Source organism: Amblyomma americanum, chromosome 1 (genome assembly GCF_052857255.1).
Source record: "Amblyomma americanum isolate KBUSLIRL-KWMA chromosome 1, ASM5285725v1, whole genome shotgun sequence".
In the NCBI taxonomy this organism is placed as follows: domain Eukaryota; kingdom Metazoa; phylum Arthropoda; class Arachnida; order Ixodida; family Ixodidae; genus Amblyomma; species Amblyomma americanum.
The window spans coordinates 67,694,548-67,766,636 of record NC_135497.1 but is presented as its reverse complement, the minus strand read 5'-3'; the positions used below and the strand labels follow the sequence as shown (position 1 = coordinate 67,766,636).

Genomic DNA, 72,089 nt, shown 5'->3' with positions numbered 1-72,089 from the left:
GTCACGCCCATGCTCTCGAAGCCTATCATTCAGGCATCTGCCGGTTTGCCCTACATACTGCTTGCCACAGGAAAGAGGAATTTGATAAATGACATTTTCAATACAATGGACAAACTTTTTCCTATGTTTTTTCGTACAACCAACACCGTTTTTAGATTTTTTGAAATGTTTCGTACACAGATGACTCAACTTCTTAGGCGCCGAAAAAACCACTCTGGCTCCCGAACGTTGCGCTATTTTTTTGAGATTATGAGAAAACTTATGAAAATAAGGAATGACGGCAACTTTTTCTTTCTTACTCATGGCTTCCTGGTTATCCTGGCCCTTTTTATTGCAGACTTTCTTCAAAACACCTTCCGCCACAGACACTAGGACATGGGAAGGGTAACCAGCATTCTCAAGCCTCTTACATTGCTGAGAAAAACTTTCATGCATGAGGTGCGGGCAAGACTTCTTCAAACAATTAAAAAATGAAAGGCTAGCAATAGATCTTTTTACGAGCTTAGAATGGGCTGAATGAAAAGGTAACAATGGTTTTTCGCCGCGGGGTTTGAACATCCAGCACGTCCGATCATGATGCATTGTGATGCTGATGTCAAGGAATTGGATAACCCTGTTTTCAGGTAGTTCAAACGTTAGTTCAAGAGGACTAAAATGGTTACAAAAAAGGTTGAGAACATTAAGAACATCATCCTTAAAGGAACTGTCATTACTGTTAAGAACAATCAGAAAGTCGTCAACGTACCTAAAAATATTGATTACATTGGTATCTTTTACAATATCAGCAAACGACCTATCTAAACGGGCTAAAAACAAATCGCTGAGGATGGGTGCAATGCAGGAACCTATACAGATGCCATCTTTCTGAAGATAAGGTTTTTCATCCCATACAATGAACGTTGACTTGAGATATAATTTCAAAAGTTCTATAAATCCATTCACCGAGATGCCAGAAGCATTTTGAAAAGCAATCGGCCCTTGCTGGTCTATACATTCTTCAATACAAGATAACAAAGCATCATGCGGAATGGAATAATAGAGATCTTATATGTCCACAGAGAAAGCGCATAGGCCTTGTCCTTCATGTGACCTGAAAAAATCTAGAACCTGCTCAGAATTACGGACAAGAAAGGGATCCTGAATAGAAAGCAGCTTTAGTTTTTCTTGTAGGCACATGGCAACCGATTTTTGCCAAGTACCATTCTCGGATACAATAACTCGGAAAGGAACATCAGTTTTATGGGTTTTTGCATTGAAGAAAACGTGAAGGAAGTCCTTTTTACAATCCGTAATTCTTTTCAAAACAGAACCAAGGTCTAACTTTTTGCACAGTTTCTTCGCTTCAGCTTTTTTCTTTAAAATGTTTACAGTTGGGTGGCAGTTGAAAGCGGAGGACAGAGCTTCACACGCTTTTTCATTAAACATACCAGACGGAAACACGGCAAACCCTCCTTCTTTATCCGCAGAAAGGAGGCACAATGAATGCTTCTCGAGATACGACTTAACACGATTTACAGGAAGTCTGGAAGGCTGCCACTTACATCTCACCAAGGTATCGACGCCTGCCGAAACACACCGGTCAGCCTCTTGTTCAGGGACGATTCGGGAAATCTGGTGAACGAACGTGAGCCGCTCCGCTGAAGACGTACTTGGTTCCAGAGCAAACTTAGGACCCAACGATAGAACAGATTTCACATGGTCAGGAAGATCCAGACCTTGCGGGGTATGGATGACATACCGGGGTGAAGATGGCTTGTTGCCAAGCTGACTTCTGAGAGAGCTCAGTTGTCGCTGCCAAACGAAGTCCGTAGTCTGACTGACAAGCCGCTGGCACTCTCGAAGCTTGTTCCTTGCTGTGGATTGGCTCGACCTTTGGTGAACAAGAAGATGCAGCAATTCCTTGTAGAGACGAGCTTGTCGAAACGACTCAGCCTTCAGAATCTTGCACACTCTGACGCCATGTCCTCGTGAAGGAATAAACCCACCGAAGAGACGCCTCACCTCATCTGGTAGAAGATTATTCCGGCAGCAAAACGAGAATGTCCTAGCGCGACTGGTTGCGACAGCAATGATGGCTATGACAGTCGAAGTATCCACAGAACACATAAAAGGGCCCGTTGTACTAGAAATATATTTCAGAAGGGTATATGCTTGGGCTTGTTGGTTCATAACTTCAAGGTGAAAAACGTAGCGCAAAGAAACGAGGACACAGAAAGACGGACAACACACGGCGCTTGCTTCCAACAATGGTTTATTTCAGAAAGAAAAAGTGGTTTTATAACGAAATCACGACCAACACGCCGTCAAACCATGTGCTAGCAAAGCGTATCAGCCAGATATGCGAGCTCTTTCGCCATCAATGATACAGAGGGGGTACTCACACAATCATCTTTCAAAAGTGATATCCATTCCGCTTCTATGATTTCTCGTGTCAAGCGGTTATTGTGCACTTTTAAAACCATGCATTGTTCAAGAAGCGGTATGCAGTGACATGACCGGCAGTGGACTGACAACCTTTTTCCACGCATATCATCTACGTCACGCCCATGCTCTCGAAGCCTATCATTCAGGCATCTGCCGGTTTGCCCTACATACTGCTTGCCACAGGAAAGAGGAATTTGATAAATGACATTTTCAATACAATGGACAAACTTTTTCCTATGTTTTTTCGTACAACCAACACCGTTTTTAGATTTTTTGAAATGTTTCGTACACAGATGACTCAACTTCTTAGGCGCCGAAGAAACCACTCTGGCTCCCGAACGTTGCGCTATTTTTTTGAGATTATGAGAAAACTTATGAAAATAAGGAATGACGGCAACTTTTTCTTTCTTACTCATGGCTTCCTGGTTATCTTGGCCCTTTTTATTGCAGACTTTCTTCAAAACACCTTCCGCCACAGACACTAGGACATGGGAAGGGTAACCAGCATTCTCAAGCCTCTTACATTGCTGAGAAAAACTTTCATGCATGAGGTGCGGGCAAGACTTCTTCAAAAAATTAAAAAAATGAAAGGCTAGCAATAGATCTTTTTACGAGCTTAGAATGGGCTGAATGAAAAGGTAACAATGGTTTTTCGCCGCGGGGTTTGAACATCCAGCACGTCCGATCATGATGCATTGTGATGCTGATGTCAAGGAATTGGATAACCCTGTTTTCAGGTAGTTCAAACGTTAGTTCAAGAGGACTAAAATGGTTACGAAAAAGGTTGAGAACATTAAGAACATCATCCCTAAAGGAACTGTCATTACTGTTAAGAACAATCAGAAAGTCGTAAACGTACCTAAAAATATTGATTACATTGGTATCTTTTACAATATCAGCAAACGACCTATCTAAACGGGCTAAAAACAAATCGCTGAGGATGGGTGCAATGCAGGAACCTATACAGATGCCATCTTTCTGAAGATAAGGTTTTTCATCCCATACAATGAACGTTGACTTGAGATATAATTTCAAAAGTTCTATAAATTCATTCACCGAGATGCCAGAAGCATTTTGAAAAGCAATCGGCCCTTGCTGGTCTATACATTCTTCAATACAAGATAACAAAGCATCATGCGGAATGGAATAATACAGATCTTTTATGTCCACAGAGAAAGCGCATAGGCCTTGTCCTTCATGTGACCTGAAAAAATCTAGAACCTGCTCAGAATTACGGACAAGAAAGGGATCCTGAATAGAAAGCAGCTTTAGTTTTTCTTGTAGGCACATGGCAACCGATTTTTGCCAAGTACCATTCTCGCATACAATAACTCGGAAAGGAACATCAGTTTTATGGGTTTTTGCATTGAAGAAAACGTGAAGGAAGTCCTTTTTACAATCCGTAATTCTTTTCAAAACAGAACCAAGGTCTAACTTTTTGCACAGTTTCTTCGCTTCAGTTTTTTCTTTAAAATGTTTACCGTTGGGTGGCAGTTGAAAGCGGAGGACAGAGCTTCACACGCTTTTTCATTAAACATACCAGACGGAAACACGGCAAACCCTCCTTCTTTATCCGCAGAAAGGAGGCACAATGAATGCTTCTCGAGATACGACTTAACACGATTTACAGGAAGTCTGGAAGGCTGCCACTTACATCTCACCAAGGTATCGACGCCTGCCGAAACACACCGGTCAGCCTCTTGTTCAGGGACGATTCGGGAAATCTGGTGAACGAACGTGAGCCGCTCCGCTGAAGACGTACTTGGTTCCAGAGCAAACTTAGGACCCAACGATAGAACAGATTTCACATGGTCAGGAAGATCCAGACCTTGCGGGGTATGGATGACATACCGGGGTGAAGATGGCTTGTTGCCAAGCTGACTTCTGAGAGAGCTCAGTTGTCGCTGCCAAACAAAGTCCGTAGTCTGACTGACAAGCCGCTGGCACTCTCGAAGCTTGTTCCTTGCTGTGGATTGGCTCGACCTTTGGTGAACAAGAAGATGCAGCAATTCCTTGTAGAGACGAGCTTGTCGAAACGACTCAGCCTTCAGAATCTTGCACACTCTGACGCCATGTCCTCGTGAAGGAATAAACCCACCGAAGAGACGCCTCACCTCATCTGGTAGAAGATTATTCCGGCAGCAAAACGAGAATGTCCTAGCGTGACTGGTTGCGACAGCAATGATGGCTATGACAGTCGAAGTATCCACAGAACACATAAAAGGGCCCGTTGTACTAGAAATATATTTCAGAAGGGTATATGCTTGGGCTTGTTGGTTCATAACTTCAAGGTGAAAAACGTAGCGCAAAGAAACGAGGACACAGAAAGACGGACAACACACGGCGCTTACTTCCAACAATGGTTTATTTCAGAAAGAAAAAGTGGTTTTATAACGAAATAACGACCAACACGCCGTCAAACCATGTGCTAGCAAAGCGTATCAGCCAGATATGCGAGCTCTTTCGCCATCAATGATACAGAGGGGGTACTGACACAATCATCTTTCAAAAGTGATATCCATTCCGCTTCTATGATTTCTCGTGTCAAGCGGTTATTGTGCACTTTTAAAACCATGCATTGTTCAAGAAGCGGTATGCAGTGACATGACCGGCAGTGGACTGACAACCCTTTTCCACGCATATCATCTACGTCACGCCCATGCTCTCGAAGCCTATCATTCAGGCATCTGCCGGTTTGCCCTACATACTGCTTGCCACAGGAAAGAGGAATTTGATAAATGACATTTTCAATACAATGGACAAACTTTTTCCTATGTTTTTTCGTACAACCAACTCCGTTTTTAGATTTTTTGAAATGTTTCGTACACAGATGACTCAACTTCTTAGGCGCCGAAAAAACCACTCTGGCTCCCGAACGTTGCGCTATTTTTTTGAGATTATGAGAAAACTTATGAAAATAAGGAATGACGGCAACTTTTTCTTTCTTACTCCTGGCTTCCTGGTTATCCTGGCCCTTTTTATTGCAGACTTTCTTCAAAACACCTTCCGCCACAGACACTAGGACATGGGAAGGGTAACCAGCATTCTCAAGCCTCTTACATTGCTGAGAAAAACTTTCATGCATGAGGTGCGGGCAAGACTTCTTCAAACAATTAAAAAATGAAAGGCTAGCAATAGATCTTTTTACGAGCTTAGAATGGGCTGAATGAAAAGGTAACAATGGTTTTTCGCCGCGGGGTTTGAACATCCAGCACGTCCTATCATGATGCATTGTGATGCTGATGTCAAGGAATTGGATAACCCTGTTTTCAGGTAGTTCAAACGTTAGTTCAAGAGGACTAAAATGGTTACGAAAAAGGTTGAGAACATTAAGAACATTAAGAGCGCTGTGTGTTGTCCGTCTTTCTGTGTCCTCGTTTCTTTGCGCTACGTTTTTCACCTTCTAGTAGAATGCCCTGCGCCCTATAGGCCGCAAGCATATCGCGACGAGCATCGGCGAACGCGGCACAGTGAAGGAGCAGGTGTTCTAGTGTTTCCACTGCACCGCACCCGTCACACACATCTCTCGTCGCGAACAACGCAGCGCACATCCAAAGTGCACTCACCACGAAGCTTGCGGCTTGCTGCCCGTTCGTTCGGCCCGGAAGCTAAGCTGGCGTTCGTGGCATCGAGTTTGTCGAGAGGGATGTGCCGACGAACTAGGACAGCAACTTGAGTCCCGCACGTTACGGCAAGGTGTCTGGCAGTGCTTCTACGGGGTTTGCCGCTCCGCGCATTCGTTTCACTGTACGTAGCAGAGCGATTTGTTTAACGGGCGATGGCGTTCTGTGACTCCCTGGCCGTGCTGCAACACGCTGTCGCGTTCCACTCTTAAAGGCGAAGCTTAAGCGTCCTCCAATTTTTATTGCTGCTGCAGCCCCCATGACATCCAAGCATGGCATCCGTGATCAGGAGTGACAATAGACGGCGGCGTTTGCTAAGAAGTAGAACCCGCCGCAGCTGGTTCGATCCAGGAGTGTTGCGTACGCTGTGCTTGGTATACGTGGTAGAGGAAGTGCCGACGGAGCACGTAGCCTTGCGCTGCTCTGGGCTCTCAATACCGATCACAGAGGGCGCCACACTCCCACAGAAGCTGGGTTTCTCGGCAAGAGACGATGACGCTGAGGCCAACGTTGCGCCGACAATAAGGAGTATTTCCGAGTGGTGGCGCGCAGTGCACCGGCTACTTAAAGCTTCCCCGGCTACCAGGGTCGGCAGTATCTGCGCGTGCACGTGTGGATCCCGGCTTACGACATCACTCTAGTATTACGGCACCGACGGATTATTTCCGGGCGAGTTGAAAAGGCAATACTAACATGGCCGGTGCAGGTAACCACTACCCTTGGCGTTGCAGACTCGAACGCTTGCTACATGGACTTCCCAGCGAACGCTCTTGCTCCGCGGGCGAGCTCGAAGAATGTTGGCTTATTGGAGATAGAGCCTCATGGAACAAGGCGTTGCGGGCGACGAGGCTTATGTTGACCGAGTTTGTACCGGGCAAACTTTGCCTGCGCTCTTACGTCGACCAAGATGACCAGCGGGCGAGTCACCATTGTTCCGGCAATGAAAACGACGGTGCCTTCCTCGTCGCCTGGCTTCCAAGACAGCACTCCTGTATCTACGAGGTTCGTGTGCACGACCGAACACACATTGAGCGGCTTTCCTTCATCTCGTCTGTCATCGTTGGACCGGCGAACAACCTGCAGAGCGTCGTGCTTCATGCCAGCTATAGACTTTTGCCTGAGAGTAGATTTCTCCAAGCCTTTGGCCCTCCGCAGTGCTTGCGTGAGCTTGACCTTACCAACGTTCACATCAGCGATGCCCTGGCGCCCAAGGTGGCCGATGTGCTGAGAGGCAACGGGCAAACTCTGCAAAGCGTCAAGCTGATCGGCAACAATCTGTCTCGGGAATCTGCAAGCACCCTGCTTCTAGCCCTAGTCGCATGTGAACGGCTTGAGGACTTGGCCCTCCAGGACAGCAGAGAGTCTTCCGCCTGCGACGTCATGGCAGAGGCGTTCAAGAGCAGCAGGCTTCTGCAGAAGCTCTCTTTGGTTGGTCTATGCGAAACAGGTATGAGCTGCAAGCACTTAAGCGGAGAGCGAGGTTGTCTTCACTGTTTGGCAGATCTGTTTGGCGCGTTAGAAGGCATTCTATCATTTCAGCACCTGGCTCTGAAAAAGACATCAATTAGCGACACATTGGGAGAGGCATTGGCAAAGTTCTTGACCGGTCATCACTCACCTCAAACGCTGTCACTGCTAAATTGCAGCTTTGATAGCAGAGGGGCTGCATGTATTGCCGAGGCATTATCTGCGAACTGCCCTTTGGAGCACCTCAGTTTGCAAGACTCTTGCCTAGATGCAGCAACTGTCAGCAAGTTGTGCGCGGCACTTCCTGCCAACACTGCACTGAAAAGCGTCGTTCTGCCGCAGATCAGCAGCACATCGCGAATCCTGCAGGAGAAAAATTCCACTCTTGAGCAGCTCAGACTGGAGTGTCCTGGCCGCGTGCAATTTAGCCTGTTCGTAGACCGGTCCTCGTCCGTTTCCGCACCGCTAGCGCAGGCCCTCGGATGCGCTACAAACGTGAAGATCTGGCACTGGGGGCTCGTCGGCAAGGTCGCGTACTTTGTGTATTCCTCGTTGGCCTTGAATCACTCACTGCGCTCACTACACATTGACTACGGGTGCTTTGTCCCTGGCTATCATGGCGCAAGACAAGGAGCTCTCACCAGTGCGCTCTGTGCGGCACTCAAGGCATGTGGTAGCCTCCAGAGCTTTCACTTGGACGCGCACAGGGCTTTCATTGAGAGCGATGAGACGACCCAACTAATGACCGAGATCTTTGATGCCCTGCAATGCAACCCACGCCTAAGAAAACTTACGTTGGATATCTCTCAACTGACCGTGAAGGCTGCTCGGTTGCTTTCGGTCCTGGTTGGCCAGTTCAAGAGAAGCTTCGTTGAGCTACGCATCGAGAGCACCGGCAACATGTCCAGCGCGGCCCTTGGCGTGCTTCAAGAGATGATCACCAAGAATGTCTTCCTATCCAGGGTTAGTGTAAAATGCCCTGCCTGGAAAGATGCGGTGGGGGCTTGTGCAGCGATTGAAGATGCTAAAGAGCAGAACCAGGGTCTGCTGAACAAGGCAGCGAAATTCGTGATGAGCATTGACGGACGCCCAACAGCTTCTGCCAAACATCCCTGCGCATCTGCCTTCGACGAATTGTGCGGTACCGCATCGCTTCAGGAACACCTGGTGTCACTGTCTGGAAAATCCGAGCCCCAGGTGTCCACGGACGTGAAGAAGGCAAGGTGCTATCTGGATGACAACTACATGATCTATGCTGGAGTTGTGCGTGCGAAGGTTCTCTGCGAGGCTGGCAATGGCAGCACACAGTTTGATGAACTTACTGTTCAATGCTGGCGCTGCATAGTGCAGTACCTGAAACTGAGTGATGTGGTTTAATAACCGACTGCAAGGACATTGGAGGTCCTCGGTGGTCTTGTTTGCTGTGTGTGCGTGTTTTTGTGTGTTCATTTGCATTCTTGACAATAAACACATTTATGGTCTTGTTTCGTTGGCTTGTTTTAACCCGACAGCTTTAAGGAGCTCGTGTCGCAGAAAAGCCGGTGTCGTCGGCGCCTTTGGCCGTGAGCGAAAAATGGCGCATCTCGGTGGACACCTGAACCGCGCCGTAAGGGAAGCTATTTTCCTTCTCTTACGGCGCGGTACGGGTGTCTAGTGAGAATCGTGAGACAGGCGTCATTCCCTTTCCATAAAACCAATTTTCATTTCAATTTCCTTCCCTTACGGCCCTGTTCGGTTGTCCACCGAGATATGTGAGATGGCGTCCTTTCCTTTCTTTAAAAAAAATTATTTTCATTTTTTTTGCCTTACGGCGCGGTTGGGGTGTCCACCAAGATATGTTTCCTTTCCTGAAATTGTCCGGGCAACGGGTCACACCGAAGGACGATGGCGTCCCGTGAATTCCTTGGCAATGCTGGAACACGCTGTCGCGTCCTGCTCTTAAAGGCGGAGCTTAAGCGTCCTCCAAATTTTTTCGTGCCGTCGCCCAGGACGGCGACCAGTGGTCAACGTCAACTTCAAACGAAACCTCGTTCTCCGGCTAAGCTTGCTCCGGGCTGAGTGTCCAAGGGAATCATAATGGCTTGACTGGACTACATGTCGGTGACAGCACTGGATAAGATGTTTGTCGCTTCTCTGCACTCGCCAAATGCTTGCGGAGATAATCTTGCTGTCGCTTCGAAGGTGATCCGCCGTTCGTGGAGCCGTGAGAAATTGTTGTTGTTGTTAATTGCCTCAAATACGATGGCACATACCCACGGTGGGGGATTGGCCAAGGTTTGGTGCAGATCCAAACAGGAAAATAAACGAGAATAAAATTAGTTATTTATAACTCACTCATTCTTTCGCACATTAGCTATTGCCATCTGATCTGGGGGACTACCACTGCCTCAAACATGAACAAGCGGTTGTTACTGTAGAAAAAGGCAGTCGCATCATTTCCGACTCCTCATATAACGCTCATACAGAACCCATCTTTGATAATCTGAAAATCCGTCCAGTCCGCTTTCTGTATAATGACACATTACTAAAGTGATACTTTAGAACAAGAAACCAAGGAAATAATATCATTGGAACATTATCGAACCTGATGAGAAATGATAATATTTATGAAACACGTCACCATGAAATATGGCACATTCCACGAGTGCGCACCAACTACGGCACTCAATCATTACACGTGAGATTACCGCTCCTACTAAATATTCGTAATCTATGAAAAAAAACCTGTGAGCTAAAAGAAAACGTAGAAGAAAGACTACGTCTTTTCCTACAGTTTTTACAACTTTCATCAACGTGTCACTTTATTTTGTTTTTATAACGTTCAGAATATTGGCTTTGTTATCCTGTATCCACCTGTGCCTCCTTGCTGTCGTCCTTTGTTTTAATCAGCCATTATTCTTGTATCTACCTTGTATCATTACCCAGAATGTTTTTTACTAGTATATTGTGAATTGTTTGTCCACAGATATTAATAAGAGACTTGTTCGTATAGTTTTCAGTCGTGACTCTTTATGTTCTGAATTATAAATTTGCAACTGACGTTGTCAACTATCATTTACACATGTCTGTACGAACATGAATTGTTAAGGGGCACTGACCCCGTCGCGCTGACTTCTTCAGCTTTTTGTCAGTGCTGCAGACCTGTGTAATGATGTCGAATAAAGAAGAATGAATTAACTATATAATGAAAAAACTCATCCATGTTTATCTCAAGCGACTCATAAATGTAGAGGAATCTGAGATTAAAAGAAAATAACGAATTTTGGGAGATCTTGAAGACATCGGAATGAAAATCGAGGAAACAAAGCAGTGTGGGCAGAATTACTGAAGTTTAAAGAATTAATCACAAATAATATAATTTTGAGAGGAAAGTAAAGGCATGTAGAAGTTAACACAAAAATCTCCCGGTTGCAATTATATACTTGTGAAGAAGCTGACACACCTGCCTAATGGCATGCCCTCTGACGGTTGCACCGAAGGAGAGGAGGACGGGCAGAGTAAACGGCAGCCCTAAGAGCGACAGGATTTTACAAAAACTGAATTCTCTGCCGTGCAAACCGCCGGCAGTAGAGGATGAAGTGATCTATCGTTTAAACGTGCCCGCATGACGCACATAGATTCGACGGCGTGAACCCAGAACGACATAAATAAAGATTAAGGCGAGGAATCCTGCAGCGCAACAACGTCATGGAAACCTCACATTGTCTTGATGCGCAAGAACGTATGTTCCATGAGAATTTCAAATGTTCGAAATCAGCTGTACCAAGGATGGGCTAATGGCTCAGGTAATGGTGTATTTGGTAACGTTCATAACGGGACGTGGTAAGCAGGGTGAGGCTCGGAACAACATGGGCAATACGCCAATTTATGGCTGATTTCGCTAAGAAATCGGCCATCGAGTTTGAAGTAATGCCACAGTGCCCCAGGATCCACTGAAAGCGCACCTCTTGGACATTACGTGGCCCAAAGTACATTAGGGATCGGTACAAGAGACTAGTTGCCGAAGTTTCTAATGCTGCCAAGTCTGGGAGGCAGTCCGAGAGAATGAAAGCTTGAGAAATATTACGCGCAACTTTTTGAAGGGCCGAATCAATAGCGAAAAATTCAGCAGCGAAAATTGGTGTATAATCAGGGACACGGATAGAGTAACTCCTATCTAGTGTGTGTGAATAAACACCTACTGCTGCCTTTTCGCCTTCTTGAGAGGAATCTGTGAAAATTGCAGCATGGCTCGAATACTGTAGCAGATATTCCTCCAGGAGGCCGTTTAGCACATTGGATGAGAAGTGCTTGGCATACAGCGGCAGCGTATGGTCGAAGCAAAAAGCTGATGCAGCCTGCAAATTGCTGACGCATTGCACGGACCTAAGCGAGACTGTAATTCTAGACAAAGGGTGCCCAGTAAACACAAATTAGGGCAGTTTGTAAAGCGGCCAATGTTTGTCTAGAAACAAAGCTCGGTTAGTGAAAAAAAAATTGGAGGAGCCGCTCCAGGCATTGCCTCGAGTGCCCGTAAGAATGTGGGCACTGTGAGAAGCTGGAAGCGAGAATTTAAGTCCCGTATGCGAGCTTCTAAGAAGAGTACACAGTTTGCCACTGATTTTGGTAAACCCAGGCAAAGCCGTAGAGCGCGCCTCTCCAAAAGAACTAGAGGTTGAATTTTGTACCTAGGACAACCGGGGAACAGAACACAACCGAAGTCCAACATTGTTCTTACATAAGTCTTATAGAGAAATAAGAGAGTGTCTCTGCGCATACCGAACTTCTTATTGCTGACTCGTGTCAGGCGACCAGGAGCTCGCTCACCTTTGAGGACTATACTTCTGATATCGGGTCGCCGGTCTAGATGAGGGTCGTATATTACACCTAGGTACTTTAAGGACTCAACTTGCGGGATTTGGGCACCACAATACAGTAGACACATATAAAGAGGGGACGCTGGAGGAACAACAGCAACGAAAGATTTGTTCACGTTGAGAATTAAATGTAACATGCCCAGCCATACTTCCAGGGCATTGAGGCAGGACTGCAATAGCTTGTAAAGTGAATGAATGTCTCTAGCAGAATCAAAAAAGGCGATGTCGTCCGCATACACATACACTTTTATGTCACCCTGTATTGGTAAGTACCGCATAAGTATGTTAAAGAGTAACGGAGACTGTACCGAACCCTGAGGCACACCCCTAGTCTCTGAAAAAGTTTAGGAAGTAAAGGAACCGTCAGAAGGTAAGAAACGTCTATTTTTTTGGAATTCCTGCACCCATGCAAGAATGGAAAAAGGCGGCCGAATTTCATCAAGCTTGTTCAATAGTATTGAATGCTCTACGCTGTCATATGCTTTAGCGATATCCAAAGCGACTAAAGCCGCGACCTCTTTCTTCTCCATTGCAACCCTAATTCTACTTTCCAAATCTAAATGTGGAGAACAAATCTAGCACCACCGACGAAACTCTATTGAAATTACCCCACTGACCTATTTTATTCTTCTTCTCCTTCTTCTTCTTAAAACATGGCACATGCCAACATGCGGAAATTGGCCAAGGTGTAGTGGCATAAACTAGGAACATTCCGCGTGCGATTGCGACAAAATTTTAGCGCGAAGCCTAATTTTTGAAAAATGTATCAATAAAAAACGACAGAAGAATATTTAAAATGAAATAACAGACAGAATTTTGGTGGAAAAAGAAGAGCTCGAAGAATTTTAAAAGAGTTAGCAAATCAACCTACCAGTTGCAATTATCTAATCATAGAGAATCCCACAAATTGAACCCAACTCAAGTGCTTTGGCGCTCGCCCCGAACGATACTAACACTGGTAGTCTCTTCTGAGCCCTTCGTCTTCCTCTCCTTCCATCGAGGGGGCCAACTTCTTTCTATCGCGGCTCATGTCACGTGAATCCTGATTTTTTTATCTCTGTTTTCTTTGTAATGCGCGCTCCTCTTCTGCCATGGGGGAAAAATTCGATTTGGCACGTGCCCGACCTCCGCTCTCCACTAATTGGATGGGCCAAGGGCGCTTTCGGCTGCTCGGCTTTGTGGAATTGCAACGCGGGTGCTGGCGATGGATGCGGCTGGGACCTATCCTTTGAGGCAGCTCACCCCATGAGAGGCTGCACCGACTGTCATGCAACTGCGAGGGAAGTTGCGGTCATGAAGCCCGATGCATGGCGGAGGCAGGCCTGGGTTCATACTCAGGTTAGATCTATGAAATCCGGCTCTGAAGGCGGTGTACGAAAATTCAAAAGGTTTTCAGATACAGTGCGATCTCCCTCCTGCAAGTGGGGGAGTGCCGTCCGGCTAGTGACGCGGCGGTTTCTGTTTACAGGGAAGCCAGGACCTCGCGGTGGCGAAGCAGAAAGTTGGGTGAGTTGCACAACGTTCATGATGAAAAAATAGCGCAAAAGCAACACGAGTGAAGGGAAGGGAACGCCGCAGACGAGCGCAGATAGCGCATGTCTGCGTCGTTCCCTTTCCGTCCCTGACGAACCTCGCGGCGGGATCCCCGAAGCCAGCCTCTGTAACTCAAAAGATCTCCTCGAGAAGATAGGTGAGCCGCACGGTTTTAACGGCCGTCGCAGGGCGCCTAGGCCGGGGTGGTTAGTAGGTCCGAGCGCGAAAGCCTCGATGTTGTGGAGGACCGGCAACTAAGCCCGAGTCATTTCATCATCGTGTGTTCCATGTGTCTTGCTTCCTTGTGTCCTCGTCCCTTAGTGGGCAGTACGCTTATGTCAGGACTACGCAATCCGTAGAAAAAGAAACGGCACGATTGACGAGCTAACGTATCCTCGATTCTGTGACATGTTGCACTGCAGTTTGTCAATCGCGAACATCAAAGCGCAGGGAGCACTGCCACGAAGATGGGGATGCGAACGAGCCGGAAGATTGTTATATTTGTTAAACGATCGCGACTTTAGTGCATGAGCCAGTCCTTTTATATTTGTGTTCTGAGCAAGAGAATAGTTCTAGACAGCTAACGGCAAAGATGTCGAGGCTCTCACAAATGGAGGCCGTCAATATCAAAGGTAGGCCTAGTTTTTAACCTTTCTTAATAGGCAGTATGGTTCGCAATCACCATCATCGTCAGCCTGCCTATACCCAGTGCAGGGCAAAGGCCGCTCCCATATCTTTCCCTGTCCTTCGCCAGCTGCATCCACCATTTGCCTGCAAACTTCTTAATCACATCCGCTCGCCCAACTTTTTGCCGCCTCCTGCTACGCCTGCCTTGTCTTCGAATCCACTGCTTTACCCATAAAAACCAGCTGTTATCTTGCCTCCACATTACATGCCCTGCCCAAGCCCATTTCTTCCTCTTGATTTCGACTAGGATGTCATTAATCTGTGTTTGATCCCTGACCCACACTGACCTCTTCCTGTCACTTACCATTACACCTATCATTTTTTTATGTTTGGTAATACATCGCTGAAGCTTGGTCCGAGGCTTACGCGAGTCTCTAAGCGTGAAGGAGGTTTCAACTTGCAGAAAATCCTTGACCTGAAACCGCGCGTGTGCAGTTTATACGCCCATCTCGTCTTTTCTTTTGGCCACCGAAGTTACTCTTTACATGCATTTGAATTTGCGTGTGCATATATGCTTTTGCAGCCCTTAGAATGCTTGCTTCAGGTGCATCAACTTTCAGCCCGCATTATGTTTTTTCTTGCTTCACCTTTTTCAGAGTCCTCAGAGCAAGAGAAAAAAGTGGCCATTATTGCATGCTGATACCGTAATGCTACGTACATTGTGTATTCCCTGGTGCATACATATGCGCCTGCTGTTTGTATTCAATCAAATATAAAGGGAACAGCTAGTAAACATGACATCTGTCATCATCATCATAATCATCATCATCATCATCATCATCATCATCATCATCATCATCATCATCATCAGCCTTACTACACCCACTGCAGGGCAAAGGCCTCTCCCATGTCTCTCCAGTTAACCATCTCCTTTGCCAGCTGCATCCACCTTTTGCATGCAAATGTCTTAATCTCATCCGCCCACCTAACTTTCTGCCGCCCCTGCTACGCTTACTTTCTCTTGGAATCCACTCCGTTACCCTTAAGGACCAGCGGTTATCTTGCCTTCGCATTACATGCCCTGCCCAAGCCCATTTCTTTCTCTTGATTTCGACTAGGATGTCATTAACCCGTGTTTGTTCCCTCACCCACGCTGCCCGCTTCCGGTCTCTTAACGTTACACCTATCATTTTTCTTTCCATGACTCGCTGCGTGGTCCTTAACTTAAGCTGAACTCTTTTCATTAGCCTCCACGTTTCTGCCCCGTAGGTGAGTACCGGTAAGATAAAGCTGTTGTACACTTTTCTCTTGGGGGAAATTGGTAAACTGCCACTCATTATCTGCGAGAATTTGCCATATGCGCTCCACCCCATTCTTATCCTTCTAGTTATCTCCCTCTCATAATCCGGATCAGCTGTCACTACCTGCCCTAAGTACACGTATTCCGTCACAACGTCTAGGCTCTCGCTGCCAATTGTGAACTGTTGTTCCCTTGCTAAGTTGTTGAACATTACCTTGGTTTTCTGCATGTTAATTTTTAGACCCATCGATCTACTCTGCCTGTCTAACTCATCGATCATGATTTGCAGTTCACCTCCTGGGTGACTCAGCAAGGCAATGTCATCAGCGAATCGCAGATTATTTAGGTATTCTCCATTTATTCTTATTCCATACTGTTCCCAATTCAGGCCTCGAAATACCTCCTGTAAAAATGCGGTGAACAGCATTGGCGAGATCGTGTTTCCTTGCCTGACGCCCTTCCTTATTGGAATTTTATTGCTGACTTTATGGAGGACTATAGAAGCTGCGCAGTTACTATATATATCTTCCAGTATTTTTACATAAGGCTCTTCTACCCATTGATTACGCAATGCCTGTATGACTGCTGAGGTTTCCACGGAGTCGAATGCTTTCTCGTAATCAATGAAAGCTATATATAGAGGTTGGTTTTATTCTGCGCATTTCTCTATCACCTCATTGATAGTGTGAATATGATCTATTGTGGAATATCCTTTACGAAAGCATGCCTGATCGTTTGGTTGATTAAAGTCTAACGTTGCCCTGACTCTATCAGCGATTACCTTAGTAAATGCTTTGTAGGGAACGGATAGTAAGCTGATCGGCCTGTAATTTTTCAAGTCCTTGGCGTCTCCCTTTTTATGAGTTAAGATAATGTTTGCATTCTTTCAAGCTTCTGGTACAGTCGAGGTCATAAGGCACTGCGTATACAGGGTGGCTAGTTTTTCTAGCACGATGTCCGCTCCATCCTTCATCAGATCTGCTGTTACCTGATCCTCCCCAGCTGCTTTCCCCCTTTTCATTGCTTCTAAGGCTTTCTTTACTTCATCATTCGTTACTGGCGGGATGACGCATTGCTGTGCACTGCTGTCTTTCTCCTTAACGCTCTTATTACATTGGCTACTGTACAGGTCTGTGTAGAGCTCTTCGGCTACGTTAACTATCTTATCCGTAGTGCTAATAACATTGCCCTGCTTGTCTCTTAATGCATACATCTGGTTTTTCCCTATGCCTAGTTTCCTCTTCACTGCTTTTAGGCAACCTCCGTTCTTTAGAGCATGCTCTCCATATTAAACTTCCTTATGTCGGCTACCTTGCGCTTATTTATTAACTTTGATAGCTCTGTTAGTTCTATTCTGTCGGTAGGGTTAGACGCCCTCATGATTTGGCGCTTCTTAATCAGATCTTTCGTCACCTGAGATAGCTTTCCGGTATCCAGTCGAACTGTCCTACCGCCTACTTCTACTGCGCACTCGGTAATTATTGATGTCAGATTATCGTGCATTGTATGAACATCAAGATCATCTTCCTCAGTTAAAGCTGAATATCTGTTTTGCAGCGCTATCTTAAACTGCTGTGCTTTCCCTCTTACGGCTAACTCGTTAATGGTCTTCTTCTTCACTAGCTTCTTCTGTTCTCTCTTCAAGTCTAAGCTAATTCTAGACCTTCCCATTCTGTGGTCGCTACAGCGCACCTTTCCGAGGACGGACGCACCCTGAATTATGCCAGGTTTAGCGCATAGTATGAAGTCGATTTCATTTTTAGTTTCACCATTGGGGCTCTTCCAGGTCCACTTCCTGTTTTCTCGTTTGCGGAAGAAGGTATTCATGATCCGTAAATTATTTTTATCCGCGAATTCAACTAATAACTCTCCCCTGCTATTTCTAGAGCCTATCCCATAGTCACCTACCGCGTGGTCGTCAGCCTGCTTCTTGCCCACCTTCGCATTGAAGTCGCCCATCAGTACAGTGTACTGCGATTTTACTTTATTCATTGATGATTCTACGTCCTCGTAGAAACTTTATACGGTCTGGTCATCATGGCTGGTCATCATGACTTTTGTATGGCGCTGTTAATTGCTGCTATATGCGCAGGATCGGGCGACATTTAGAAGTCATATTTTCTTTTTTTCTAAAATACTAGGATATTTCACGTAAACAGGAAAGCGAAGGACGGCCGAGCCAGCTCAGATTCACACACGTGGACAAGTGCATTACACGACCTGTAACGTAAGTATGTGCCCGAAATTTGACACATACGGGCTCTTAGATGCCTGAAGGCTGTATGAAAAAGAAGGGGTGATTTTACTGAACCAGAGCCGAGAAATCGAGCACTAACTTTTTGGGGCTTTCCATAGGACGCACAACTTTTCGGACACTGGTAGTTGTGGGAACGTTTTTCGGATGTGTTCGGGAAAAATGAGCACCTCCTCTGGAGATTCCGATGTCCCGATGGGTTATTTTTGGGAGATGTTGAGGTGGTGTTGTGTTTGTTGGGAAATGACTCAAAACGTCCCGTCACAAACTTCTCTACAGGCACGTAGTTACAAAAATAATGTACTTTCTAAGAAACTCCATGAAAAAATAGTGTGACTTGTTCCACACACTACCCAGCAGCATGCATTAGGTCGCGTCGTCTAGGATATGGTCTTAGAGTGCCTCGATCGGCATTTTTATTAACCCTGGCTACAGTTAGCTCGGACATCTTGTAGAAGCACGTGTGAGCAGATATGATATTTGTGTAGCATGCGCGAACAGTGTGGAAAACGTCAAGCATTTTCTGGGAGACTAAATCTATACACTACCAGATGTCTGAAAGGGCAGTAGTTTTAGACCTTCCAGTAGCTTTAGATCTTAAGACTAGTGAAAGCAAAATTAACACATAAACTGTAGAGACGAGCAAGGTGAGATTGGAATATTGGTGGCGCAAAGCAGAATTTAGAAATTGCATCAAACGTTGCAGAAATTGAATATAGATTACAACATGAACAAAAGCCTTGAATGGCGGGCTCGGTAAGAAAAGTGAACCAGAACAGGATTCAACGTTCAAAAAAGGAGGCGGGCTCTTACAAAAGAAATAAAATAATTAGGCAATTTATTTACTTGGACAGCGTGGCATTTGCCACGGGCCCAATACAAAGGAGATGCATATATTTATCTTGAAAGACAGGCCTCCGGCTCCCGAGCCGTCAGCGGCTGGCGCTGAAGGAGAAGACGACGACAACAGCTGAACGTTCCGATGCTCGTGCCCCTGGTCAATGCCCCACCGCGGGTATGTGCCATCGTTTTTGAGGCAACAACAACAGCTCGTGCGTGCTCTGGACTGGAAAGCCATCAACAGAGCCTTAGTTCGTCAAACCAAAAATACCGCGCCTGATAAGATATTATTCAATAACCGTGAACTTTCTGGCCAAGAACTGGCTGATCACTTCAATAAAGCATTTGTCGATAGCATCACGTCAGAGGACAGTCTGCTATTTACAGCACCTTCAATCAACAGCCCAGTTAACACTTTTGTTTGTCACCCAGTAACCGAGGAAGAAGTATCTAGAACATTTATGCAACTTAACAATAGCAGAGCTCTTGACATTATTAATTTGCAAATCAAACGCATAAATCATAGTTAAAAGTTTATTGTTCTTGTTCTCACATATATTTTCAGTTTGATCATTGAGTATGGTGAGTTTCCTATGGAAATGGAAAAAATCAAGGGTAAGATTCATGCACAACGGTGGCGATCGAAATGATGTTAAGAATTACAGGCCAATATCAGTAATAGCGATGTTTTCGAAAGGGCTACAAAATATATTGTTATCTAAATTAACACACTTTTTTTATAAGTTGAAGTTTTTTTCTGACGCGCCGTATAGATTTAAAAAGGGGAGATCTGCTGAAAATGCTTTGCTAACACTGAAAGAAAACATCATGCAAAATATAGAAGATAAGCTTTTCACCCTAAGCCTAATCATCGACTATTCTAAGGCGTTTCACTCCCTCAGCCATGACATTCTTTTACACAAATTACATCTACATGGAATACGAGGAACACCCCTAAATCTCACCCGATCTTATTTTTGCGACAGAAGCCAGTGCGTGCATATTATTAATCAGCAGTCCTCTTTTCTACCCATCAAAGCCGGAGTGCCTCAAGGCAGTATTTTAGGAAACTTTCTCTTTAATGTGTACATTAATGACATTATAACCATTGATTCAAAGGCTTAATTTATTATCTATGCCGATGACAGCAACATTCTGTTATCTGGGCCTGATTAAAATAAACTTGTAATATGGTGTAATGACTTTCTCGAAAAATTGGCTTTGTGGTCACAGTGTAACAGACTCAGGATTAGTCCAATAAAAACAAAAGTAATTATTTTTCGGCCGCGACACAATTTAGTGAACCTACAAGATGTTGTTCAGTGCGAAGGGGAAGTAATTGCTGTTGCTAAGGAACATAGAATTCTGGGAGTGACCTTTTCCGAAACATTAATCTCGGATTCACACATTGGCAACGTATGCACAAAACTTTGCAGGACAACCGGTTTCGTATCGCGATATGTCGTTCTTTTCTCCCAGTTCATATTAAACTTCAAATCTACCACGTCCTGTTATCGTCATATATTAATTATTGCAATTTAGTGTGGCTAGCAACTACTAAAGGGAACATTAAAAAGTCCACATGTTACAAAAAAAAATTGTTCTCTACGTAGCTAACATTGGCTACTTTTCTTCTACTGAACAATGTTTCCGTCAGTACAATATCGTCCCCATACAAAGTATGTATGAATTTCGCATGTTGCGCTCATATTATGTTTCATCAGGCCATTTCATACAATTTTTTCTACAATCGCATTCCTTCAACATAGCAGAAATAATGCATTTACACGCAGCACTGATTTATGGCAAATTCCCCGTTTCCGCACCAGTTACAAACTACAGTCCCTTAAGCACAACCTCCAGTTAATTTTAAATAAATATTCGAAATTGACCAATCCCAGACTTAACCAGTTGCGACAGTACTTCGCATTCCTGTAGATGTTCTGGTGAATAACTGTTTTCCATTGTTTCAAATATTTTTTCTTAATACTTTTTTTATCGCACAACCATTGTAATCACATTCTATAAACTTTTTTTCTTTTGCACTGTTTTTCTACCTCGTGTTGGACTCATGTTATTTATTTTGATTTTGAATGTGTTTAAAATCATGCATATGCGTGTTTAATTTTCTGTTTTACATTACTACAAAATTGTATACACGTTCTACTTGTAACCACCTTTCACACGTCTATCTGTGGTGTGTGTTTCAGTATCTATATTTTATGTTCCTTTATTTTTTCTGTTTTAAATATTTGTGTGACATGTCCTGCCTTGTAATATGCTGGGCCCTGGGCCTCGTCAAGCTGACAAATGCAGCTTTTAGTCCAGGCGTCCCACCAGAATTTTTTTCCGGAAATAAATTGAAATTGAATTGAATTGAATTGATCTCTGCTGCTGAACTGGACCTGAACTGTAGTGGCAGTCGTTCGCGACGCAGCGCTTTGGAAGACGTCCTGCATTACACGTAGTGGAGGTGCCAGCGATCCCCTTATCCTGGAGCTTCTCAGCCGCGCCATTTCAGCGATGCCTGAGACCGCCACCCAACCTGCATCACCGCTTCTCTCAGCTGTCTTCTGTTCCGGCGCAGCGCGGAGGCGAGACCCAGCCATCTTCAGCGGCACGGATGACACGGATGTGGAGGAGTGGTTGGCCTCCTATGAATGCGCGAGTGCGTATAGCAATTGGGACCACAGCATCAAGCTCACCATTGAGCGACATTTATTTGAGCGACGTTGCCAATCTGTGGTCCCGCAACCACGAGGCTGACATCTCCAGCTGGACGGATCTAAAATCTAGCCTGACAGAGGTTTTTTTCCCTCCCACTGTGTGTAAGCTTCGTGCCGAGCAATGCTTGCGCAGTCTGGCCCTACAAAATGGCGAAAACGTTTGTATACTACATAGGAGATGTCGTCGACCTTTGCAAGCGCATCAACGCTTCCATAAGCAAGGCGGACAAGATCAGCAATTTGTTGAAAGGCATTGGGGATGATCCAGATGCTCGTTGCCAAGAATCCCGAGTGCATGTCCGATGTCATCATCTACTGCCAAAGCTTCGATGAGATGCGCAAACAGCGCCTTTCCCCGCGCCGTGCCGGCTTTCAGGAGGCAATTTCCAGCTTTGCTCTTCCTGGGGACGCTGCTCTGGACCACCGGTCGCTCCGCCAGCACATTCAGCAGTTTGTCTGTGAGGAAGTCGCCCGCCAGCTGTGCTTGCCTACCTGCCCACCTTCCCTGCGCCGCCGCTCACTCCCTAACTCCAGCGTGTCACGCAGGAACAGGTGTCCGAGATACTGCCTCCTCCCCCTCCTTCTCAACAGCCACTGAGAACTGCTCCTCTAACGTACACTGGTATTATGGCGCGACAGCGGCCCTCACCTGCTGCACCTGTCTACAGGGCTCCTCACCACCTGTTAGAACCCCAGCAACCTGGAACTCCAACTTATCATTCTGTTGCCCACCTAGGATCTCAGCCGCAGCCTCTCAACACCTGGTGCACGCAAGACAACCCTCCTATTTGCTACGCCTGCGGAGTCGCTGGCCACGTGTCTCGTTCGTGCAGCAGTCGCGACCATCCTCCGCGACGCACGACATTCCGCCGTCCTCCTCGCCGGCGTCACACGAGCCGCCTCCGGATGCCTCTTCTCCTAGTTACCATTTCCGCTCCCACCGTTCGCCGTCTCCTGGCCGACGTTCCCGTTCTCCGACGCTCCGCCGCCAACCTGCCGTGCAGGGACTCCGGAACTTTTTTTGAATGGGGGTCAAAACATCGTGCTTATTTTGTTATTTATTCATCTAATGCTCATTTACATATTAAATTTTATATTTTATCGTTTTTTTTCAACCTTCAAAGGTTGATGCAAACTGTCACGTTGTGGTGAACACAGTCCAGCTGAAGTAAAGATCGGTAAGTAATTAGGAAACATCAACGAAAATTAGCCGTGCGTTCGGTGAGTGTCCGAACTTTAAGCTTTGCTGCGCGTGCTCGAAAAATGTGTGGCCTCAGGAGTGCAAGATTTGTTAGAAAATTGATATTGCGTGAGCAGGAATTCAGCATTGTCCTGTTTTTCCAGCTCTTCTATTTCAGCGTACTTCAAGCGCCCAGCGAAACCACAAACACGCGTACGTGAAAACAATATGGCTTTAGGTCTGTACGTGTATCGCTCGTAAAATTCATGCTAAGTCGACGCAGAACCCAAGAATTGTAGGAATGTATTGGTTATTTGAGTTGACGCAAAAATTTGCAGGACGCGTAAGCTCAAGGGCGTTTAAGGGCGCTTAAGGGCTTGGTATGCCGGCACGGCTATGGCTGCAACGCTTACACAAACGCTCTTCTTTCTTCAGGGTAGTCAGAATCCACTGTGTGTCACACATTCCATTCTTATTCTGCCGGTATCACCCCCTGTGCTTTTTTTAGTGTAAGAGCTCATGCTTGCCACGCTCGACTTGTGTTTCGTAGGCGCTCTCGGTTGAAGTTGTTACTTCGTTTCGCGTTCTGTTTTTTGTTATTACTTGTATGTGGTGACGTCGAGGTGCATCCGGGTCTTGACGAAACTGTTCTTAAAACAATTTTAAATGGGAAAAAAGAAAATGAAGAAAAGGCTGTGTGCTATTGAAAACCACCAAGCGGAAAGCAAGGCTTCCATGTGGGATCTGAATGAACGTATGACTAATCTAGAAATATCGCTTGCTAAACTTCAAGATTTGCACAGCGAGGTGAAAGAATGCAAGGAGAATTGCGAAGAGCAGAAGGCCCAGCTTCTGTCACTTAATGGTAAAGTTTATGACGTTGAAACCCGAAGAAGGAGGTGCAATTTAATTTTTAGGGGGCGAAAGATGAAGACGAGCATGAACGTACGGAAAAGCTGAGGAACATACCACAGACATTTGTCAGAAAAAGCTACAATGAGAAAAGGTCCCAATTGGGAGAGCTCATCGTCTTGGAAGGTACAGTCCGAAGAAAAGGAGGCCAATTATAGTCAAGTTCCTCTCTTTCAAGGACAAGCAGGCAGTGCTATCAATTGCAAAGAAATTAAAAGGTACAGATATAATTATCTCAGAGGGCTTTTAGGAAAATGTGCAGAAAAAGCGGAAACGACTATGGAATTACGCTAAAGCGAATAAAGTCGAGACTGACAAAGTAAACCTGAAGTTTACTACGCTCTATATTAATAATGTGACGTTCACTTATGACGAATCCCTGGATACAGTTGTACAAGCAGATTGACAGGGTTTGAAAGCGGATGAGTCGGCTCTTTCTTTTCTTATTGTGAATTGCAGAAGTGTTCGAAATAAAAGTGATGAGTTTGCTAGTCTCGTTGATATGTCTATGCCAGCGGTTGTTCTTGGATCTAAATGCTGGCTCGATGCCGTCGTTGCGGATGATGAAGTGTTTCGGAAGGGTTTTGCTTGCACCATAAGGGCAGAAATCGTTTCGGGGTGGCGTTTTTATTTTAGTTGATATGGCATTGTGCTGTGGAGAAATTTTAATAGAAGGCAGTGAAGCTGAGATGCTGTGGGTAGAGATTACATTGAAGAACGGCAAATCATTATCGGTATGTTCGTCCTATCGCCCCCAGGAAGTAAAGTTTATACCCTAGGATACCTTTCCAATACCATATAATTGGTGAACACCGATTATCTGTTTATAGGCGGAGACTTAAACCTTCCGGAAATCGATTGGTCATTGGCTGAGCCCAGTTCTAGTGCTTTCAGCCAGTCTAGCAAAGAAATGATGAAGATCTGTCGCCATTTTGACCTAACGCAGCTAGTCGTGGAGCCTACAATAGGAGCTAATATTTTAGATTTGCTTTTCACTAATACGCCAGAGTTGGCACGGTCGACAGTAGTGTTACCGGGCATCGGTGACCATCAAGCTGTGGTGCGCGATATGAACCTCCAGTATGTAAAACCTACCAATGGTGGTACGCGGCGTATCTATAGCTGTCAAAAAGCACGAGTGAATGATATTTGATTTATTTATTTTGTTTTATTTATTTTGTTTCTTTCTGATGCAGAAGAAGGAGCAAGAGCAAAAAGCGAAACTCCTGACGATGGCTCTTGCCCCGTATACAGTTTGGCACAAACGTTAAACATAGCTGTAAAAAAGTTTCACACCAATATCTTCTGAAGAAAAAAGAAGGAGAAAAAATGTAAATAAATCATGTAATGAAAAAATAACTGTATACAACAAACAATAATTCGTACATGCCGACACAAAATTTTTGGTACAAAGATTTCAAATATAACAAAATTTTGAACATGGTTGTTGCAAGCTTAGAAACAACAAAACAGCAACATCATAATAACAAAACTACTGCAAGATACAAAACAATATTGCACTCCTAAAAAACAAATATTAGGGACAGAAACGCGGCAGATCATGTGAGTTCTAAGTTATTTTCCAGCAGCAGAGCTCTAAGCGTGTTTTTGGAGACATTAGCACTCAGATCTGTTAATTCTTCTATTTTATTTAGAAGGTTAGTCGTTTGATATTCAATAGGTTGTCGTTCATAATTCGTTCTTATTTTTGGCGTCCGTAAAGTCTCCTTACAGAGTGTGTATGTTGGAGCTGCATTGGATTTTTGTACACTGTAAAGCTACGCTTTTTTTATGTACAGAAGCAATTTGAAATAATAAATTTGATTGGCCTTTAACATTTTGTGTTTCAGGAAAAGCGGCATTGTCCACAGTAGTTCCGGTGAGTCGTGATATGTCTCAAATATTCTTTACACTTTTTTTTGCAGGTTAATTAATTTTTTTGTAACTGTGACTTGTAGTGGTACCCCAGATCAAAGCACAGTAGGAAAGCTTGGAATAAAAGAGTGAGTAATAAAGTACAGTTCGTACCCATTGAGGGATGAGCGGACAGATCTTAAAGAGGGAGCCAATTGTTTTACTTAGGTCAGCTATGAGGCTGTTAGCATGAGATGTACACGATAACGTTCTTCAAACTACACGCCTAAAAATTTTTGGGCCTTGACTTGAGCTATTTCTTTGCCATCAAATAAAATTTCTAGGGGAGATTTCCTTGGCTTGTTTAGCAGTGCAAACAATATGTGTTTCGTTTTCTCAATGTTCAAGCATTATTTATTTGTGTTTAACCAAGTAGACAGGTGGAACAAAGAGTTACTGACAGCTTGTTCAATATCCGGGAGTGAATGGCTAGAGAAAACTACCTTTGGGTCATCTGCATACATGATTAGTTTTGGGGTATTAGGAATAGAGCATTAATCATTTACGTATGTTATGAACAGCAAAGGCCTGAGAATAGATCCCTGTGGAACGCTTTTTTTTAACTGGCAGAACTGGAGATGAATATTTATTAAAACTGACAGATTGACAGCGGTTTGACAGATAGTTTTTTATTAATTCTAGTTGTATTCGTCATGTACGTCGTCAGCTCTCGATTCCCAATTAAATGTATTCGAGACACAGACTGAATTTATGAATATGAAAGAGCTGTGGGAAATATCCAAAACCAGGTGATCGAGATCCGTGAACGTTATGTGCAATCATGGGTTATGACCGCGCGGCGAAGCAAAAGTAAGCCATGGTGCTCGCGAGGCGTGAAACGCACGGCCAGACAGATAGCGCACGTTAACGCTGCTTATAAGAAAAACTCCTCTTAGAAGCTTAACGAAAAGCTCAAGCAAATAATTGAAGATATGAAAGCAGCATTAAAAACACCAAAAGATAAAGTATTACACACGTTCCATCTGCGTTTACAAAAATAACCAAAAGAGCTGTGGCAATTCTTCAAAATGAACAGTATCGACGTGTTATCAATACCGGCCCTCGATAACGACGCCTCTACCATACATGGTGACGTCGAAAAATCAGAGTGCTTCACCTCATTTTTTAGTTCTGTGTACATTCCTCGTATTAAAAGAAACAACACCCTGTTAATCCGCTGCAGTAGTCGGTGAGCCCATGAACGATATTATAATCGACCCCCGAGGAATAGAGGCCGCTCTTAAAGCGCTCAACTAAACTAAGGCAGCTGGGCCTGATGGTTTAATTGTCACCGGCTTTGACTTCTTTATACCCACGTGAAGTATCCAGTTATCTGTACGTCAGCTTCACAAGATCTTTACAAGAAACCTCCTTACCAGATGACTGGAGACTTGCCAATGTTGTCCCTGAGCATAAAGCAGGACCGCGAAGTAGTGTTTCAAATTACCGGCCTATTCCACTTACCAGCGTTGCATGCAAGATCCTTGAGCATGTGCTCTTCACTAATATTATGAGTCACATGAATGCGCACTCTCTTCGTAATCCCCAACAGCATGGATTTCATAGTGTTTTTCCTGTACAACACAGTTACTTGAATTGACCCATGATTAGGCAGGAGCTATGGATAGGGGTTTCTCTGTTGACTGTTTCTAGATTTTAATAACACGTTCGATGTTTCCTCTCACTCTTTATTCCTAGAGAAATTAGGAATGTATAATGTTAACAGTATGGTTGCGAACTGGATCAAGGAGTATCAAAATTTAAGAACACAAAAAATGCTGCTTAACGGAAAAACATCCCGCGAAGTTGATGTGTCAACTGGCATGCCTCAAGGGTCACTCATAGGTTCATAGGGCTTTTATTCCTCATCTACATAACTGACATCTGTTCTGGAATTTCATCTCAAATCAGATTATCTGCTGACGATTGTGTTTTAAAGAGTTATTCATAAGATCAACGACTGCAGTGTTCTACAGAGCGACCTCAACATATTAAGTCAATGGTGCACCAAGTGGCACATGTTTATCAACTTGAAAAAAAAACGTTCATATGTGCTTTTCGAGCAAAAGAACACCTCATGACATCAGTTACACTATCAACTCAACCAAACTATTATCTGTTCCCGAGCACAAGCATCTTGGTGTATATTTCACCCCTGTTCTTTCCTGAAGCCGACACATTGATCACATCACAAGTAAAACATGCCGAGTTCTAGGTTTCTTTCGCAGAAATGCAAGGAAGTTACCACTTCAGGGAAGATATCATTGAACAAATCAAATGTGCTGTCTATTCTTGATTACGCCTGCGCTGTGTGGGATCCGTGAGTGGCATGCGATGTAAACCGCTTAGAAAGAATCCAAAATATAACTATTCGTTTTGTTTTTGTTTTTTTAGATTATACTAGGAATTTCAGTGATTCAACAGGAAAAAAATGCCTTGGCTGGGCATCACTACAGAAACATAGGGAATATCTTTGACTGAAACTTTTTCACAACATATTTTACTCTCGCACAGGTATAGATCCACACAGGTATTTAAAGAAGGTTGATTAAGTGTCATTGAGACTAGACCATGCAAATAAGATTAATAAATACACTGTAAAACTGAAATTTTCAAAATGTCACATAGGGGACAGGAAACAATTATTTGGCAATGGAATTGTCGGGGCTTTAAAAAGAAAAAAGCAAGCCTTCAATTTTTCATCGACACGTCGGAGGCGCCACCTACTGTAATAGTACTTCAAGAAGCAAATACGGTCATCAGCATGAAGGGGTACAAAACTTTCCAAGACGAGCATAGCCTAGGAATACTTGTTCACAAGGAGTTTACAGCAACGCTGCAAGAACCGCTAACCGAAAATATCGAACATGCTTACATTGAAATTCTTCCCAAACACAGGGGAAAACGCAGCTTGCACATACTGAACGTGTACAGTCGCCCCAGGGACTCAAGTCGTCAGACAGCCACGCTATCTAATAATTTTATCAAGAGGGCAGGTAAGGACCCCCTCGTCATAGCCGGTGATTTCAATGCGCCCCACCAAGCATGGGGATATCACTTTAACAGCCCGAAAGGCAGGAGGATCCTTGAGATCGCTAACAGAGAAGGGCTGACAATCTTAACGGATCCCCTGCATCCCACCAGAGCGGGTAATAGCGTCAGCAGAGACACCTGTCCCGATCTCACGCTTGTGAAAAACTGCCTGCAGTCCACCTGGTCTAACACTGGCGAGTCCCTGGGCAGTGATCACTTCATCATATCCTGCACTGTTCAGGGAGTTAAATGTCGGAAACCATTTGGCAAGGCTAAGGTTGTGAACTGGGACAAGTGGAGAGAGGAACTCGCACGTCTCCCGGACGAAGATATCACAGATATTGAGGCATGGACAGCGCTGCAGATGAAAACCGTCGCCAGGCATTCTGCGACAGTGAACACCACGGAGGAAACTCCGGCAGTTGACCCGCACCTGTTACACCTGTGGGAAGCCAGGAGATCTCTGACAAGGAGGTGGAAAAGGCAAAAGTTAAATCGCAAGCTGAAGACCAAGATTGCAGAACTCACCAAAGAAGCGGATGACTACGCACATAACCTCGCTAACCAAAACTGGCTCAAGCTGTGTGATGAGCTCAACGGTAAAATGGGCACGGCTAAAGCATGGGGACTCCTCAGATCCCTTATCGAGCCGAACTCAAACCGGAAAGAACAAACAGACACGCTCTGTAAAGCCTTGCACAGCTATAAAGGGGACAACGAAGCCCTCATTGCAGAACTTGCACGGAAATTCCTCGATCTGGGATCCTCGTACCCTCTCCCTGCGTACACCGGTGCACCCAATGAAGAGATGGACCAAGACGTAACGGTTGAGGAACTGAGGGCGGAGCTTGACGTCATGCGCAAGAACACCGCTCCTGGACCGGACCAGATAAACACCAAGATGCTCTTTAATATGGATGACATCTCTTTAAGAAAATTAGTGAAATACTTCAACACGCAGTGCTGGCACAAGGGCCAGATCCCCGACTCCTGGAAATTGGCTTTAGTGCGATTTATTCCCAAGCCCAATAAGCCATGCGATATTGATCATTTACGACCGATCTCCCTGACGTCGTGTCTGGGTAAACTGTTCGAGAGGGTCGTGAACGCCCGACTGAAGCGACTCCTGAGGAAGACTGATATCCTCCCTGACACGCTGTAGGGGTTTAGAGAAAAGCTGTCTACACAGGATATTCTCCTCCGTATCAGAGAGGATATTCTGGACAACCCCGGTAGATGTCAGGTCAAGGCCATCCTTGCGCTCGATTTAAAAGGGGCATTTGACAATGTCAACCACCAGGGAATATTGGATGAGCTTAACAGCGTCAACTGTGGTGACCGCACATATAATTACGTGAGGGACTTTCTCTCCAATAGAAAAGCGTCAATAAGTATTGGTGATCGGACCTCCTCTCCGTTCAATCTAGGTTCCAAGGGCACTCCGCAGGGAGCGGTCTTGTCTCCGCTTCTCTTCAACCTGGCCATGCGTGGGCTACCAGAGAAGCTAGACCGCATCCAAGGCATTGAGCACGCTATATACGCCGACGACATTACGATCTGGTGTTGCAGCGGTAATGAAGGGGAAATTCAAGGCCGGCTTCAGGAAGCAGCGAATGTCGTGTGCCAGCATGCGGCGAGGTATGGGTTAACGTGCTCTCCCGAGAAATCAGAGTTACTCCTGATCGACCGTGGCAAGAGGCAGAATACGGGGCTTTTGCCGTCCACTCCCTCTGGCGCCATTACGGTCCAGGGTATGAGCATTCCGATCAAGAAAGAGATCAAGATCCTGGGAGCCATCATACCCAGCGGCAACACTAACACCACTACAATCAGACAGCTCCAAGCCTATTCCGAAAAAGTCTCTAGAATGCTACGCCGGGTAATCAAGAAAAGAAATGGGCTAAGAGAGAAGGAGGCCCTAAGATTAGTTCAGGCTTTCATTCTCTCTAAACTAACATACGCCACCCCGTACTTACGGCTTAGCAAAAAGGAAAAAGACCAACTAGATGTTATTATTCGAAAGGCAGTTAAGACGGCGCTGGGACTCCCTTTATGCACATCCACTAAGCGCTTACTACAGCTGGGAATCCATAACACCATCGACGAACTAATAGAGGCCCACCGTGTAAATCAAATTGTCAGGCTCTCAACATCTAAGCCTGGCAGGAAAATATTACAGAAGCTGAGAATCAGTCCACCCCGGCAAGTCGCTGACAAGAGCGACATGCCCATGCAGATGAGATCACACATTACGACTCACCCCATACCAAAACGCATGGATGAGGAATATAACAGAGGACGGAGACTAGCCAGAGCTAGACACCTCTCTAAGCGCTGGGATGGAAACAAGGACACGATCTACGTCGATGCGGCTAGACCCGCTAACGGAGTCGCGGCAATTGCAGCAGTTTCACCCCGGGGAGATATCATTGCAAGCAGCCTTATCCAAGCGGTGGATACCACATCGGCTGAAGAAGCAGCTATCGCACTAGCGATATCAAAGAACAGCGAGGCAACGGTTATGTCCGACTCCCAAGCAGCGGTACGCAATTACCTCAGAGGCCGCGTTGGCGCTCCGTGTTGGGAAATTTTGGAAAGGTCTAATCCTTCCAACATCCAGATCTTCTGGACGCCAGGGCACCTCTCAACGACGGGCAATGAGGCGGCCAACACAGCTGCTCGAGCTCTCCTCCTCCGAGCATCTGGCACGCAGCCTCTCTCTGACATAGTTGACAACCCCTCACCCTTAATAAGCTACGCAGAAATTACGGAGTACTATAAGATCACAAGAAGGGAATATCCACTTCCTCACAAAACCCTAAGTAAATATGAAGAGCACATAATCAGGCGACTACAAACTAATACTCTGCCCAATCCTTACCTAATGAGTAAATGGTACCCAGAAACCTACAATTCGTCCTGCCCCTTCTGTGGAGCAGTTGGCACACTCTTTCACGCGGTTTGGGAATGTCAAGAAAACCCAGACTTGGACAGCAATCCCGATCCGAATCATGAGCGCTGGGAGGCAACCCTTCATAGCCACAGCCCACTCGACCAGAAATTGCTGGTTGAGAGGGGCCGGATTATGATGGCGACCAATGGGTTCTCGTACTGAACCCACCCAGTTTTTTGTGCTCTGAATAAATGTTTTTCCTCCTCCTCTCAAGCGAGGTATTTTCAAAATCTGTATCCCTTTTGAAATAGAATACTAATATTTGTGTGTGTTGTACGCGCGTGTGCGTCTGTTTTAAACCGTTCCTGTGAAATATATTCACGATGTATTGATGGAGTTGCCGATGTGCACGAGATGTTGCGTTATACCTGTGTTATTTTTCTTGCCTCTTTGTTCCCTCCTCCCCCCCGCTGTAATGCTAAAGGAAGCGGCGGGTACTGTGATAAATAAATAAATAAAGCTCCGCCTTTATTAGCAGGATGTGACAGCAGTAGCATCGCCAAGGAATCCACGGAACGGAACGCCATCGTCCTTCGGTGCGACCTCTTGCCCGGACAATTGAAGGAAAGGAAACATATCTTGGAGGACACCCGAACCGCGCCGTAATGCAAGAATAATGAAATTTTTTTTTATGGAATGGAAAGGACGCCGGTCTCATATATTTCGGTGGACACCCGAACCGGGCCGTAAGGGAAGGAAATTGAAATGAAAATTGGTTTTAAGGAAAGGAAATGGCCCCTGTCTAACAATTCTCACTGGACACCAATACCGCGCCGTAAGGGAAGGAAAAATTGGAGGAGGCACTTAAACTCCGCCTTAAGGATATGACGCGATAGCGTTAATGGGTTAACGCTCGTACATGCGGAATTGGTCATTCGCTGGGACGATCACTGGGAAGTCGTTATACCACTCGTGGCACAGTGATGCAGTGGTTGAGAGATGCACCACTGCCCTGCGATGGCACGTGCTGCCACCAGTGGGGCTTGTGCGACACAGGTTGCTCTTCCCGAGCAACCTCTCACGACAAATTATTAATTTAACTGCCACCTGACACGTTGAGCACGTTGCTTACAATCCGGTTTTTAGAGGTTTTGAAGTTGCCACAAGGTCGCGTGACCTAAGTGCGCCACCTGCCACTAGGTTGCTTTAGTAGGGACTTTTCGTAGATTTCTTCTGTGAGAAGCTGCGCGACATTAAATAGTCGCCAATGACACCGACGCTGGACAATTCTTTTCAACATGGGGGTACAATGATGCTCTCGTGTTAAAAGCTAAAATTTCACAACAGCTGATGGCTTTTAGGTAATGCGTTCATGCCTCCCTGGCTTGTATATCTATGCAGCTCTATTTTTGCAGAAGAGTTGCCTCTAGAACATTAGCATCTGCGTCAAAACGTCATTTCATTTGTAGAACATTGCATCAGTTGAGCCCTCTGCAAACGTTTTATGTTGACTTTGCATTACGCTTTGATATTCAACAAAGGTTTAAATGCAGCATGAGTGCATATATATTCATATTTGGAAACCATAGTAGGCAAGAAATGATGCTCAGGAACAAACGATGCAAAATTTTACAGAAATAAATGTATTTCAAAACTAATAAATATATTGCAGTGAGAGGTTAATCTCTGATTGTCAACTACCACCTTACACCATTTAAATAAAACTGCAAACCTGGAAAGCGACTTAACTACAACCAGGCCTTAAGATGCCACAGCCATGGTGATTGGTTCTGCGTGCAGTTTAAAGTTTGTTTCTTTGTATCCAACAAATAAAAAAGGCCTCTTAATTTGCACCTTTTTCATATAACACGAAAATTCAACAAAACACTTGAAGAAAATGGGAGGAATAAAGCGGAATAAAGCAAACGCTTTGTAATCCTGCACCACAGACATTATGCATGTCATATATCATATGAAAAATGAGGAATTTTGGTACATGAGGAAATCAACATTCTAAACAACTCAATTTTTTGTTTAAATCTTTGCAACTCTTTCATAGTTGCACCAAAATATAAAATGCTTAGCACACATCCAAAGGACTCAATAATTATACCATTCTGAAAATTGCACTGTAATTGGACAGGCAGCTCAACGTTTCATTTTAAATCTCCCTTGGTCCCACATGTTATTCCTAAACAGTAATCTCTCAACCTTATAAAGAAGCACAGGCATACAGCTACAAAGGAAATCTATATAGCTTTAACAGAAACTTCATACTTAAAGAACAATTCAGCCTAGTCTGGCACGTCCGTGAAGTCTTAGGTCTGGAAAGTCTTGACCTCGGACCTGGGCGAAATGTTCTTTAACTACGAAGTTTCTGTGAACGCTGTATAGCTTTCCTTTGTAACCATATGGCAGCGCATGAATGGATACTAATGGGTAATTACTCCTTTATTACAAATCTACTCCACCTTGGGGGATTCGCTAAAACATTGGACTCTTCAACTGATGCTTCGAACCAAACTTATGAAACATAATTTGAGCTGTTGTAAACAACAGCTAAATTGAGAATTATACTGTCAGAAGAGGGCTAAAATGATTAAATATCAAGAATTTTTACAACATAAGAGTGCATTTTTGTAACAGAAAATGCCAACATAATAATCAATTCATTAAAAAAATGGGAAAAATGGTAAAATGGTGACTGCCAACTGAAGTGTGTTTTCAATGCAATAAGCATGGTTTTAAACATGAATTTTGCACAGAGAGAACAAAACATCACCACCAACATGCCAAAAAAGCTTTTCCTAACGAACAAAATTTTAGTCCAGAAGAGAACATTTATGACACCAGGCTGCTACAGAAGACCATGTACTCCCGACGCATCCACTTTCACTGGGAATTCAGCTAGCAGGTGCTCAGACAAGAAGGGATCCCACCAAGACAAACGCTCCCCGTGCATGTCTCCACGCACCTGCCCCATCATGCACATCCCTCCAGAGGCTAGTGGCTTCGCAAATCACTCACCGAGGTAAGGAAGCTGTACAGGGGCAAGCAACGACGAGTGCACTTGACTCTGATGGGAGTGAGGTCGTAGCGGAACCAGATGGCAGGCATGATGCGACCCGTGTGCGAGATGGACACGAAGCTCTGAACACAGAGAGAGAAGAGAGTGTGAGTTACTGGCAAGAAGAGATAAAGGCAGACCTCGAGTGCATACCTTATAGGCATATGTGTACTGGTAGGATTCTATCCGTCCGGCTCGAGACTTTTCATACACTGTGGGAACAATCTTCATGACATAGTCATGGGACTCAATTTCTGTAGCAGGGAGAGAAGTATGCGCAACGCTGAAGGGAAAGAAAACTGTTCAACGGAAGACTTGTAATCACGCAGCTCAAGGTGCGACCAGTTGACAAGCCGCTGCATCCTTCGTCGGAAGTTGCTCACCATTGGCTCCAGACTTGTTCATTTCATCCAGGGAGATGAAGCTGCTCTTCAGCTCATCAGTCTAATAAATGCAACAAGAACCTATGAAAGCAGACGGCACCACATGGAGATGCAGAAAGGCAAAAGATAAGGCTAAATACTCACCATTTTGACACCAAATGTAAGGTCATGAATTATCTGAGTCCTATCAATCTTTTCTGGCTGCTTAGCATCTGCATGAGTGGACACATTAAATTTTCGTGGTACCTGAGAATTGTCACATTGTAACTTTTCAGGATAGAAAATATCTAAGAGCACAAGCATGCAGATAAGCCTTTGGTACTAACCAGCTATGGCTCTTAATATTTCATAATCTGGGAATATTCTCAATTTTCATTTTTGCTCACTAAACATTAAGAAAGGCACATTTTGAGAATGAGCAATGAATAAATATCACCACAATATAAAATCTGCCTTTTTAATTTTCTACCGGAGCTTCTAAGAGTTAGAAAAAGAGTTAAGAGAGTGAGAGCTAGCAAAAACATATGTTTTCCCGCACCTTGTGTATGAAGAACTTTCCCTCAAACCGACAGCCGGAGCCCACATGTGTCTTCAACAAAGCCAGCTTCGTCACGTCTCATGTCATCCTGAATGTCGAGGCCCACAACTGCAAGCATGTTTTAATCGAAGTTATTTTCGTGCTCATCAAATGCGCAGGCGACGCACGTACCGCTGAAGACGAGCCTGAGGAGCGTGATATATATGGACACGGGGATCTTTTCTGTACTGCTTGGATTGTCTACATACAGCTCACTGACCCTGAAAGTGTACACCTGTATGATTGGCATGCACCAATATCTGGCCGAAGCGCAATCGGCGGCAGAACTTACAGCTCAGGCGACATTTACGAGATGAACTCGGACAGGAAGAGGATGTAGATGAAGAAGCAACTTAGGGTGGATATCACAGCGCCAGTTACTGTGGGCTGGGTGAGGTCTTTCGGAATCTTGCGGTAGATATCAAACCTTCACCCAGCATGTCAATACCATAAAGTAAATGTGAGAAGCAAGTAACGCCTACAGGGATACCGGTTGCAATCGCTAAATGTCGGCGCCGGACTGCGCCACTATGCTTGAAAGGCGCCGGCATATTATGCGCCCCGCCGCCAGCCTTTTTGACAGCGCACTTGGCGGCAGGTGTGAAAATATGCGGTCCTGTGTTGCTAAAGAGTGCATATGCGTACACGTAAGCAATTTGGCGGATGCTCCCTCAAGGAGGCCGCAGCCGCCACGTCCCACTCGTGCCAGCGCAGAACTTTTATTGACCACGGAATGGAATGCAATGGTGGTGTGATCGGCGCTGTATTAAGCAAGGAGAGTGGGGAGCTCTCGATCACGCAAGCACGGCGCCCGGAGTGTTACGGTCATTTAAAGCATTGTTTTGGTCAAGTGGGCAAAAATGCGGCATAGTATCATTGATATAAGCATAAGAGGAATGTAATTAGTGTTCGCATACATACCTCCTGACATCGAATGCCACGTTTAAAGAGGTGTAAACAACAAGCCTGGCCGGCTAGCAGTGACGACTCGATAGATATGCCGGTACCACCGGTACCACATCCAACGCGGACAGCTGGCCACGCCACGGGCACTGTCAGCGGCAGCACACGGAGTCACGGAGGCGCGGCGAGAGCGACTCCCGCCGGTGCTGCCACTGGCGGCCTCCCACCCACGTGCCGGAGGCTGATTGGCTGCTGGCACTATGCGCGACCGCCGGATGCGCGCGGCGTCGGTCGAACCAAACGTACGCGATAACGACCGTTACGACTGCTCTCAAGTCTGCGGAGGTGCTAAACCTACTTCCTGCACGTTTTGGAGCGGGGTAATCGCACCAGCACAGTGGGCATATGGCGCCCACGGTCTTTAGAGAGGCGCTACGAGCACGTCAGACTGGCCACTTTCGGTTTAAGGCTTCCGTTTAGTTTTCAGGTTATTGTTCGCTTTTGACTTTGTAACAATCAAATAAGTTTTTTGGGAAGAGAAAGGGCGCAGTAGCTGTCTCACTTCTCGGTGAACGCGTCAACCGCGCCGTGAGCAAGGGGTATAAAGGATGGAGTGAACACAGAAATAAATAAAGGTTTGCCGAAGTGCGGGTCCGGAATAATTTTGATCACTATAAGGATCATTCCAACATAAAAGTGGGGTATCTGTTCATAACAGCTTAGCGCCGCCAGGGAAGGGATGGAGGGAATTAAAGAAGGAACAGAGAAAGAAGCGCCGGAATGGAGGGATCCGGGCGAGGCGTCGCGCCGAACGACGGAAGAGTTGCGTGGACTCCTCGGCAGCGCTGCAACACGCTCTCGCGTTCCACACCTAACGGCGAAGCTTACCCATCCTCTTATTTTTCCTTTCTTCAAAACCAATTTTCAATTTTCCTTTCGACCCGCCGCGGTGGCTCAGTGGTTAGGGCGCTCGACTACTGATCCACAGTTCTCGGGTTCGAACCCGGCCGCGGCTGCTGCGTTTTTATGGAGGAAAAACGCAATGGCGCCCGCGTGCTGTATGATGTCAGTGCACGTTAAAGATCCCCAGGTGGTCGAAATTATTCCGGAGCCCTCCACTACGGCACCTCTTTCTTCCTTTTTCCCTTCCCTTACAGCGCGATTTAGGTGTCCAACGATATTTGAGACAGATACTGCGCCATTTTCTTTCCCTCCCAAAAAACAATGATTTTCAGATACAGTGCGATCTCCCTCCTGCAAGTGGGGGAGTGCCATCCGGCTAGTGACGCGGCGGTTTCTGTTTACAGGGAAGCCAGGGCCACGCGGTAGCAAAGCAGAAAGTTGGGTGAGTTGGATAACGCTCATGATGAAAAAATAGCCCAAAAGGAACACGATGGAAGGGAAGGGAACGCCGCAGACGAGCGCAGATAGCGCTTGTCTGCGTCATTTTCTACCCGTCCCCCGTGTTCTTTTTGCGCTTTTTTTTCATCACGAACCTCGCGGCGGGTTCCCCGTAGCCAGCCTATGAAACTGAAAAGATCTCTTAGAAAGATAGACGAGCCGCACGGTTTTAATGGCTGGCGCAGGACGCCTAGGCAGGGATGGTTAGTAGGTCCGAGCGCGAAAGCCCCGATGTTGTGGAGTAGCGGCAACTAAGCCCGAGACAATTCCTCATCGTGTGTTCGTGTGTTCTATGTGTCTTGCTTCCTTGTGTCCTCGTCCCTTAGTGGGCAGTACGCTTCTGTCAGGACTGCGCAATCCGTAGAAAAAGAAACCGCACGATTGACGAGCTATCGTATCCTTGATTCTGTGACACGTTGCACTAAAGGTTGTCAATCGCGAACATCAAAGCGCAGGGAGCATTACCACGAAGATGCGAATGCGAACGAGCCGGAAGATTGTTATCTTTGTTAAACGATCGCGACTTTAGTGCATGAGCTAGTCCTGAGGAACTCCGACTTAGCCGTTGACCTCAACATTTTATACTAGTGTTCTGAACAAGAGAATAGGTCTAGACAGCTATCGGCAATGATGATCAGGCTCTCACAATTGAAGGCCGTCAATATCAATGGTGGCCCAGATTTTAAATTTTCTTAATACACAGTATGTTTCGAAATCATCACCATTGTCAGCCTGTCTGACTACGCCCACTGCAGGGCAAAGGCCTCACCCACGTCTCTCTATTAACCCAGCTGTCTTTTGCCAGCTACGGGCACCGTGTCGCCGCAAACTTCTTAATCTCATCCGCTCGCCCAACTTTTTGCCGCGTCCTGCTACGCTTGCCTTCTCTTGGAATCTACTCCGTTACCATTAAAAACCAGCGGTTATCTTGCCTTCGCATAACATGCCCTGCCAAAGCCCATTTCTTCCTCTTGATTTCGAGTAAGATGTCATTAATCTGTGTTTGATCCCTGACCCACACTGACCTGTTCCTGTCACTTACCATTACACCTATCATTTTTTTTATGTTTGGTAATACGTCGCTGAAGCTTGGTTCGAGGCTTACGCGAGTCTCTACGCGTGAAGGAGGTTTCAACTTGCAGAAAATCCTTGACCTGAAACCGCGCGTGTGCAGTTTATACGCCCATCTCGTCTTTTCTTTTGGCCACCGAAGTTACTCTTTACACTTAGGAGAGCAGAAAGTTGGGCTATTTGGTTGAAATGCATACTGAAGAAGTTGGCGCGGAAAAATGAGGACAAGCGAGACAAACAAAGACGAGCGCTACAGAAAAAAGAACCTGATGTACTAGAAATAACACTTAGGAGAGCAGAAGGTTGGGCTAGTTGGTTGAAATGCATACTGAAGAAGTTGGCGCGGAAAAACGAGGACAAGCGAGACAAACAAAGACGAGCGCTACAGAAAAAAGAGCCTGATGTACTAGAAATAACACTTAGGAGAGCAGAAAGTTGGGCTAGTTGGTTGAAAAAGAAGGCACTCTGACCTCTTCCTGTCACTTAACATTACGCCTATCATTTTTTTCTGTTTTGATAATACGTCGCTGAAGCTTGGTCCTAGGCTCATGCGAGTCTCTAAGCGTGAAGGAGGTTTCAACTTGCAGAAAATCCGTGACCTGAAAACGCGCATCTGCAGCGTATACGCCTATCTCGTCTTTTCGTTTGGCCACCGAAGTTACTCTTTACATGCGTTTGCTTTTGCGTGGACATATATGCCTTTGCAGCCCTTAGAATGCTTGCTCAAGGTGCATCAACTTTCAGCCTGCATTATGTTTTTCTTGCTTCATTTTCCAGATTTCTCAGAGCTAGAGAAAAAAGTGGCCATGACTATATGCTGATACCTTAGTGCTACGTACATTGTGTATCGAGTGGTGCATACATATACGCCTGCTGTTTGCATTCAATCAAATATAAAGAGCACAGCTAGTAAACAAGACTTCTGTATGGCGCTGCTAATTGCTGCTGTATGTGCAGGATCGGGCAACTTTTTGAATTCATATTTTATTTGCTTCTAAAATGCTAGGACATATCATGTAACTTGAAAAAAAAACAGTCACAAAAGACAAGAGACAAGAGAAGGAGTGTACACGTCTCCCTGGGGTCTGATGACGGTGCCAACTTTCCTCGCCATTGCAATGAATATAGGTGTTATCCACTGTTCAGCAACGTAATGATTCTTAGTAGAGGCAAGGGTACGCAAGAGCGAGAAATCTTCGAGGCATACTATATCAAATTGTCAGGCCAAGATTGCATTAGCACAGCTTCGGTGCGCTTACTCGAGAAGGAATTTGCTTTTTTAGGCCGGTCAGGGTAGTGGTCTATCTTGTGTGCCCTATGCGCTCTGAGTTGTGATACGGCTGTTGCGCATGGTCTGCTGACTTTGCTGGGACTATGTTCTGTCTAATAAATCTCAGGTGACAGTCCAGTCGTTGTAGCGTGTACACTCCTTCTCTTGTCCCTAGTCTTTTGTGACTTTTTTTTTTCAAGTTACTATGAACCACCTGGCCCGCATTTCAACCATTCTGCATATCATGTAAACAGGAAAGCGCAGGACGACCGAGCCAGCACGCATTGATACACGTGGACAGGTGCATTACACCACCTGTGAAGTGAGTATGTGCCCGAAATTTGACACATACGGGCTCTTAGATGCCTGAAGGCTGCATGAAAAAGTAGGAGTAATTTTACTGAGCCAGACCCGAGAAATCGAGCGCTAACTTTTAAGGGCTTTACGTGGGACGCACAACATTTTGGAGACTGCTAGCTGTGGGAACGTTTTTTGGATGTGTTCTGGAAAAATGAGCACCTCCTGTGGAGATTACAATGTCCCGGTGGGTTATTTTTGGGAGATTTTGGGGTGGTTTTGTGTTTGTTGGGAAATGACTCAAAACGTGCCGTCACAAACTTCTCCACAGGCATAAAGATACAAAAATAATATACTTTCTAAGAAACTACATGACAAAAAAGAGTGACTTGCTCCACACAATATCCAGCAACATGCATTTGGTCGCGTCGTCTAGGACATGGTCATAGAGTACCTCGATCGGCATTTTTATTAACCCTGGCTGCAGTTAGCTCGGACATCCTGTAGAAGCATGTGTGAGCAGGGAGATGATATTTGTGTAGCATGAGCGAACAGTGTGGAAAACGTCAAACATTTTCGGGGAGACTAAATCTATACACTACCAAATGTCTGAAAGGGCATATTGAGCTTTCCAGTAGCTTTAGATCTTAAGACTAGTGAAAGCAAAATTAACACATAAACTGTAGAGACGAGCAAGGTGAGATTGGAATATTGGTGGCGCAAAGCAGAATTGAGAAATTGCATCAAACGTCGCAGAAATTGAACATAGATTACAACATGAACAAAAGCCTTGAATGGCGGGCTCGGTAAGAAAAGTGAACCAGAACAGGATTCAACGTTCAAAAATGGAGGCGGGCTCTTACAAAAGAAAAGAAATAATTAGGCAATTTATTTACTTGTACCGGGTGGCATTTGCCACGGGCTCGATACAAAGGAGATGCATATATTTATCTTGTAAAACAGGCCTCCGGCTCCCGAACCGTCAGCGGCTGGCGCTTAAGGAAGAAGACGACGACAAGAGATTAACGTTCCGATGCTCGTGCCTCTTGGCCAATCCCCCACCGTGGGTATGTGCCATCGTTTCTGAGACAACAACAACAACAACAGCTCGTGCGTGCTCTGGACTGGAAAGCGATCAACAGAGTCTTAGGTCGTCAAACCAAAAATACCACGCCTGATAAGATATTATTCAATAACCGTGAATTTTCTGGCATATAACTGGCTGATCACTTCAATAAAGCATCTGTCGATAGCATCAGGTCAGATGACAGTCTGCTATCTGCAGCACCTTCAATCAACAGCCCAGTTAACATTTTTGCTTGTCACCCAGTAACCGAGGAAGTATCTAGAACATTTATGCAACTTAACAATAGCAGAGCTCTTGACATAAATAATTTGCAAATAAAACCGACAAATCAAGTTTTAAAGTTTATTGTTCCTGTTCTCACATACATTTTCAATTTGATCATTGAGTATGGTGAGTTTCCTATGGGAATGAAAAAATGAAGGGTAACAGTTATACATAAAGGTGGCGACCGATATGATGTTAAGAATTACAGGCCAATATCAGTAATACCGATGTTTTCGAAAGGGGTAGAAAAAATATTGTCTTCTAGATTAACACATTTTTTTTGATAAGATGAAGCTTTTTGTCTGACGCGCAGTATGGATTTAGAAAGGGGATATCTGCTGCAAATGCTTTGCTAACACTGAAAGAAAACATGCAAAATATAGAAGATAAGCTTTTCACCCTCGGCCTATTCATCGACTTTTCAAAGGCGTTTGACTCCCTTAGCCATGACATTTACACAAATTACATCTACACGGAATACAAGGAGCACCCCTTAATCTCATCTGATCTTATTTACGCGACAGAAGCCAGTGCGTGCATATTAGTAATCAGCAGTCCTCTTTTCGACCCACCAAAGCCGGAGTGCCTCAAAGCCGAGTTTTAGGACCCTTTCTCTTTAATGTACATATTAATGACATTGTTACCATTGATTCAAAGGCTCAATTTATTATCTATGCCGATGAGAGCAACATTGTGTTATCTGTCTTGATGAAAATAAACTTGTAATATGGTGTAATGCCCTGCTCTAAATATTGGTTTAGCGGTCACAGTGTAAAACTAAAGAATAATCCGACAAAAACAAAAGTAATTATTTTTCGGCCGCGAAACAAATTAGTGAACCTACAAGATGTTGTTCAGTGCAAAGGGGAAGAAATTGCTGTTTTTAAGGAACATACAATCAGGGAGTGACCTTTTCCGCAACATTAACCTGGGATTCTCCACATTGACAACATATGCACAAAACTTTGCAGGACAACCGGTGTCTTATCGCGATGCCGTTCCTTTCTCCCAGTTCATGTTAAACTTCAAATAAACCCCGCCCTGATCTCGTCATATATTATTATTGCAATTTAGTGTGGCTAACAACTACTAAAGAGAACATTAAAAAGATCCACATGTCACAAAAAAAGATTGTGCGTAACATAGCTAACATTGACTACATTTCTTCTACTGAACAATATTTCTGTCAGTACAATATCGTCCCCATAAAAAGTATGTATGAATTTCGCCTGTTGCGCAATTATTATATTTTATCAGGCCATTTCACACAATTTATTTCTACAATCGCATCTCTTCAACATAACAGAAATAATGCATTTACAAGCAACACTGATATATGGCAAATTCCCCGTTTCCGCACCAATTTCAAACTAAAGTTCCTTAAGCACAACCTCCCGTTATTTTAAATAAATATTAGCAATTTACCAATCTCATCCTTAACCAGTTGCGACAGTACTTTGTATCGCTATAGATGTTCTGGTGAATAACTGTTTTCCATTGTTCGAAATATTTTTTAAATATTTTTTCATCACACAACCATTGTAACTCTATTCTATAAACTTTTTCTTTTGCACTTTTTTTCTACCTCGTGTTAGACTCATGTTATTTATTTTGATTTTGAATGTGTTTAAAATCATCCATATGCATGTTTCACTTTCAGTTTTACATTACTACAAAACTTTATACACGTTCTACTTGTAACCACATTTTGCACGCCTATCTTTGCTCTGTGTTTAAGTATATATATTTCATGTTTCTTTATTTTTTCTGTTTTAAATATTTGTGTGACTTGCCCTGCCTTGTAATACGCTGGGCCCTGGGCCTCGTCAAGCTGACAAATGCAGCTTTTAGCCCAGGCGTCCCACCAAAATTTTTTTCTGGAAATAAATTGAAATTGAAGTGAATTGATCGCTGCTGCTGAACTGGACCTGAACTGTACTGGCAGTAATTCGCGACGCAGCGCTTTGGAAGCTGTCCTGCATTACACGTGGTGGACGTGCAGCGATGCCCTCTTCCTGGAGCTTCTCAGCCGCGCCATTTCAGCGATGCCTGAGACCGCCACCCAACCTGCATCACCGCTTCCCTCGGCGGTCATCTGTTCCGACGCAGCGCGGCAGCGAGACCCAGCCATCTTCAGCGGCACGGATGACACGGATGTGGAGGAGTGGTTGGCCTCCTATGAACGCGTGAGTGCGTATAACAAGTTGGCCACAGCGTCAAGCTCACCATTGTTATATTTTATTTGAGCGACGTTGCAATCTGTGGTTCCGCAACCACGAGGCTGACGTCTCCAGCTGGACGGATCTTAAATCTAGTCTGACAGAGGTCTTTGGCCCTCCGGCTGTGTGTAAGCTCCGTGCCGAGCAACGCTTGCGCAGTCGGGCACAACAAAGTGGCGTAAAACTTTACAAGCTACATAGAAGATGTCGTCGACCTTTGCAAGCGCATCAACGCTTCCATGAGCAAGGCGGACAAGATCAGAAAAATTTTGTAAGGCATTGAGGATGATGCCTTCCAGATGCTCGTCGCCAAGAATCCCGAGTGTATGTCCGATGTCATCAGCTACTGCCAAAGCTTCAATGAGCTGCGCAAACAGCGCCTTTCCCCCCGCCGTGCCGGCTTTCAGGAGGCAATTTCCAGCTTTGCTCTTCCTGGCGACGCTGCTCTGGACCACCGGTCGCTCCGCCAGCACATTCAGCAGTTTGTCTGTGAGGAAGTCGCCCGCCAGCTGTGCTTGTCTACCTTCCCACCTACGCCTGCGCCGCCGCTCACTCCCTAACTCCAGCGTGTCATGAAGGAGCAAGTGTCCGAGGTACTGCCTCCTCCTCCTTCTCCTCCTCCTGAACAGCTACTGATTACAGGTCCTCTAACGTACGCTGGTGCTGTGGGGCGACCGCGGCCCTCACCTGCTGCTCCTGTCTACAGGCCTCCTCACCACCTGTTAGAACCCCAGCAACCTGGAACTAGAACTTATCGTCCTGTTGCCCGCCTACGATCTCAGCCGCAGCCTCTCAACCCCTGGCGCACGCAAGACAACCCACCTATTTCAATTCAATTTCAATTCATTTCGCATTTTTTACACGAGTACAAAAATGCGAGGGCAAGCAACAAAAAGCTGCTGATTACCATCTTGACGAAGGTTGCTGCCCTTATATTTGACAGGTTGAAGGGCGCTAACATAAAGCTTCTCATTAAACAATTAAAGTCGTCTGGATTAAAAGCAGAGGTCACTTATACATATGTTGTAGACATTCTCATTGGACACCATCAAGCTCACATATTACAAGCAATAAGACAACAAATAACACTATTGGACATACATTGGCGCATATTTTACACACAGCAATGCTACTCAATCACTTGGCATGTCATTTTACCATAATACACATAATAAAAACGCATCTTGTTTATTTTGCTGTAACCTCAAAGCAGAAAAAAATAAACAAATTTACATAAGACTTCATACAATGAAATGTAAGGGAAACCAGATAAAACCATCACTAGACGAAGGACACAGAAATTATCGATGCAATCGCTACAAATTGTCATTGAGGACCGGAAGTTAATTACATTGCTAGGCTAAGTGGCGGGATCTGTTCTAGAAATGAGATAATTTCCCACTCTTTTCTTGAGATATTCTTTATATCTAGATTTACATCCTTTAAATTATTTAACAGTTTTGGAAGACGATTTGCTATCCTCTTGCACCTTTGGTTAGTTCTAGAAAATGGCAGCGTCCAACTCTTTCTGTGTCTGATGTCGTAGGAAAGTTGCGATGTTTTTGTCAAGTCGCACAGTGTGAGAAAGTAGTTGAGAGAATTTTTCAAGATGTGTTTGCAATTTAGGACAAGGTTGAATTCGTATATATGCTTGACAGGAAGAATATCAAGAAGTGGAAATAATTCGCTTGTGTGGGTGTCGTACGAAACGTTTGCGATGTGACGGACAGCTCTCTTTTTGCATAAGAAATAGTTTGTGAAAGTTCCTTTGGGATGTTGTGCCCCATATAAGGCAGCAATAGTTTAGATGAGGAGAGAATAGGGCGTTATGCAATAAAACCTTAATCCTTGGAGGAATAGTGTAGCGAAATCGAGATAGTATACCACAAGTCTTCGCGAGGGTTGTACTTACCCGGTCTACATGAGCATCCCATGTTAAGTGTTCATTAAAGATTACTCCCAAGGATTTTATCTCTTTGACAAGGCCTAGCCAATAATTTCCAAGGTATAAGTTTATGTCAAAGTTTACAGGCTTTTGTGATGGTGCAAATAAAATGGCCTTCATTTTTGATGTGTTAATTTTTAGCGAATTAGTCCCACTCCCATCAGACAACAATGCGAGCGTATTATTGGCTAAATGCCCAAGTTGTACGACATTATCTGACTGTAGAAATATACTTGTGTCATCTGCGTAAACTATGAAAGGTACGCTGCCACTGATGTTAATTATATCGTTTACATATAAGTTAAACAATACCGGCCCCAAAATACTACCTTGCGGGACCCCCGCTGTTAAGCCTTGCCTTGTTAAGTCCTTGTATATACTTATCAGCATTGCCATGAACATGTCATGAGTGCTATCAGGATCGCTATTCTGAGAAATTCGGCTCCAGTCATCGTTTTGAATTCGAGATCGAAAAGCATTTAGCGTTTTAAGGTTTATTTCTTGTGCAACGTATGACTCGCAGTGATTTGTTACACCTGCGGAGTCGGTGTCTACGTGACTCGTTCGTGCAGCAGTCGCGACCGTCCTCCGCGACGCACGACATTCCGCCGTCCTCCTCGCCTGCGTCACACGAGCCGCCTCCGGATGCCTCTTCTCCTAGTTACCATTTCCGCTCCCACCGTTCGCCGTCTCCTGGCCGACGTTGCCGTTCTCCGATGCTCCTTTCTAGGGGGGCAATACTTGGAGCTTATTTAGAATTCGTTATTTATTTTGTTATTTATTCATTTGTTATTTATTGCTTTTGTTATTTATTCAACTAATGCTTATTTACAAAATAAAATTCATATTTTATCGTTTTTTTGCAATCTTCAAAGGATGATGCAAACTATCACGTTGTGGTGACCACACTCCAGCAGTCAGGAAGCCAAAGAAAAGGCTTCCAAAGAAACCTGTTTAAGGGTCTGAAGTAAAGACCGATAATTAGGAAACATCAACGGAAATTACCAGTGCGTTCGGTGTGTGTCCGAACTTTAAGCGTCGCTGCGCGTGCTCGAAAAATATGTGGCCTCAGGAGTGCAAGATCTGTTCGTAAATTGATGTTGCGTGAGCAGGAATTCAGATATTGTCATGTTCTTCCAGCACCTGTATTTCAGCGTACTTCAAGCGCCCAGCAAAAACAACAAACACGCTTACGCGAAAACAATTTGGCTTTAGGTCTGTACGTGTATCGCTTGTAAAATTCATGATAAGTCGACGCAAAACCCAAGAATTGCAGGAATGTATTGGTTATTTGAGTTGACGCAAAAATTTGCAGGACGCTTAAGCTTAAGGACGTTTAAGGGCGCTTAAGTGCGTGGTATGCCGGCACGGCTATTTCTGCGCCGCTCACACAAACGCCCTTCTTTGTTCAGGGTAGTCAGAATCCACTGTGTGTCACACTTTCCATTCTTATTCTGCCGGTATCACCCCCTGTGCTTCTTGCGAGTGTAAGAGTTCATGCTTGCCACGCTCGACTTGTGTTTCGTAGGCGCTCTCGGTTCAAGTTGTTACTTCGTTTCGCGTTCTGTTTTTTGTTGTTGCTTGTATGTGGTGACGTCGAGGTGCATCCGAGTCCTGACGAAAGTGTTCTTAAAACACTTTTAAATGGGAAAAAGAAAATGAAGCAAAAGCTGTGTGCTATTGAAAAACACCAAGCGGAAAGCAAGGCTTCCATGTCGGACCTGCATGAACGTATGACTAATCTAGAAATATCGCTTGCTAAGCTTCAGGATTTGCGCAGAGAGGTGAAAGAATGCAAGGAGAATTGCGAATAGCAGAAGGCCCAGTTTCTTCTGTCACTTATTGGTAAAGTGTATGACGTTGAAAACCGAAGAAGGAGGTGCAATTTAATTTTTTATGGTGCGAAAGATGAAGGCGAGCATGAAACGTACGAAAAAGTTGAGGAACATATCATAGAAGTTTGTCAGAAAAAGCTACAATAGAAAAGTTCCCAATTGGGAGAGCTCATCGTTTTGGAAGGTACAGTCCGAATAAAAGGCGGCCAAATATAGTCAAGTTCCTCTCGTTCAAGGACAAGCAGGCAGTGCTATCAATGCAAAGAAATTAAAAGGCACAGATATAAGTATCTCGGAGGGCTTTTCGGAAAATGTGCGGAAAAAGCGGGAACGACTGTGCGCTTACACTAAAGCTAATGAAGTCGAGACGGACAAAGTAAACCTCAGGTTTACTACGCTCTATAATAATAAGGTGAAGTTCATTTATGACGAATCCCTGGATACAGTTGTACAACGAGATTGACAGGGACTGAAAACGGATGAGTCGGCTCTTCCTTTTCTTATTGTGATTTGCAGAAGTGTTCGAAATAAAACATGATTTTGCTAGTCTCGTGGATATGTCTATGCCAGCGGTTGTTCTTGGATCTGAATCCCGGCTCGATGCCGACGTTGCGGATGATGAAGTGTTTCCGAAGGGTTTTGCTTGCTACCCTAACGACAGAAATTGTTTCGGGGTGGAGTGTTTATTTTAGTTGATATGGCATTGTGCTGCCGAGAAATTTTAATAGAGGGCAGTGAAACTGAGATGCTGTGGGTAGAGATTACATTGAAGAACGGCAGGCCATTATCGGTATGTTCGTCCTATCCCCCGCCAGCAAGTAAAGTTTATACTCTGGGATACCTTTCCAATACCATATAATTGGTGAACACCGATTACCTGTTTATAGGCGGAGTTTTTTTATCTTCCGGACATCGTTTGGTCATTGCCTGACCCCAGTTCTAGTGCTTTCAGCCAGTGTAGCAAACAAATGTTTAAGATCTGTCGCCATTTTGACCTAACATAGCGAGTCCTGGCGCCTTCAAGTGGAGCTAATATTTTAGATTGGCTTTTCAGTAATACGCCAGCGTTGGCGCTGTCGACAGTAGTGTTAATTACCAGGCATCAGAGACCACCAAGCTGTGGTGTGCGATATGAGTCTGCCGTATGTAAGACCTACCAATGGTGGTAGGCGGCGTATCTTTAGCTATCAAAAAGCGCGAGTGAATGATATTTGATTTTTTATTTTATTTTATTTATTTGTTTCTGATGCAGAAAAAGGAGCAAGAGCAAAAAGCGACACGCCTGGCGATGGCTCTTGCCCCGCATACAGTTTGGCACAAACGTTAAAGATAGCTGTAAAAAAGTTTCACACCAATATCTTCTGAAGAAAAAAGAATGGGGAAAAATGCAAATAAATCATGTAATGAAAAAATAACTGTATACAACAAACAATAATTCGTACATGCCGACACAAATGTTTGGTACAAAGATTGCAAATATAACAAAATTCTGAACATGGTTGTTGCAAGCTTAGAAACAACAAAATAGCAACATCATAATAACAAAACTACAGCAAGATGCAAAACAATAATACACTCCTAAAAACAAATATTAGGGACAGAAACGCGGCAGATATTCTGAGTTCAAAGTTATTTTCCAGCCGCAGAGCTCTAAGCGTGTTTTTGGAGACATTAGCACTCAGATCTGTTAATTCTTGTATTTTATTAAGAAGCTTAGCTGATTGATATTATATATGTTGTCGTCCATAATTCGTTCTTATTTTTGGCGGCCGTAAAGTTTGCTTACGGTGTGTGTATGCTGGAGCTGCATTGGATTTTTGTACACTGTAAAGCTACGCTTTTTTATGTACAGAAGCAATTTGAAATAATAAATTTGTTTGGCCTTTAACATTTTGTATTTCAGAAAAAGCGGCATTGTCCGTAGTAGTTACGGTGGGCCATGATATCGCTCAAATATTCTTCACACTTTTTTTTTGCAGGCTAATTATTTTTTGTAACTGTGACTTGTAGTGGTACCCCAGATCAAAGCACAGTAGGAAAGCTTGGAATAAAAGAGTGAGTAATAAAGTAGAGTTCGTAGCCATTCAGGGATGAGTGGACAAATCTTGAAGAGGCAAAGAATTGTTTTACTTTGGTCAGCTATGTGGCTATTAGCATGAGAATTACACGATAAAATTTCTTCAAACCACACGCCTAAAAATTTTTGGGCCTTGACTTGAGCTATTTCTTTGCCATCAAATAAAATTTCTTGGGGAGATTTCCTAGGCTTGCTTAGCGGTGCAAACAATATTTATTTCGTTTTCTCAATGTTCAAGCATAATTTATTTGTGTTTAACCAAGTAGACAGGTGGAACAAATAGTTATTGACGGCATGTTCAATATCCGGGAGTGAATGGCTAGAGAAAACTACCTTTGTGTCATCTGCATACATGATTAGTTTTGGGGAATTAGGAATAGAGCATAAATCATTTGCGTATGTTATGAACAGCAAAGGCCCGAGAATTGATCCCTGTTGAACGCCTTTTTTAACTGGCAGAACTGGAGATGAATATTTATTTGAACTGACATATTGATAGCGGTTTGAGAGATAGGTTTTTATTAATTCTAGTGGTATTCGTCATGCATGTCGCCAACCCACGATTCTCATTTCAATGTATTTGAGACACAGGCTGAATTTATGAATATGGAAGAGCTAAGAGAAATTTTCAAAAACAAGATGCTCAAGATGCGTGAACGTTATGTACAATCATGGGTTATGACCGCGCGACGAAGCGAAATGAAGCCATGGTTCTCGCGAGGCGCGAAAGGCAAGGCCAGACATAGAGCGCACGTTTACGCTGCCTGTAGGAAAAACCCCCGGTTTGAAGCTTAAAGAAAAGCTCAAGCAAATAACTGAAGATATCAAAGCAGCATTAACAGCAGCTAAAGATAAATTCTTACACACGCTCCATCTGCGTTTACAAAAGTGGAACCGGGAAGCAAGGGCTAAAGACGAGCAACAAATGGCAGTGGAAGTTCTAATGGGGGGGACGCTGTTCTTAGACCTATGTCCCTTATCTTCAGTCCATTCCTAATAAAACTGTCACCTTGGTCAGTTTTTTATACTTATTTCAATTTTGAGATTACCTTTTCTATAAATTATATAGCTCCTAATGAAATTAATTTCAATTATTAATTCATTAGCACCTCTATGCAAAAAAATGGCTCAATAAAATTCATTTTTATTCCGCGGCTACACCGTATGGCGAGTAAAGAGTGCAATAATCAAAGCAGTTTTTCTGTTTTACCGTGATTAGTAATTTTACAACACTTGAAATAGCAACATTCAAGGTGTGGAGAAGCCTTGCATCCATGAATTTTGCAAAATTATAAATTTTTGAAGTGTGATTGAACAGTTATGCTTCGAATATTGCATGCACTGTGACTTCAGCTTTCCTTAGCAAACTGGATGAAATGTCTATCTGTCCTAGATGTTGGGATCCCGATGTGCTCTGCGATGTGCTCTTCGATGTCAGAGCACGTTAAAAAACCCCAGGTGGCCGAAACTTGCGGAGATCTTCACTACGGCTTCCCTTATAGCCTGAGTCGCTTTGGAACGTTAAACCCCCATAAACTAAATCCTCATAAACGACATATTAAGGCAGCCAGGTGCCCAAAATTTTCATCCTGTTAAATCATCTGCTCCTGCACAAATTCAGCCCACACGGTGATCTGAATTTAATATTATGGTCCAATTACTGTTTCGCTTTAGAAAAATATTGGTAGAGCTGGAGTTTAATAGCTATAGAGTCTAGAAGTGTCATTAGAAAACTGATTTTTGAGTTATTTTTTATCCAAGGACCAGTGTCCCCCCTTCCTTAAAGCATTTTTTCCAATATGCCAGTTTTAAGGGGGGATGCTGAGCTGAAGGGTCAACATTAGAACCACTGCGCCAATTTCGATGACACTTGCAGTGGGGGTGCATCCTTATGCCATTTAAACATAACTAATATTTCAACATTGAATATTGAGTGTCAGAAAAGTTGTTCACATAAGAATGAGCTAATGAATGTATCAGTTAAGGAAGTCCCCTTTTATATGTTATTGTAATTTGTTTACTTTTTAGGCATGGGTGAAGGCAATAAAGCCCCATGTAAAGGACAAAGGGAAGAAATGACGCTTACTCTTCCTAAGTATCACACCACTGAAAAGCAGGTTTGTTTATTTTTTGCTGTCAATGCAATTTAAAAATCTGCGTTTTTTGTCACAAATCACCGTGCCGAAAAGCAACTTTTGTTTTCCTGCTGTCACTGCTATTTCAAAATCCTACATTTCTTGTCATAAAACCAAGCAACTGAGATGATAAGGTCCTTATCTTATTCCCCAGAAAATTTTGATCCAGAAACCACCTTCAAAATAAATTTTGTGTCAGCATATAAAAACGATAGTTTTCCTAAATGTGCACTTCGGCCCAAAAGTGTGGACCGAGAAAAACAGCTTCAAGGACATGAGCAACTGCAATTTTGTTGGGTGGCCTTTTTTTCTCGACTAAGAACACTTGCTGCATAAGCTAGACCTTCGTCTTTGATGCGATGCTGTTGAGTAGTAATTGCTTGCAGTTTTTGTTATTTCTTGTTTTTAAAATGTGGGAAGACTATATTCTCACAAGGAAATTCACAATTATTCCACGGAAATGGTGTAAGCATCAATAAAAGCAGCGTCTTAAGAAGAATAAAGACTAACAATCTGACTTCAAGCGCCACAAGACGTGTTTCTGCCAATCATTGATTTATTTTACTTTTGCTTACCAATTACGCCTCGCAAAGCCTAGATTATATTGTTTTTGCTTCGATCTCTAACGCGTGTTTGCTGCATTCTTGGCAAAATGCCTAAACAGGTCAAAGCAGACAAAAATAAATTCCAATATATACCAATTGTGCGCTACACTGCGTACAGGAAACATTTTTAGAGAGTGCCTACAAAACTTTTGCTGTGCGATGTCAGTGCACGTAAAAGAACCCAAGGTGGTCGATTTTTCCGGAGCCCTTCACTACGGCGTCTCTCATAGCCTGAGCCGCTTTGAGATGATAAACCCCCACAAACCATAAAAAAAACCTTGGTCGCCATATTCACGGAAAACACTTAATTTTCTGCATTTCTTTCGCGCAGGACATGACCATGTTTAGGGAGGCATTGTTTGTTTTCGAAGTTTTGCTTTTAGTGCTCAAAGCAGGGGATTACCATTTAGAATGAAAGTAATGCTGATGAAAGACAGCAGCTGTTTGGAGCTTGAGTTTTTACATTAAAGGAGCGGAATAAAGCAAACGCTTTGTAATCCTGCTCCGCAGACATTATGCATGTCATATATCAGATGAAAAATGAGGAATTTTGGTGCATGAGAAAATCAACATTCTAAAGCAGTCAATTTTCTGTTTAAATGTTTACAACTCTTTCATAGTTGCACCAAAATAGAAAAAACTTAGCACACATTCTAAGGACTCAATAATTAATCCATGCTGAAAATTCCACTGGAATTGGACAAGCAGCTCAAAATTTCATTTTTAATCTCCCTTGGTCCCACATGTTACTCCTAAACAGTAATCTCTTCTCTTCACCTTATAAAGAAGTTAATACTCCTTGGCATCTACCAAAGCGCAGGCATACAGCTACAAAGGAAACCTATATAGCTTTCACAGAAATTTCATAGTTAAATAACAATTCAGCCTAGTCCGGCACGTCCGTGAAATCTTAGGTCTGGAAAGTCTTGACCTCGGACCAGGACGAAATGTTCTTTAACAACTAAGTTTCTGTGGAAGCTGTATAGCTTTCCTTTGTAACCTCATGGCTGCGCATGAATGGATACTAATGAGTAATTACTCCTTTATTACAAATCTACTCCACCTTGGGGGATTCGCTAAAACATTGGTCTCTTTAACTGATGCTTCGAACCAAACTTATGAAACATAAGTTAAGCTGTCGTATACAACAGCTAAATTGAGAACAATATTGTCAGAAAACTGCTAAAATGATTAAATATAAATAATACTTACAACCTAAGAGTGAATTTTTGTAACAGAGAATGCCAACATAATAATCAATTCGAAACGAATCACATTAAATTTGCTAGTGTGACAGGGGTATTACTTATGCAGCTAGATAAAAAGTCGGCGTAATTACCAGCGAAACAAATAGTAATTGCTTGTCACATATATGTCCCTGTCTTGCATCTAAAGGTAGTGATTTATGGATTGGTAAAACTTACTAATCCTTCAAAGTAGCAACAGGAACCAACGCAAAACTTAGCAACAAGTACTAACTTTTGACTAGTAACTGACACTAACTGGTATGCGAATACCTTGTTCACAATGCGACGTTCACCAGGTATGCACCACTACACCCTCACATTGCGACTGCGCCCTTCCATAAGTAAAGACATGACAGAGAAAGAGAGGGAGACAGTGAAATATGCTACTCCTCACCGAGGAAAGGAAAAGGGACGGAAATTGGAGGTTTTGGGGAATAATAAATGGCGCAGTAACTGTCTCACTTCTCAGTGGACACCTCAACCGCACCGTAAGGGAAGGAAGGTGGGAGTGAAATAAAGAATAGAGAAATAGTTGCCGTAGTCGAGGGCTCCGGAATGATATCGACAAACTGGGGAAGAAGGAAAGGCAAGGAAATGGAAAGGTGGAGTGCGAATGTAGTGTAATGACGATGCCATAATACAATGAATTGCATGCGGCGACCCGGAGAACAGCCATGTCCACGCAAGCACTGGCTAGCATTCCTCTCTCACCTAGATGGCTCTGGAAATGGCTCTGGAAATTAAAAAAAAAACATATTAACTGCTAATTTGCTAAGTTCTTAGTATGATGTTCTCGCGTGGTGCGTTAAATGGGAAGGAATGGCAGCGCTACCGCTGCAAAACCGCTTGACGAGGTAAACGAAGGGTGCGCGTGAGAGCAGCCTTCTATCTGTCGAAGTCATTACTCGCGCGATACCGCTGTCATGCAAAGAAGCCAACGCTTTGTGCAACACTCTCCTTGCGGTGAAGCCAACCTAGGTGACCAAAGACTGCAAATGTACCATATTTAATGAGAGATTATTCTATTTATAGCGTTCTGGTAACATGATTGAACCTCTTATCATAGGCGGCGACTAGTTCCAAAGCAGCGTCCGCAGTGGCTTTTATAGACTGTTGCAACGATAAACGAGCGCCGTAAAATGCATCTCTCTGTTGAACCGCTCACTTATTCGCGCTGGAATTTGACGCAGAGATGGCATACGACAGTTCTTATTTTTCACTACCAAGTCTGGATGGCGTAGTTACCTGATTTGATCAGAATAATTATAAATCTGCGGCGTCTGTAACACTGAAGACCCCCCCTCCCCCCTTCCCCTCCATAACAAGCACCTTTCGCACAATGCGCGTTTAGCGTTGCAACCGTCTGTATATGCGAAGTCGGCTAGACAGACCTACGACGCCCAGCGGTGCGCTTCCAGTTCGCCAGTGAGTTGAACGTCGCTGCAAGAAGCTTGTCGCTAATGGGGTGCACTGTGTTCTAGCTTCTAGGTTAGAGAAGTTTATATTTTGCCATGCTTTATATATCAAATTATTGATATATCGTACCTGTTTGCGATCTCCTTCGCGCTCGATAAATCCTGGATCGACTGTATACCTCGTAAAAATGGATCTCTTTTAAAGGGACACTATGCTGTGATACTAAGTCTAGTTACATTGATAGGCTGGCGTTGCGTGAGAGCAAATATGCAATTGTGGGTCTGGTGGCAGCATAGACAACTGCCTGAGATTTTTCTGCTTCATATTCCAGGTGAGTAAATTTCACAACTTACAGGGTTACTGAAGCGACGATCTGATCTTACTGCTCCTGACGGACCCCATTGTGTTTACTGAAAATATTAGTAATTGGATAGCATGTATTACGAAACGTTTGCTCCTCCTTTCAAGGACATTAAGTCCAACCTGGGACCCGATGCTGAATCAAGATCGGGAAAAAAATGGCTGAGGTTGAACACGGCTGAACCTAGCAGACGAGCGAAAACAAAGCCGGCGGTATTTATATCAAAGAATGGTGCGACGTCATTGCTACGTCATTGCATGAAGTCACATCAGGCGGTGCGAATTTCAGCTCTGAAGGTCAATATCAAAGGTCAAGCGACCACTGTTCGTCGGTCACGTGGTTGCTGGCCATTACCTATGACCACACCATTTACAGGTAAATATGGCTATACACGGCAAGATACATAGCCACACATTCTTAGTCTTGGGGGTGTGTGCTCGGTTTGACCTTGGCCGCGTTTCAAGGTCAAAAGCGCAAAACCAGGCGATTGCAAAATTGCTTCGTTCGACGATCGTTTGACAAAACTTGACGCTGCTTCTGTAGCCACAGATGACGTCACTCTGCATAATGAAGAACTAGAAAAAACTGAGTTTGGTATCAAGGATATAACGCGTACTCTTGATAGAAAGAATGATAAACGTTAGAACCGGTCAAGAAGGCGCAATCTATACATATACGGCCTGACCGAATTGCCAGACGACACACCCTATAACACTGCTCCAGTCAGTGACACGCTTGCTGACCACAAATTATGCGATACACTCGAGCGTTGGCACTGATTAGGTAATAAAAGAGGTGTAAAAAAAAGGCCCGTGATCTTCAAGTTGTTAGTCTTTCGAACGAAAATCTCCTATACTGCGCAACGTTAGTATATTAAAATCATCCACGGAATAAATAACGGCACGCTTTTCAGCGCTCATGCGTTTTGTGCGTAAATTACATTAGCAAATTCCGCTAAGCTTAGGTACTAGATTTAAATATGAAGTCAGATATAATTTACACAACCTGGATACTTCGGTGCATTTAGAAGAGAATGAGCAATATTATGCCACCAGACATTGCGAATGTTAGAATGCGGCCACATGTCGTTTCCATCACTTCTGAGCCATTATCAATCTACTAAAATTGGTTTATTTATTTGTTCCACTGCTGAACTTGGATCCATTTTTGCAGGCCGGAAAAATTTATTTCACTTATTCTGGTATTTATTTTCTAAAAGCCGAAGTCTTCTTTTCGTGCTGCGTTGATCAAATGTCTTGGTTTGTTTATTGCTTCTGTTCATCATTGCTTCTGTCGAAACGCCGCTTAAGATGGGACTGCGGACTCGTCAAGCCCATATTAAGCGGTCTGCAAACATGGATCCAAGTTCAGCAGTGGAAAAAATAAATCAATCAATTTTAGTAGACTGATAATGGCGCAGAAGTGATGGAAACGACACGTGGCAAGTTTCTACCATTGCCAATGTCTGGTAGCATATTATTGTTCATTCTCTTCTAAATGCACCGAAGTATCCAGATTGTGTATATTATATCTGACTTCATATTTAAATCTAGTACGTACTGAAACGGTAGTGGTATATATATTTTGTGAGCCGCAATACCCGTTCTCTCCACAGTCCTTGGAATAGGTCTTGTGCGGAGCCTTGCATAGGACGCACATGGGTTTAGACTACTGGCACCTTTTTTTCCCGTTGTCCTCCATCTATATTGTAGCGGGGGGCCGAGAACACCAGAGAGGGGAGCACAACACAGGTACCCAGGTATGGACCACCCCCGGATAAAAACAAGTGTCTTAGGGCCACCCTCCCGGTCCCAGAGGCCAACCCCATTTGCCCATGAGCCGACTTAAGGACAACAAGGTGAAAAGGGCAGAATAGACTCCCCTCTCCACTTGCTCATCTCCCACACAGGAAGACAATGCTATAAGTCACCCCGCCAAGAAAAAAAAAGCTACTGGCGATGGTTGCAACACTCACCAATTTCCTTAACGCCATAAAGCCGAGCATGCATACAACCAAAAACCCTAAGCAACAACCTAATCTCGGGCCTCAAAATACACTCGTAACTCAATCAGTGCTGCTAGAGATACCAGCGAACCATTCAAGAACTCAGGTCCCTCTGAGAAGAGCTCCGAGCGTGTACCAACAACACATTGAACACCACATCGCTCAAACACGCGAAAGCATCGCATACACAAAACGCTCCATATGGAAACTGCAATTTTAAGGCGGAAGCCTTCCTGGCCCATGAGTGGCGTGGACGGAAGTTGTGGACGGAAGCTTGTGGCCGAAGTCCGCACGAACTGCCATTCGCAAGTTGTATGGCAAATAAAATAAAATGTAAAATTTGGTCAGGTAACAGTTCATAAGCAACATATATGTAATGTGAAATAAACCAAAAATAGAAACTAAAACTTAAAAAAAAATAAACGGAAGAATAAAAATTAAGAAAATAAGAATAAAAAGAAAAATTAAATTATAATAAAAATTAAAATTTAAAAATGAAAAATGGAAGGAGAAACACAGGACAAGAAAAGGCTTTCGTATTTCCGCTCTTAAGCGCCATTAAGTGCAGTCCTGTGAATTTTTAGCTATCTGCAGCGAGCTGTCGGAAAGGCGCAAACTTCGATCCACACTAGGCCGGCGATCTGGGACGATCGAGAAGGTAGTGAGCATACTTATCATCCGATTCAAGAGTAACACTGTGGCAGTGGAAATGCCGCGGACTTAAGCGGAAACAAGCGGCATTTAGCCTCTACATATTGCAAGAAAATGAGACTCCGGCAGTCATACTGCTGCAAGAACCCTTTACGATAGGATTAAAATGAATAAGTTACGGAGCGTACCAACACGGCCAGTTCTCTGTCATACTAGTCCACAAATTATTGACGGCCGTACTGCATGAACAGAAAATCGAGGACTTCGAGGGCACCCTGCTGCATCCCCCTCCTGCCACCGAAGAGGCGAGAGAGGCATTCATATACTGAACGTCCGCAGCCTCGTAAAAACCGACACCTATAGGCTAGGCCAGCTCGTTAAAATAATTTTGGCGCTGGCGGGCAAAGCTCCGTGCCTGATTGGGAACGGAGGCTTCAACACCCCATATACCTGAAGACCACGGCGAAGAGTCGAAAATTGCTCGTAAAATTACCCGAGAGACTCACGCTCCTAACGGACCCTGTGTTCCCAACCAGAGTGGGCAACAGCGTCTCCCAGGACACCTGCCCAGACCTTACGCTTGTAAAAAACGCAGCTAATCCGAAAGGGACTAACACGGACCAGCAGCTGCGTAGCGACCACAATATTCTCGCCACTAGCCTGAATACCAGCAAGTACAAAAGGACGATCGGAGCTGCGCAACTCACGTGCTGGGGCAAATGGAGGGAAACTCACCCCCCTCGAGCAGTCCCATCGCGCATAGAGGACTGGATTCAGGACATCAGGAAAGGGCGTAACCCAATTCACAAAAGAGGTCCAGACGACCGAAGACTGCCCCGTGGTCGAGCCACATAGCCAACATCCATGGTAGGCGCCGCGCTTTATCAGCAAGAGATGAAGAAAACAGCGACACAATCACAAGTTACCGCTGCGTACTGGGCACATCAACGCCCAGTCTGAAAAGTACGTATGTACCCTTTCTTTAATTGGTTTTTGGTTAAAGGAAATGACGCAGTATCTGTCTCATATATAGTTGGACACCTGAACCGCGCCGTAAGGAAAGGGATAAAGGAGGGAGTGAAAGAAGAAATGAAGAGGTGCCGTAGTGGAGGGCTCTGGAACAATTTCGACCACCTGGGGATCTTTAACGTGCACTGACATTGCTACCCTCGCCTGAAGAACTGGGATTTGCTCTGCGACAGTCTCCAGTGCACTCACGGAGTGTCTAAAACGTGGCACTTGTTAAGATCACTTATCGACCCTAGCAAGACCAAACCCTCGAAATCTATGATCGGGTGAGCAAAGTCATTCATTCTATCACGAACAGCAACGATGAAGTGTAAAAGCAGTTGCAAGCCACGTACTTATCCGTAAGCCTACACATACCCCATCTCGATTATGCTGGTCTGCCCTAAAGAGGCCCTTGATGCCCCGGTCACGGTGGAAGAACTCGGGTGGGAACTCACAGCCATGAGGAAATATGTCGCCCCGCGGCCAGTCAAGGTGACGGCCCGGCTCCTATCCAATCTCCCCGACGGCCCCTTTGCATCCTTAATTAGTACAATATTTCAACGAGAAACACTGGGATACGGGCCAACAGACATCGCCTTGGAAGCTGGCAGCTGACATAAGATTCATACCAAAACACGCCAAACCCCTGCTCTTAAACAATCTTCGCCCAATTTCACTAACGTCATGACTGGGAAAATTCTTCGAAAGTGTCATCACCACCAAACTTAGCTGGTATACTTAGAGGGCAACAATCTGCTGCCGCCGACGCAGCTCTGATTCCGGCCGCGCCTGTCAGCGAATAATAGCCTCCTATACATATATAAAGTCCTGCTTCAGAAACGCCCCAAAACCTAAACCAGGGCCATTTTAGCACTTGATTTGATTGGAGCATTCGACATCTTTCACTCCAGCATCCTTAACGGTCCAGCAGTCAGGTGCGGTTCCAAGACCTACGACCAATAACTTCATAAAATACTTCCTACCATCGAGGCAGGCCCTTCTCAACCCTGGATGCCTACGATCTGAGCTCATCGCCCTTGGCACACCCGCCGCGGTGGCTCAGTTGTTAGGGCGCTCGACTACTGATCCGGAGTTCCCGGTGTTCGAACCCGACCGCGGCGGCTGCGTTTCGATGGAGGCAAAACTATAAGGCACCCGTGTGCTAGCGATGTCAGTGCACGTTAAAGATCCCCAGATGGTCTAAATTATTCCGGAGCCCTCCACTACGGCACCTCTCTAATTTTTCTTCTTTCACTCCCTCCTTAATCCCTTCCATTATGGAGCGGTTCAGGTGTCGGCCGATATGTGAGACAGATACTGCGCCATTTCCTTTCCCCAAAAAACCAACCAACCAACCTTGGCACGCGTGGAACCCCGCAGGGGGCATTCCTGTCACCCCTTTTATTCAACCTGGCGATGGACCTGCCATCCGAGCTTCAGAAAATCGCAGGCGTACAACACGCCATCTACGCAGGTGATATCACGATCTGGCGTCTCGCCCGGAATGACAGAGTTGGCACAAGCCAACCCGAGACCTACAATGCGCACCGAAGAAGTCGGAGCTGCCCATGCTCAAGAACCCGAGACAACCACTCGCCCAGAACATCTCAATCAGCACGGATGGACACAAAATCCTCAATCCACCCGAAATTATAATCCTAGGCCAGAATATACCAAAAGGTCGGCAAACCATGACCTTCAAGAAGCTCGCAACAGCTACGCAGCTAATAAATCAGGATGCTCAACCGCATCCGTAACAAGCACCATGGCATAAAAGAAAGGGACTCAGTTCGCCTAGCGCAGGCATTCGTCGTCTCACGAATGATGTACGGGGCAGCCTACCTACACCTCACCTAGTAAGAAACTGCAAATCTAGAATCACTTATACGGGCGGCCTATAAAAAGGCATTGGGTCTGCCAAAGACATCGACATTGCTCCTAAAGTCCATCGGCATCTACAATAAACTTCAAGAAATCTGACAGGTGCAAAGACTATCACAGCTCAACCTCCTGACCATCACTCGAGCAGGCGGGACCCTCCTGAACCACCGTGTAAGAATATGTCCTGCACAAAAAAGCGTCAGAGCCATAGGCCTGCGCAGGAAATGGGAAAGTCGCCCAGACACGCTCTACGTTGATGCAGCCAGTTTAATCCAAGGGCGAATGACCATCACCATAACGAATCATTAGGACACACTAATCAACTGCGCGTCTATGCGCACGTCCAACACCAATCACGCAGAGGAGGCAGCCATTACGATAGCGCTAGCTAACAAACCAAACGCTAATGCACTGACATATTCCTAAAACGCATGTCGAAATGTTAACAACGGACTAATTCATCAATCAGGACTCACAGTCCTTGCAAAACATCCCCCTAGTCAAGCCTCAATCATACGGTTGCCGGGACACACGGAACCAAAGAGAGGGAATGATGCCGCCTACCTGTACTGGCACTCCTCAGCTCTCTTACATCAAGCTTAGACCCTAGCTGACGTGGCAGATGAAGATGTTGCAGATCCCATAATCATATTTGCTGAATATCTCCAGGCCTACAGACAGGGCAGGCATATATACCCTACACCACACGAAACCCTATACGCAAGGCGAAGTAACACACCCTCCGCAGACGACAAACATGCACTCTCGTAACACCGCTTAAACTCCACCTATGGTACCCCTGACTCCACAAACCTGAGCGCCCACACTATGAAGAAATAGCTACGCATTTTCACATAGTGTTGGCATGCCAATACAACCCCGCTATTGAGAGAGTTCCTAATCCCACTCTGGAGCAGTGGGAGGCCATTATGCACAGCGAGGACCCAGACCAGCAACGAGGACTGCTTTGCAGAGCCCACGCTACAGCGCAAGCCACTGAGCTACCGGACTAGTCGAACCACCCACGATTGCGTGAATTCCCCTGCATCTGATAAAATTTTAAATCCATCAATCAATAAATCAAACCCTATTTCCCCTCTATGCCAACTTGGGACGGTACTCACTGATTGGCTAAGTTTATGCCAGCTTCTGAAAGATACTGTAGCCTCAATAGAGAGGGAAGGGAGGAATGTGGTAGTAAATGAAGGAGAGAAAGGAGGTGCCGTAATGGAGGTCTCCAGAAAAATTTCGGACACCTGGGGATCTTTAACGTGCACTGACATCGCACAGCAAACAGGCGACTTATGCGTTTCGCCTCCATCGAAACGCGGCCGCCGCGGTAGGGATCGAACCCGGGTACTCCGCATCAGTAGCCGAGACTCCTAACAGTCCTAACCACTGCGCCACCGCGGCGGTTTCCGTGATTATCATCAACGCTTTTATGTCTGTGATACTGATCGCGGTAGCGCCGCATAAATTGTCATTTCTGCATGCGTGAATGAGCCAAGGCAGTTTAAATTCTCGGCCCACTCTTGCCGCCGAGATCGACGAATTGAAAGCTGCCAGCGCCGAGTTGCCGCAGAAGCACGGCGTTGGCGGATCGGTACCACAGCTGCAGTTCCTTAGTATTCGTTCAACTCGTGGAGTTATCCAGCCAGCCTCATAATTTCGACACGCCGAACGCGAGTCTTTTATGATGCGTTTGGATTTTGAATAAGAAGCAGCTTAAAAATTCAACACATCATAATAGACTGGCGTTCGGCGCGTCGAAATTATGAGGCTGGCTGGATAACTCCCCTAGCTGGACGAATGCTAAGGAACTGCAGCCGTGGTACCGATCCTACTCCCCGCTGCATATATAGTTTGGACTCCGGGCCATTAGGGCCTAGCAAGAAACAAAGCTGCAGACGCGGCGGCACGAGCACTCATTCACTGGGCGTTCCCATTGGCTACTGAACACCTGGAACCTGAAGGTACGTAGCTGCTTACTCTCCTTGAAAATATCACAATCCATTATAAGGATAGTCATCGCCTATACCCAGCCTCTGCAAAGAGACTGGGGAAACTTGCTGCCATCACATGCCAAACTATATTTCTTAACCAAATTACGCGTTTGCTTGCATCACGATAATAATTTTTCTTTGTATAACTCGTTCATGTTTTGTGTACTTTTTCTGTTGTTAATCTATGTGTCCCACCCCTTATGTAATACCCTCACACGAGGGTCTTTAAGGAAATAAAGTGAAGTGAAGTGAAGAAAGCAAACGAACGCGTTCTACTCCGATTATTCACTAATACAATGCTGTGCCAGGCATTACTAAAACACTTCTATCCCGCTTTCAATGTCGGGTGCAAACACTGTGTGGAGGTGGCTGATACCTACCACATGGTTTGGGCTTGCCAGCGCAACTCAGCTCCCCCCTCCCCAACCTTACCAGAGAGGAATGGGAGGCGACCCTGCTTGGCTGCTGGTACCTTCAGGCCCATAAGGCTTTGGTCAAAAAGGCTAAGCTGGCGGCTTCGACCAATAGGGTCCCGCAATAAGGACTCCACTCATTGCGGGGCTCTTTAAAGAGCCTCATCTCTTTTATTCAATAAAGGCTTTTCACCACCACCACCATCAAAGAACCCGCGCACTTTTCGAATCTCTCCTCGACGCCTTTCGCGTCGTGGCGTTTTCCTCTGCAGACAACAGATGACGCCACCAACGCCTTTTCGGGTTCCCAGCTTTATAAACTAGTTACCTTTGCCAACGGGCCAACGGGCCTGATACCTGATATTTGATATCTGATTTAATATCTGCTGCGGGTCCCTGGACCCAAGATATTAAACTTACTTTTGAAATATGGCGGAGTGCTTGGCTTGAAGCACTCTGGCACGGGTCGTCCCGGTATTGCACTGCCTCCGGGATCGGCCCGGGGCATATTAGCGCGCGGCTTTTCTTTCTATGTTTACTCTCCTATCCTTTAACTCTCCTACTTTCAGCACACGGCAGCGAGCGTGGCTCGGCTTGAGCTAGTAGGCAGGCCCGTGTACTTTCCTTTTCTTCCTATAAGCAACAACAACAACGACGGGCCAAGGGCGACGCAGTACCGATACCGGGGAGACACCTTCATCGCATCGGCAGATATCTGCGTGACTCATGAAGACCATATTCGGAAAGCCTCAAGACGCGCAAGCCGGACCCTATGCCCCCGTGTTCTGGGGCTACAATCGTTTCTTGCTGCAAAATGTGGAAGGGAGTGCACATGCCGGCACTAACGTTCGCAAATGCCGCGGTCACTATTTCATCGGGTAGTACCTGCGCACGTCTGGAGCGGGCACAGAGCGATGTTCGCCGAATTGCATTAGGATATCATGGCCGTGGACCTGTGGAGGACATTCACTACTTTATTGGTTGGTCGTCTTTCGAAGCGCGCGAGACACAAAGCAAGCTGGCATATAAGGGACGATTGTGCATCATGAACGAGGAGTGGTAGGCACGCCGCTCAGCTGTGCCGATACCTCTATCAAATGCATTATAACAAGGTGGTGCAAGCGGGTCCACACGCTCAAGCACATGTTCGGCGTCCTCGACGATCCGGCTCAAGATGAAAGCCAGCGCAAATGGACTCTGATGCTAAAGATGGAGGTACGCGAAGAGGAAACCGCACAGTGGCGAGAGGCGATGGCGCTCAAGTGCTGTGCGTAGCTATATCGACACACTTCTACGACAACGGCGTGTCGAGAGCGCCTTGTATTTTGAAGCGCGCGCGGGAGCCCACCGCTCCCTGACACACCACCGGCGCCGTTTCGATTCCTCCCCCGAAGTGCAAGCCGCAATGGGTAGAATCTGCGGAGTGGAAGAAGAAATCACGGAACACCTCGCATTACAGTGTACAGGGATGTCCCCGTGGCCCATAGATCAAGGGCACCACCATACCACAATCTCTGGGATTTGTCAAGTTCGATCGGCTGCCACACGATGCACACGGCCTCCACCCAACACCCTTCTTACCCAAGCTCGCTTGCACCTCTTTCACATGCTATCTGACCCCTCCTGCTCCAACTGCCCCTCACCCTATGCTAATCTGGACCACTGTCTCTTTCAGTGCCCAGTAGCCCTCCTAACTGCCTTCTTCCGCTCTCCCCTCTCCTACCTGGAGTCGGATCAACTGGTCGACCAGCGTGCCCTGGTGCTCCATGCCCAGGATATTTTGAGCGCTTAATACCTCGTGCTTTCATAAAGTGCTTTTCTCTCTCCCGCCGCAAGCATGAACATTGTGAACATCATTAAAGATAGACATGTGCAGTGGTAGAATACCAACACGGATTGGAGAGTGTTATTGGTGTGCATGCGGACATCTTTTTGTTTATTTTTTTTGCTAGGACACAGGCGTCTTGCAGCTGCCCGTTATGAAGGGAACAGCCTCACGTCGTCATCGTCATCATCAGCGATTGTTCGGTTTTAGCGATTTTTGGTTCCTCATTCTCAGCGCTGACGATTGCGGGTCTATCATGCGCGGCTGAACCACGTAAGTAGCGTTGCCAAACTTAATAGGAGGCAAAATTTAACGCAATATCCAAGCTCTGCGCGCTGTTTCTCCTCAAACGGGCCAGCAGTTGTGGCGGGAAAATTTGAAGTCTTCGCGATACAGATGCGCAATGATGTAAGCGCACAAGCTAAGACCGTTCCCTTTGCCTTCGAAGTTAAAAAAAAAACTACAGCTCTTGAGCCAGCCTCTCTCAAGATTTGGAAAGACGATTGAAAAAACAGCTTTTATAATGCAGTATTTCTCATTCACCACATGACGTATACTCAATTTGACGTCGCTGCCATCGTTCGGCGGTTGGAATCAGCACCAAAGTAGCACGAGGGAAGAAATTAAATTGTAAATTATTCACTGGCCGTGAACGAGTGCCACGTAGTGATCAAGATATTATAATGTATTTTGCATCATTAGAGATATGAAAACATGCCACTAAAATTATGCAGTGCAGACACCAAATTTTCGTTGCAGGTTTTCTTCTTTGTAATGATCATCAGTACAAAGAGAAAGGCTCTCCCGCACCAGTACGAAAGGGCGGAGGGGGTAATATGAACAACTTGGCATCAATGTCATTATGGAATCGGGCGGATGAACGACACTTTCAGTTGGCTTCGGCACCACATGGTTTTCAAACTTATAGGGCAGCCATGATGTAAGACAAGCACGACTGTAATCCGCATGTGATGTACGTAGATGCAGCGAAACAAAGTCACCAGAGTTTCACGGTGTGTGTCGTGACTGGGGAAGGAAGGATATAATAAATGCGGCAAATGTGAAAACGGCATCGGTCGTAGAAGCAGATGAGGCTACCGTGCCGCTTGCCATCACGGATCCGTCAACATACATTGATTTCTCTGCGGACACATTTCCCTGATAAATGTGTCAGCAAGCCATCAGTACACCTGAGCAAAAAAGCGCTAATCTTTCTAAGCGCCCATGAGTCTGCCAATAACGGGAGGGGTGGTTACGGGTCCACGAGATAATTGTGCCACGGGAACGTGAGTTGTTGTTTTCATGTGTTGTCACGGGACTGGGCCTATACAAGCCAGTTCAAGGCAATGAACGATGTTGTCAGTCAGCGCCTGCGTTTGTGTCAATCTTTCTTGGCCGTGTTCCTGCCGCACTGTAGTCGTCAATGTGTGTAACCAACAAGCCAGCCACTGCATATTAAACAAGGATTAGTTGTGCCTTGACCTCGCCTCCCACGCCGGACCGCGCCCGGCTGCACTATGGCTGCGGTGCGCCCCGGCTCGTGTTGGCGCTGTGTTGGCTACAACTGGAGTGGGGCGTCCAGTTATTAACAGTTCAAGGTAGAACTCGCGGAGCGTTCGGTCACTGCGTGTAACTACCTTACGGAGAACAGACGGGACGTCAAGCCCGTGTGTTCGAGGAATGCACACAGGCTCACCAAAGTTCGCTCACGAGTGCGCGCACTGCCCTGCGGCCACTATAGCGTCTTGATGGAGTCTGGTAGAATGCCCTGCGCCCTATAGGCCGCAAGCATATCGCGACGAGCATCGGCGAACGCGGCACAGTGAAGGAGCAGGTTTTCTAGTGTTTCCACTGCACCGCACCCGTCACACACATCCCTCGTCGCGAACAACGCAGCGCACATCCAAAGTGCATTCACCACGAAGCTTGCGGCTTGCTGCCCGTTCGTTCGGCCCGGAAGCTATGCTGGCGTTTGTGGCATCGGCTTTGTCGAGAACGATGTGCCGACGAACTAGGACGGCAACTTGAGTCGCGCACGTTAAGGCAAGCCATCTGGCAGTGCTTCTACGGGGTTTGCCGCTCCGCGCATTCGTTTCACCGTGCGTAGCAGAGCGATTTGTTTAACGGGCAAGGCGTCGCGCGAACGGGCGATGGCGTTCTTTGACTCCCTGGCCGTGCTGCAACACGCTGTCGCGTTCCACTCTGAAAGGCGAAGCTTAAGCGCCCTCCAATTTTTATTGCTGCTGCAGCTCCCATGACATCCAAGCATGGCATCCGCGATCAGGAGTGACAATAGACGGCGGCGTTTGCTAAGAAGTAGAGTCAGTGTATATGTGTAGCATATACAGAAGACCCGCCGCAGCTGGTTCGATCTAGGAGTGTTGCGTACGCTGTGCTGGGTATGCGTGCTAGAGGAAGAGTCGACGGAGCACGTAGCCTTGCGCTGCTTTGGGCTCTCAACACCGATCACAGAGGGCGCCACGCTCCCACAGAAGCTGGGTTTCTCGGCAAGAGACGATTACGCTGAGGCCAACGTTGCGCCGACAATAAGGAGTATTTCCGAGTGGTGGCGCGCAGTGCACCGGCTACTTAAAGCTTCCCCGGCTACCAGGGTCGGCAGTATCTGCGCGTGCACGTGTGGATCCCGGCTTACGACATCACTCTAGTATTACGGCACCGACGGATTATTTCCGGGCGAGTTGAAAAGGCAATACTAACATGGCCGGTGCAGGTAACCACTACCCTTGGCGTTGCAGACTGGAACGCTTGCTACATGGACTTCCCAGCGAACGCTCTTGCTCCGCGGGCGAGCTCGAAGAATGTTGGCTTATTGGAGATAGAGCCTCATGGAACAAGGCGTTGCGGGCGACGAGGCTTATGTTGACCGAGTTTGTACCGGGCAAACTTTGCCTGCTCTCTTACGTCGACCAAGATGACCCGCGGGCGAGTCACCATGGTTCCGGCAATGAAAACGACGGTGCATTCCTCCTCACCTGGCTTCCAAGACAGCACTCCTGTATCTGCGAGGTTCGTGTGCACGACCGAACACACATTGAGCGGCTTTCCTTCATCTCGTCTGTCATCGTTGGACCGGCGAACAACCTGCAGAGTGTCGTGCTTCATGCCAGCTATACACTTTTGCCTGAGAGTAGATTTCTCCAAGCCTTTGGTCCTCCGCAGTGCTTGCGTGAGCTTGACCTTACCAACGTTCACATCAGCGATGCCCTGGCGCCCAAGGTGGCCGATGTGCTGAGAGGCAACGGGCAAACTCTGCAAAGCGTCAAGCTGATCGGCAACAATCTGTCTCGGGAATCTGCAAGCACCCTGCTTCTAGCCCTAGTCGCATGTGAACGGCTTGAGGACTTGGCCCTCCAGGACAGCAGAGAGTCTTCCGCCTGCGACGTCATGGCAGAGGCGTTCAAGAGCAGCAGGCTTCTGCAGAAGCTCTCTTTGGTTGGTCTATGCGAAACAGGTATGAGCTGCAAGCACTTAAGCGGAGAGCGAGGTTGTCTTGACTGTTTGGCAGATCTGTTTGGCGCGTTAGAGGGCATTCTATCATTTCAGCACCTGGCTCTGAAAAAGACATCAATTAGCGACACATTGGGAGAGGCATTGGCAAAGTTCTTGACCGGCCATCACTCACCTCAAACGCTGTCACTGCTAAATTGCAGCTTTGATAGCAGAGGGGCTGCATGTATTGCCGAGGCATTATCTGCGAACTGCCCTTTGGAGCACCTCAGTTTGCAAGACTCTTGCCTAGATGCAGCAACTGTCAGCAAGTTGTGCGCGGCACTTCCTGCCAACACTGCACTGAAAAGCGTCGTTCTGCCGCAGATCAGCAGCACATCGCGAATCCTGCAGGAGAAAAATTCCACTCTTGAGCAGCTCAGACTGGAGTGTCCTGGCCGCGTGCAATTTAGCCTGTTCGTAGACCGGTCCTCGTCCGTTTCCGCACCGCTAGCGCAGGCCCTCGGATGCGCTACAAACGTGAAGATCTGGCACTGGGGGCTCGTCGGCAAGGTCGCGTACTTTGTGTATTCCTCGTTGGCCTTGAATCACTCACTGCGCTCACTACACATTGACTACGGGTGCTTTGTCCCTGGCTATCATGGCGCAAGACAAGGAGCTCTCACCAGTGCGCTCTGTGCGGCACTCAAGGCATGTGGTAGCCTCCAGAGCTTTCACTTAGACGCGCACAGGGCTTTCATTGAGAGCGATGAGACGACCCAACTAATTACCGAGATCTTTGATGCCCTGCAATGCAACCCACGCCTAAGAAAACTTACGTTGGATATCTCTCAACTGACCGTGAAGGCTGCTCGGTTGCTTTCGGTCCTGGTTGGCCAGTTGAAGAGAAGCTTCGTTGAGCTACGCATCGGGAGCACCGGCAACATGTCCAGTGCGGCCCTTGGCGTGCTTGAAGAGATGATCACCAAGAATGTCTTCCTATCCAGGGTTAGTGTAAAATGCCCTGCCTGGAAAGGTGCGGTGGGGGCTTGTGCAGCGATTGAAGATGCTAAAGAGCAGAACCAGGGTCTGCTGAACAAGGCAGCGAAATTCGTGATGAGCATTGACGGACGCCCAACAGCTTCTGCCAAACATCCCTGCGCATCTGCCTTCGACGAATTGTGCGGTACCGCATCGCTTCAGGAACACCTGGTGTCACTGTCTGGAAAATCCGAGCCCCAGGTGTCCACGGACGTGAAGAAGGCAAGGTGCTATCTGGATGACAACTACATGATCTATGCTGGAGTTGTGCGTGCGAAGGTTCTCTGCGAGGCTGGAGATGGCAGCACACAGTTTGATCAACTTACTGTTCACTGCTGGCGCTGCATAGTGCAGTACCTGAAACTGAGTGATGTGGTTTAATAACCGACTGCAAGGACATTGGAGGTCCTCGGTGGTCTTGTTTGCTGTGTGTGTGTGTGTTTTTGTGTGTTCATTTGCATTCTTGACAATAAACACATTTATGGTCTTGTTTCGTTGGCTTGTTTTAACCCGACAGCTTTAAGGAGCTCGTGTCGCAGAAAAGCCGGTGTCGTCGGCGCCTTTGGCCGTGAGCGAAAAATGGCGCATCTCGGTGGACACCTGAACCGCGCCGTAAGGGAAGCTATTTTCCTTCTCTTACGGCGCGGTACGGGTGTCTAGTGAGAATCGTGAGACAGGCGTCATTTCCTTTCGATAAAACCAATTTTCATTTCAATTTCCTTCCCTTACGGCCCTGTTCGGCTGTCCACCGAGATATGTGAGATGGCGTCCTTTCCTTTCTTTAAAAAAATTATTTTCATTTTTTTTGCCTTACGGCGCGGTTGGGGTGTCCACCAAGATATGTTTCCTTTCCTGAAATTGTCCGGGCAACGGGTCACACCGAAGGACGATGGCGTCCCGTGAATTCCTTGGCAATGCTGCAACACGCTGTCGCGTCCTGCTCTTAAAGGCGAAGCTTAAGCGTCCTCCAAATTTTTTCGTGCCGTCGCCCAGGACGGCGACCAGTGGTCAACGTCAACTCCAAATGTAACCTCGTTCTATGGCTAAGCTTGCTCCGGGCTGAGTGTCCAAGGGAATCATGATGGCTTGACTGGACTACATGTCGGTGACAGCACTGGATAAGATGATTGTCGCTTCTCTGCACTCGCCAAATGCTTGCGGAGATGATCTTGCTGTCGCTTCGAAGGTGATCCGCCGTTCGTGGAGCCGTGAGAAATTGTTGTTGTTGTTGTTAATTGCCTTAAATACGATGGCACATACCCACGGTGGGGGATTGGCCAAGGTTTGGTGCAGATCCAAACAGGAAAATAAACGAGAATAAAATTAGTTATTTATAACTCACTCATTCTTTCGCACATTAGCTATTGTCATCTGATCTGGGGGACTACCACTGCCTCAAACATGAACAAGCTGTTGTTACTGCAGGAAAAGGCAGTGCGCATCATTTCCGACTCCTCATATGACGCTCATACAGAACCCCTCTTTGATAATCGGAAAATCCGTCCAGTCCGCTTTCTGTATAGTGACACATTACTAAAGTGATACTTTAGAACAAGAAACGAAGGAAACAATATCATTGCAACATTATCGAACCTGATGAGAAATGATAATGTTTATGAAACACGTCACCATGAAATATGGCACATTCAATGAGTGCGCACCAACTACGGCGCTCAATCATTACGCGTGAGATTACCGCTCCTACTAAATATTCGTAATCTATGAAAAAAAAACCTGTAAGCTAAAAGAAAACGTAGAAGAAAGACTACGTCTTTTCCTACAGTTTTTACAACTTTGATCAACGTGTCACTTTCTTTTGTTTTTCTAACGTTCAGAATATTGGCTTTGTTATCCTGTATCCACCTGTGCCTCCTTGCTGTCGTCCTTTGTTTTAATCAGCCATTATCCTTGTATCTACCTTGTATCATTACCCAGAATGTTTTTTACTAGTATATTGTGAATTGTTTGTCCACAGATATTAATAAGAGACTTGTTCGTATAGTTTTCCGTCGTGACTCTTTATGTTCTGAATTATAAATTTGCAACTGACGTTGCCAACTATCATTTACA

General features: G+C 45.4%; 2 pseudogenes across 1 annotated transcript; one reads left to right on the top strand and one right to left on the bottom strand.

Annotated features, from left to right (window-relative positions):
• Positions 1–34,439: 34,439 nt before the first annotated feature.
• On the bottom strand, positions 34,440–65,474 carry LOC144101953 (endoplasmic reticulum-Golgi intermediate compartment protein 1-like; annotated as a pseudogene). The gene is made up of 10 exons (XR_013308127.1): positions 65,430–65,474; positions 36,531–36,583; positions 35,902–36,036; positions 35,742–35,830; positions 35,571–35,678; positions 35,177–35,278; positions 35,033–35,093; positions 34,803–34,903; positions 34,610–34,732; positions 34,440–34,556 (listed from the first exon to the last, which is right to left on the bottom strand). The product of XR_013308127.1 is annotated as an endoplasmic reticulum-Golgi intermediate compartment protein 1-like (transcript).
• On the top strand, positions 64,060–64,214 carry LOC144116786 (U2 spliceosomal RNA; annotated as a pseudogene).
• Positions 65,475–72,089: the final 6,615 nt, after the last annotated feature.